Below are 72,089 nucleotides of genomic sequence, written 5' to 3' on the forward strand. Positions count from 1 at the left end.
TCCCTAACTACAGCCTTAGAATTCTCTGGCTACCTGCGTTTCAGATTTTACCGGTATAGACATTTCACAGCACATGCTTTCACACAGACAGTTAACAGACAATTAACAGAACAAATACAGACTGAGCTCAGAGTTCAAACAACAGAGAATTAGAAGCTTTCATGAGTTAGCTATTAGCACCCCTATGGTCTTTGGGGAAGCCTTGGCGTTCCTGATTTTTCTGACTCTCCATATCCTATCCCTTAGGAAGGGGGAAAGGGGAGATGGAGGAAGCAGAACAGAGGTACCTCCCTCTGGATCAGAGCCTTTCTTGGAAGGTAGAGGGGGAGGGAAAAATCAAAGTGCAGTTTTTCTCCCCAGGATCAGGGCCTCCAAGGGAAGGAAGGAAGGGAGTGGAGGAACCGTTGGACTTGTAATTCTAGTTTTTGACTGATCCATATTTAATTTTGTGTGGGACGAGTGAAGACCTCTCATAAAAGGGAACAAATTAAATAAATAGAAATAAGTAGGATAGTGAGTCCCATTTCTCTACTTAGATATTTTCCCCTCCACAAGCCTAGCTAGTGACCATAAGGCCCCCGAGATTAAGAACAGGTCCTGTGTATTTACCTAATGGCAAGAGGCCTGGAAGAAAGAAGGGTTGAGGTGAATAAGTCAGCAACCATAAAATTCTCTGAGGATAAGCATAAGACACAGGATACTCACCCCTGTACATTGACCCCAAGATAAGAGAACCTCTGTTTGGGGAAGAATGGATGGAAAGCCGAAAAGCCAGGTGCAATATAGATGTGCAGGATTAGGTAACTAACAACTAATTCCTGCCTGTCACCGATAACCGAACTGTTTGTTTAATCGTCATTGTCATTTAAGACAGATTTACTACCTTGAGATTGATAGTAGAATGAAGTAAGGATGGTGGGAGGTTTATGACTGTGGCCTGCTTGTAAAAATAACTATACTGTTTGCCCCTGGGTAGATTTATCGCGTCTAGATTGTACCCTCAAAGCTTACGTCTGCAAGCTGAGAGGAAGGAGGTTGGGAGGGGGAATTGCGGTTAGGGACCTATATAAACACCCCAATTTTCTGTGTCCAGCGCGCTCTGACACTGAGAGGACCCCCAAGTCCTCTCGATGTCCGGGTGGCCCTTTCCTGCAGGATCGTAATAAATTTTCCTTTCTACTTTCACCTTGAGCCTCTGTTGTTAATTTTTGGATTCGTAAAATCCATCCCACACAGTTGGAGGTCCCACCGAGATTTAGTCCTCGCCTGGGAGGAAGCTGTCCCGCTGCGACCCCTGGGGACAGGGTACCCACTCCGTTTTTCCGGAGGCCCTGGGGTTTCGCTGGGGGAGAGCTCTTCCTGGCAGGACAAAAGATATCGAAGAGAGGAACTCGGAGAAAGTAGAGACGAAATAGAACGGAGCTCCTGATTGTGCTAGCGAAGATTGCAGAGACTGCAGAGACAGCTGAGGAAGCTGGGTTGCTGATCGGTCCGTAAGTGGTGTGCACACGGCCCAGGGCAATGGGGCCTTGGGTGACCGGGAGGGGACGAGAGAGGGAGAGACTAGACAATTGGTGTCTGTAGAGTTCCCTGTCCCCTGGAGTGGGGTGGACGAGAGAGGGAGAGCCTAGACAGTTGGTGTCTGTAGGGTCCCTGTCCCCCCGGATAAGACTTTGGGAAGTCTTGAGAAAGGAACAGTGTAAGACAGCTAATATCCCTGAAGGTAGCTCTCTGGGAGTAGGCTTAGAGATGCTGGGATAGAAAAAGAGAAAAGAAAGGAATCTGGGGATGTCTGGCAATCCCCCCTGAGCTTTTGGATTCTTTCTGTGGATTTCTCTCTGTATCTGTCTGTGTTTCTGTGTGAAGAGAGTGTGTTATCTCTAAGAGTGCAGCCCTTTCTTTCCCCTTCCTCTCTGACTGTGGCAGCAGGCAGCATCAGAGAGCGGGAGGGGGAGAAAGAGAGAGAAAAGTATTTTTAGGTGGAAAAGGGAAGTTGAAAAGGAAGTAATTAACAAAAGAAAGGTCCCTGGAAGGCTGGGGAGAAAAGGAAACAGGTTGAGAGACTGAACAGTCACTCATTAAAGAGAGTAAGAGAAGTGTCAGGAAGATATAATCTATTTGCATGGACAGTGTGAATAGAGGTTTTGAGAGTAAAAGTTTTGGAAACTTTTGGGAAGTTGTAGAAGTGCTCTTTCTTTTTCCCTCCATTCCAAGTTCTGGCCAAATTTGGGGTGAAGAGAAATAAGAAAGAGAGTGGGAAACTTTTCCCTCAGATTTAAGGGAAATGTGTTATTCCTGATTGGATAAAGAAAGTTTTTAAGGAGTGAACACAGGAGTGAAATTCACCCAGGTGAAAGTTAGTTGTCCTGTCTCTGACCGAGCCAAGGCTGCGATAAAAGTTAGAGCAGCTAAAACCTTTTAGCAGATTCCCATCCTGGATCAGATAAGGGAAGAAAGTAATGGTAAGGAATTTGAGATTACCCTCCTCTGATTGGGAAAATGGGGGAGGCAAGCAGAGGAACCTCTCCTCTCAAGCCCCCAAGTTCTTGCCGCCACACAAAGGGACGTGGCCACACCTCTCTCAAATTCATGGGGCATTTTAATTTGGCTAAAGCTAATATTTAAGGTATTGATGTATTAATGTATGTATTTATATATATTAACGTATTAATATATATAAATACCAGAAGTAATAGGATTAATAATTTCTATATGTGATAATCTGAAAACGTAATTGAAGTCATCTTATTTCTAAATTGTATTTTTATAGTTCTCTTAAGCTGTAAATTTGAGAAACCCTTGTGAGGTCTAAATTTTGTCATGCATATGAATTGGTCTTTAAAAAGGGTATGATAAAAATGTGATAGTTTGAAACTGTTATATCTGGTTATGAGCAAGTAATATTACTTTTAAATCTCCATGTGTTGGTAATGAGATTGATGTTTCTATAATCTGAAATTTGTTAGAATTGTATTAGGTTAAGAAGCTGGACAATTGCTATAACCTAAGAAATCCAAGTTTTGTCTTTATCTAAAAGGAAGTTCAGCTAAAATTGTTTTTGCTATAAGTCAAGTATTTATACAGGCCCTGTTTAAACAAGAATCTCCTCTTGCAATTTCAGTCAATTCAGGATACTATAAACTGTTAAGAAATGTGATTTTATAATCTTTACAATGCTAAGAGTATTGGGCCTTAGAAATTAAAATGTTACCACTAGTGATTATGACTCCAGATTTGATTTGACCTATGTTGTTAGAAAAAAAAACAATTCCTCTTATAATCTGGATGTTGTTATATTAAGAATTGAAATTGAGGTTTAACTGAAACAAAGATAAGGCTAATTTAATTGGGTATGCTCTTAATTTAAGAAACTAAGTGTCCTCCACATTGCAACATCTTTTTAATTAAGGAACTTTATAATATCTAGGAATTCTGTATAAATATTTGAGAATGAGGACATCTTCCACCAACTTAGTTAATGAATTCTAATGTTTAAGGGTTAATTTGCTTTAAGGAAAGAAAAAAGAGATGTTATCATTTTAAAACTTTCCAAATAATTTTCTTCAGAAAAGTTTAGTGAGTATTCTTTTTAACATCAGGATGAAAAGTATTTTTGTGATTTTAAGCAAGTTAGAGCTTACCAATGTGTATAAGATTTAATTCCTAAAAGTGTCCCTTTCCTCCAGAATGAGTAAGCAGGGACATAAATCCATCAGCCTGTGAGGTTGGTCATTAACCTCTTTGTTTTGTTTAGGAAGCTGGTATGGGATTCCAGTATAGACAGTTATGTCAGTAAGAAGTACTATTTTATGAGCTATTTTGTCTTATGGTTGAAACATAAAGGAAAGCTGAATAATGGGTTTGAGAGATTTGGAAAAGATAAATAAAGGTTTGATTGGAAATACAAAAGGCATATAAGAAGGTCTGGGGACAAATGGGAGTTATTCAAGCCCTTCCTGTCCCCTACATAGTTGTTATGTTGAGAAAATATGAGGAAGTATTTTAGAAGATGGAAAAGTTATGTAGCTTGATTTGATAATTATTAGCTCCATAAAATTTGGGACAGTCCTATCTAAAGGATATTTATTTGCTATTTAAGATTTTATGGGACTACAATTTAATATTGTTTTAAGCTCTGATTACAGGTATAGGTCACATGAAGCCAGTAGTGGAATGGCAGGCATTACAGACTGAGAATTCTTAAAGGTGGATGTCTATGCCTGGGAGAAAGTCTTGAAGATGACCTTGAACACAACCTAGGTAGGATCTTCCTGACTCTATTTCCCAATTCTGCTATTTCCTTTCTGAAAAGGAAAATCCCCACCTGATTACTCCTAAGCCCTGCTTTCAGCATCTAATGGCTATATGATTGGCTAACAGATATGACTCATGCCTGGAATCAAACAGAGCTAAGGAAGTTCTTTCCTTCTGTTAAGATATATGACATAGTCCCTCTTTCCTTTCATAGCAAATTTATATTATCAGGAAGTTTTGTAAGCACAATGCTAAATCTATTAGGTAATAGATGGATATTGGAATATCTCTGAGTCACTACAATGGGATGCAAGAATGAATAGCTTACAATTTTGACCTATATTTCCCCAAATAAATATCATATAGAGATAACATCCTACAAAAGGAGGAAATGATTAGACAAAGATGTAATGTGATAGATATCTAATTAAATAGGAAAGCAAAATTTGAGAAAATTAACAGGATCAGATTGATTTCTCTAAGAATTATATACAGATATATATTATTGGTTTATGCTTTGATAAACAGATTTTAAATTTGGATTTTTGCACAAATTGTATAAGATAATGGTAAAAGCAAGATTATTTCTCCTTTATTAAGGTATTTGTCTGATAGTTTAAAAAGGATAGATGAGCTCATTTCTAAAGATTCTTATACCAGGTACAAGGTTTAGGTAGGGATAGAAAACAACAGATGATATATATATAAACTGAAATTCTCTGAAGTTTCAAAAATGGAAAACCAAATTTGAGTGACTGTACTAAGTTATATTAATTAAGAATTATCCAGTAATTTCAAATGATTGGGTAAATTGGTGCTCTTGTATAGTCATATGAAAGATAATATTCTTTGAAAATATTAATGGGAATAATTTAGAAGTTTGTAAAATAAAGATACAAGTGTAAGGTTGAATCATTATCCCATAGATTAAGGCTGGGATTTAAAGTTACTCTGTATCTATGTGGAGTAAGGCCCTTAAATGTAAAAGCAGTTGGATATTAAGACAAATGGTGTAATTAATTGCTGGAATTAAATCAGAGACATTTCCAGTTTGGGAGAAAGAATTTCAATGAGTAAGTCTCTTTAAGAGAATATTTTTGCATTGATGAACAAGTTAAATGTGGTTGTTTGAATTTGAATTCATTCCATGGTCCAAAATGTAAAGATGAAGTTAATATTTGAACCTATCATATTTATATGATTCAGTTCTTGAAGAATATCTCATTCTTTCAGATCAGGCACAGTTAGAGGAGAATAGAAGAGTCTGGGAAACTAATGAAAATGTGTTAGAACAATAACTTATAATCTTAATGGGAAGATTTTAGGAACAAGGGAGAAAATGCATGCAAGCTACTTAAGGCTCACTTTAAAGATGTTCCTTAAGAAACTGATTTTTGAAACTTGCCATTCAGAGACTTAATGGGACTGTTAACTGACTGTTTTTCTGAGTCTAACTCCAGGTGTGAATATCAAGGAAGGCTGTCTGAGCCACTGATCTATGATGCAGCAGCAGCCCTGTGAAGGACAGGCGTGGACTGCAGGTATGATTTCATGGTAAAGTTAAGAGGGCAACTGTTCAGCCTATGCTGAGGTGGGACCCTCTTGACTTGATCCCTTAGCTGAAGCTTGGCAGACTTTGAGCCTGGCTCAATGCAGCTTGCAGTTTGACATAACTTCTACCTGGAGTTGACAGGAAACTAGACTATAAGTTCCTAATCTCTTGGTGGCAAATTTCTATAATCAGAAAGTTTTGTAAGTATAGTAACAGATTTATTAAAATAATTGATTAAGGAACATCTTAGGTTACTATAGGACTGGGACTAGTGTTCCTGTGTGTGGTCCCATATAAATTAAGGGTAGTTTATAAGGGCCTTGTATAAGGTCTTGTAGAAGTTAGGGTCTTTTAATTCTTGGAAGAAAGAAGGAGTAGATCAAGTGCTTGTGAGAATATTATTTGGTTAACATCAAGCTTGTCTAAAGTTTTGTTACAATTAGTCATGTTAAAGGAATGGTTTGTGGTTTATTTTGTAAATGTCATCAAGGAAACATGGCATGACTAAAAGGTTATAGAAATGATAACTCAAAGTTGTGTTGAGGTAACTTTTGTAGGTGAATGGAAGAAAGCTGGTTCCTGCAAGAAGAAAAGAAGAAGAAGAAGCCTCTGTGCTGGAGATGTCTGGAGCAGATGCCAAGGACCACAAGACTTGATGCTTCCTGCTGGACAGCTATACAGGAAAAGACTTTTTGAATCTTAAAGGGACAATTGCATCATTATTTTCTTTTGGGTGTCTGTATCTGTATTGATAAAGGGGACTGCCCCTTTGATTTATCAATGTGTCAATCAGTCCTTCTCGTACTTACTTAAAGGGGTAATGAGTGAACCCCAGAAAGGATCATTCAAACTTATAGACCGGCTACTTGGGCTCAAGATGGGAGCCGAGGGTGTAGAACCCCAATTTATATCCTCAATAGGCTAATTAGACTCAAGGAGAAAATACATCAAGATTAGTGTGAGAGGTCTTCATTGAGCAAATAAAAGAGGAGGGTCTGTGTGGGACGAGTGAAGACCTCTCATAAAAGGGAACAAATTAAATAAATAGAAATAAGTAGGATAGTGAGTCCCATTTCTCTACTTAGATATTTTCCCCTCCACAAGCCTAGCTAGTGACCATAAGGCCCCCGAGATTAAGAACAGGTCCTGTGTATTTACCTAATGGCAAGAGGCCTGGAAGAAAGAAGGGTTGAGGTGAATAAGTCAGCAACCATAAAATTCTCTGAGGATAAGCATAAGACACAGGATACTCACCCCTGTACATTGACCCCAAGATAAGAGAACCTCTGTTTGGGGAAGAATGGATGGAAAGCCGAAAAGCCAGGTGCAATATAGATGTGCAGGATTAGGTAACTAACAACTAATTCCTGCCTGTCACCGATAACCGAACTGTTTGTTTAATCGTCATTGTCATTTAAGACAGATTTACTACCTTGAGATTGATAGTAGAATGAAGTAAGGATGGTGGGAGGTTTATGACTGTGGCCTGCTTGTAAAAATAACTATACTGTTTGCCCCTGGGTAGATTTATCGCGTCTAGATTGTACCCTCAAAGCTTACGTCTGCAAGCTGAGAGGAAGAAGGTTGGGAGGGGGAATTGCGATTAGGGACCTATATAAACACCCCAATTTTCTGTGTCCAGTGCGCTCTGACACTGAGAGGACCCCCAAGTCCTCTCGATGTCCGGGTGGCCCTTTCCTGCAGGATCGTAATAAATTTTCCTTTCTACTTTCACCTTGAGCCTCTGTTGTTAATTTTTGGATTCGTAAAATCCATCCCACACAATTTTCTAGATCAATCAGTGTTTCCATGGGATCTATGTGCGTTTGCCTGCAGATCTGATCCCTGCCCCCAGAGCTAGCTTAAAGGGAATTTTCAGACTTCAACCAATTTTGTGGGAGTTCTTTTTGGAAGCTGGGAAGAGAGACAACTTACCTCAACCTTGTCAAGGCCAAAATTGCAGGAAAAATTAATCCTATGGCGCCCAAAAGCATTGGCAAGGTTGGGCTGCATTGTCCCATTTCCATCATTTCCATCCGAAAGTCACGGCACCACAACTGTTAAACCTGAAAATTTGGTTGAAGGAAACAACAGCGCTAGGTGATAGAAAAATCCATGTTGTTTATTATTTTCCCTTAAAGCATAGCTAGGCTAGCTTACTTGTACGTACAAGGAGTCAGAGCACAAGCTCTGGCTGCCTGAACAAAGCAATGAGAAAACTTATGTACGTTATTTTAGCAGACCTAGCAAGCCTGTATTACCTCATTTTTTATGACCCTCATGTATGTTTAACCATGATACTCTTGTATCATGGATTTTCCTTAATGGAATAGAGTTGTAAAGGATGTTGACAAAAGTCAGTTGAAACTACAGCCCAGCGTCTCTGTGTCTCATTACATTCCATAACATAGTATATACCTGTAGAATATTAAGCAAGGTAATCTCTCTTGGGGTTAGGGTAATGTCCTTAATGATCCGGCCTTGTTGACAGAGGTAAGGGTATTGCCTGAGCAAACTTTTAGAGAGAACAAAGAAGCCCAGGTGCTGGATCTTCATCCAGTTACTCATGTAAGAAATGGGAGGAGGAGTTTTGTTTCCACAGACCCAAAGGTGTGCTTCCCTGCCCTCCCCCACCCCAGCTTTAGCAGAGACCAGGCCTCAAGGTCGGTCAGGTGAGAGGTCAGAGGCTTGTATGCATGTGCATGCTTTTTGAGAAGGCAGTCTAGGGAATTAGAGAGGCCAAACCCACTTGAACCTGTTCAAGCTTATCTAGGGTCTGGTCTTTGGTTAAGAATCCAGGCCTACTGATTTGCACAATTTACATAGGTTAAAGAGGGAAAGTAGGGGAAGTAAAAGAATATAGTTTAATCCTAAACTAAGACAAGGAAAATCTAATTAACTTCACTTTTGCTTCTGTATCCTTACTATCCTATTTATATAAACTGTATAACCTAGGAAAACTATGTAAAAAACAAAGATTGTAAACTAACCATGACTCTAGCAGGAGTGGAGGGAATGGTTACCCCTGCTCCTGCGGCTGTATCAGTGTGAGTGTCCCTGTGAGCACTACACCCGTGTAATAAAATGCCTTCCTCTGCCCGCTCTGGTCCTGAGTTCTTTGGGTGTGAATGGGCAAGTCACATGGATTTTCCTAAGGTCAAGTGAAGGGAAGCAACAGGCAGTAGAAACTTGCCAGGCTTACTCCTGGATGTTGTCTTGGGGTGTCCTGTGATCCCTGTCTGCGTTGTTAAGAGGGCTACCACTCTGGATTGCCTTGGGGAACCCTGTGGTCTGCACGGCCTTCTTAAGGGGACATCACTTAGGACTTCCAGCCCTGTCTCCGGAGCCTTGTGATCTTTGAAGTTGAGACCTTTGTTTCCTAGATATCTTAGATACTTGGGTAATTCTACCTTGTTATCCCATAGTCATCTGAACCTGCATATCCAATGACAATTTTTATTTCCCTCCAGGCAATCTAAATTCCTTGATCTCACAATTTCTGTTAAAGGTGTGAGCATCCTTCTGTAGAAGTAACCTCTCTAGGGTCAGTCCATGAGCCTTCCATGTAGACCAAGCTGGCCTCCTTGCTCTTCTTCCTTTGCTTTTGCACTGGTGGTCTCTTTCTGTCTATGCACGCCCTCCCTCCTCATCTCTACTTAGAATCCCTGAAATTCCTCAGCACATTTTGGGTTACCTTCTCCTCGAGATTTTTCTCATTCCCACAAGTTAGTAGAGCTCTTTCTTGAGAAATTATTTTGTACTTATTTAGATGTGAACATGCTGTATTTTCTGGTAAAATGTAAGCGGGCTCAAGTTTGGGACCCGCTACATTTTTTCTTTGCATCCACAGTTCTTAATGCATATTTTTGAATTGAAATTGGGTTCAATTAGAAGCTTTTGAATTACCATTATGATTCCTATATTGTTCTTGATAAGTTCAATTATAAGAGAGACTGGATTTGGAGTCAGTGAAGTTCAAATTCTGTCTCAGACACTTTAGCTATACGATCTAGGCAGAATCGTTTAAATTCATCTAAAGCTCTTTCCTCATCTGTAAAATGAATAGTAACTATCTCATGGGGTTGTTGATAGGGTCAAATGAGATAACAAAAAAAGTGTTTCAAAATTTGAAGTGCTATATAAATGCTAGTTTTTATTGCTGTTAAGCACATGCAAGACAGTCAGTGAACCTAGATGGAAGTAAAGTTCTGTCTTTAGTTCTTTACACTTCTATTTCAAAGTCACACAAATCCTAATTACTCAATTCTAGTAAAATCAATAAAGTGTGGTTCAGTTTCAATAGTATAAAAGTTCATCTGCCAACTTCTCATCTGTAGACAGGAAAGGACAAGTGTCCAATGTATTTGATGTAGGTATAAAAGATGGTGATTAGTGGGTGAATGCTTCAATTAGTCCCTGTTCTGCCTTTGAGAAATTCATCTTTTGTCATCACTTTGGTCTTAGAGGATGAATCTGTAGGGAGAATAGTAACCACTAGATGGAGTCTTCTCATTAGAAAAGTGGAATAGGAATGACCTAAGATGTCAATCTAATATGTTCCCTATTTGAATAAAACTTCTTAGGGAAGCAGTGCTCTCCTGAGGGTCCCTTAGAAGGACCAAGCTATAATTCTGGGACTTGAGGGAAAAGGGACGCTAAGAATGAAGTAAAGACAAAAAAACAAGTGGTATTATCATTCAGGGTAGGGAGTTATATGTAGTAATAATCCACAGGCATAATAGTCATAATTTCTCAAGGTTCTATGGACTCTGATACAGATTGCTTACCATTGATGCCAAGAGGAAAAGGAACAGAAATTTAAAATCTGTCCTTTAGCCCCCCCCACCCATTTTTGTAGGTTTCTTTAATAGTCTTCTATCATAAATTTCATCAACTGAAAAATACTAATTTCTACCAAACATTTTTATTTGATAGAAATAAATATTCACAGTTAAAGTTAAAAGTTAAAGATTCATTTTAAACTGAGTGCTATATTGTCTCCAACTCTCCCAGTCTATGTCCATTGAGAGTGCCAAAAAAATACAATACCTCTTATACAGTCATGCAAAACATTTCCACATTAGGCATGGTGTAAAAGAAAACAGAACCAAAATAAAAGAAAAATAAAGTTAATAATAAGACATCCTCTGCCCTCAAGGAGATAACATTACAGTAAAAAGAAGCTGAGTTGGGTAATGTTCCAATCTATAAACAGGGACAGGAAAAGGGTATGATAAGGTCTAGAGTGAGAAATGAAGGCATAGCTGGCCTTAAATTGAGGTCCTAGAAATAGCCATACAATCAGAATGTGTAGCTACCAAAATGGTCATTCCTGGGCTGAAATGACCTTCCACGATGAAAAGAAAGATTATTTATTGAATGATAATAACTGCAAAGCACACTACTCTATACAGACATTTCTTCTTTATTTAAAAATAGTTATGAATAACATTCATCTTCATAGTTCTTTCCCACGCCTGCTTCAAGTTCAGCACACCTTTGTGAAAATGATCACTGGCGTAATAAAAATTGGGTTTAGTGTTTATGTCACATTTGCAGATTTTTCCCTTATAAATATATAAATTTTGTTCATGACAATCAAATTTGGTTTTCTATGATATTTTGAAATGTGTCCTCATTTTGTCTCTTTTCCTGGAATTTTTTGGAACTTGTTCTTTTGAGTTATTGGCATAATCAATATTTCTAAAATTTATACATTTAGAAATACATACAGACACATTTCTGGTCAATTTTTCATTATGAGTTCTTGAAGTTTGCCCTTTTCTTCAAACCTATAATCCCTAGATTGCTGATTTTGTATTCTTTTGTCACCTCTAGTGTTTTAGTTGTGTGATTTGTGTACTTTTAATCTTCTCGTTCTCCATTTTTTTCTATTATATTTATGCTCTTACATTTGCTTGACACCAGTCCCGTCTGGAAAGTCACAGTGATGCTATGACTCCATCTCAGGCCTTGATGCTCTGGTCTTTTTTGTCAGATTCCAAGGTTTGCATTACAGGTTTTTCACCCATAGGAGAGGAAGGTCATCAGTTGGGGAGACATTGCTACAGAGAAACTTTTAAGTGAGAATATTTTTTAGGCTTTTAATGGTCCCATTCTTCTGAGCCTCCTCTGTTCTCTTTGGAACTATGTTATTTTAGTCTCTCTGTCATTTTCCTAGGAAAGATCATGCACCATCCTTCTGAGAGGAAAGTTTTTCAGAAGCCCTGGCCATGTAAGTTTTCTCTCTCTCTTAACTGGTTGTATCTTCTCACGCTATTTGAATAAGTTTTCATCATCACTGCCTTTCTGTTATCTTCCTTTAGGACTCCTTGCCTCACAGGCTGCACAATCGTCTGAATCCGTTTCAGTTCCCTTTTACCTTGTGGCTGGTCAGATTGATAGTCTTCTGATAATCTACCTGGTATTGGGTTTCCTCCATAATTGTACTGCAGTGTTCACTCCAAATGTCAGCTCAGGAGTTCTCAGAGTGAGATTGCAATAGTTGTGGAGAATTGAAAGTGGGTGCCTCTCCCTGGGAAAATGTAAAGGGATAAACAGGAAAGCCACAGTGCCCTAAAGTACTGCATCTTGAGTATCATCCCTGGAAGGAAGGAGGGGAGGGCTGGATTAGGAAGACTGTAGTGAATAAGAGGCCCTTGAGGTTGTCAGATTTTTCAGAAGATTACCTTGTGGTATATTCTTTGAGTTCTGGTTGCTGACAAATTTCCTAATTTGGGGGGGGTCTTTTTAAAATTTTCCAGTCATGGGAGCTGATTCTGTAAAGCCATCCTGGCTCGAGATTTTTTTTTAAATTAAGATTTTTTGTTTTTAGTTTATAACACTCTGTTCTGCATGAGTTTTGAGCTCCAGATTTTCCTCCCCTCCTTTCCAGACAGGGTGGAATCTGTATATAACTTTGAATTAAACTACATATTTCTTTGAATTAAACTTATTTTTACAATAGCCAAGTTGTGAAGAATTATGGAATTAATCATGAAAAAGAAGAAACAAAACTGAAAAAAGGAGAGCAAATAGTTTTCCTCAATCTGCATTCAGCCTCCATAGTTCTTTCACTGAATGTAGATAGCTCTCTCTATCAAGAGCCCTTTGTAGTTGTCTTTGTACCTTGTATTGCTGAGAAGAGCCAGGTCCATCAAGTTTAGTCATCACAGAATCCATCTATCTGTGGTTGTATTTAATGTTCTCCTGGTTCTGCTCTGTTCACTCAGCATTATATCATGTAGGTTTTTCCAAGTTATTATGAAGACTATGGAACTACAGTCAGGTCACGCAAGATCTTTCAGCTTCTATGTTAAGTGAGAGGAGAAATTGGAATATGAAATTCTAAAACCAAAGGAGCTTGGACCACAACTAAGGATCAACTACCCAGCAAAATTGAGTATAATTTTCCAGGTAAGGAGATGGACATTCAATGAAATTAAGGAAATTCCAGAGCTCAGTGGAAAATTTGATCTTCACAAACACAATCCAAGGGATACATAAAAAGTAAATGGGGGGAAAACCCTTGTTAATCCATAAGGGAGATTATTTACATCTATATATATATATGTATCATTATATTGTTTTGTGTAGGTTTTATACATGTCAGTCCTGAGAATAGTACAGTTATTATGACAATTGGCAGGGGAAAGAGAAGGAATGGTGGTGGGGGTGTTTTAAGGGAGGGAATAAGTAAGTAAGTAACAGGTAAGATATAAGGGAGGGAGGGGAATAAAGAGGGACATAAACTGAGCAATATGGTTGTCAAGAGGAAAACTCTGGCCTGAGTTTTAACGCTGGTTTTACCACTACTGTGGTGGCTGGCCATGGGCAAATCACTTTTAGCTTCCCTGGATCTTTAATTGTTTTTTTTAAATAAGAGATGAGGGTATCTATCTCTTAGTACCTCTGGCTCTAGGCTACTTTGCAGTAATTTTTACAAAATTGTCCTCTAATTGCAACTAGTTAAGATAGCTAAGAAAGAAGGGGGAATGATAAAAGGGAGGGCAAATAGGGGGAGGAGGTAATGAAAAGCAACATTTTGGAAAAGGAACAGGGTCAACGGAGAGAATTGAATAAAGGGGGATAGGATAGGATAGGATGGAGGGAAATACAGTTAAGTTTTTGACAACTTGAGCATTGTCAAAGTGTTTTACACAGTAATACATGTGTGGCCTTTGTTGAATTGCTTGCCTTCTTAGGGAGGGTGGGTTGGAAGGGAAAGAGGGGAGAGAATTTGGAACTCTTGAATTTTAAAATCAGATGCTGAAAAAAAGGGTGTTTTTGCATGCAGCTGGGAAAGAGGATATATAGAGAATGGGGTATAGAAATCTATCCTGCCCTACAACAAAGTCAGGGGAAAGGGAATGGGGGGGAGTGCGGTAACAGAAGGGAGGGCTGACTGGAGAACAGGGCAATCAGAATATTTGTAACTCAAAACCTTGTGGAAATCAATGTTGAAAAGCAAAATATTAAATACATTTTTTTAAAAATTAAAAACTGGAAGATGGCGGCTGGTAAGCACGGACTAGAGTGAGCTCCGTACCCGAGTCCCTCCAAAAACCTATAAAAATGGCTCTGAACCAATTCTAGAACAGCAGAACCCACAGAACAGCAGAGGGAAGCAGGGCTCCAGCCCAGGACAGCCTGGATGGTCTCTGGGTGAGGTCTATTCCACACGGAGCTGGGAGCTGGGAACAGAGTGGAGCAGAGCCCAGCCTGAGCAGCGTGGACGATCCAGACCAGAAGCCGGGCGGAGGGGGCCCTAGCGCCCTGAATATGTGAGCTGCGGCAGTTACCAGACCCCTCGACCCACAAACACCAAAGACTGCGGAGAAGGTTAGTGGGAAAAGCTGCGGGAGTGGAAGGAGTTCGCGGTTCGGCTTCCAGCCCCGGGGGCAGCGGAGGTGGGGCAACTACGGCTGCTGCTGCTTCTGGCTCCAGGCCCACCTGGTGGGAGGAATTAAGTGGCGGATCAGAGCAGGAGTGCAACAGCCTGCTGAAGATCTAAGTCCAGTCTGGACTGGGGGTCCTTGGGGAAGGAGGAGTGCGGCTCTGACAGAGCTGGCACCTCCCCCCAAACGTAGAACATAGAACTCGTTAGTCTACAAGCAGTCATACCCCACTGAAAAACTCAAGGGTCAAGTTAGTTGGTTGGGAATATGGCCAGGCAGCGAAAACGCGCCCAGATTCAGTCTCAGACTTTGGATTCTTTCTTTGGTGACAAAGAAGACCAAAACATAGAGCCTAAAGAAGATGACAAAGTCATAGAGCCTACAACCAAAGCCTCCAAGAAAAACATGAACTGGCCCCAGGCCATAGAAGAACTCAAAAAGGATTTGGAAAAGCAAGTTAGAGAAGTAGAGGGAAAATTGGGAAGAGAAATGAGAAGGATGCGAGAATACCATGAAAAACAAGTCAATGACTTGCTAAAGGAGACCCAAAAAAATACTGAAAAATACACTGAAGAAAACAACACCTTAAAAAACAGACTAACTCAAATGGCAAAAGAGCTCCAAAAAGCCAATGAGGAGAAGAATGCCTTGAAAGGCAGAATTAGCCAAATGGAAAAGGAGGTCCAAAAGACCACTGAAGAAAATACTACTTTAAAAATTAGATTGGAGCAAGTGGAAGCTAGTGACTTTATGAGAACTCAGGATATTATAAAACAGAACCAGAGGAATGAAAAAATGCAAGACAATGTGAAATATCTCCTTGGAAAAACCACTGACCTGGAAAATAGATCCAGGAGAGATAATTTAAAAATTATAGGACTACCTGAAAGCCATGATCAAAAAAAGAGCCTAGATACCATCTTTCAGGAAATTATCAAGGAGAACTGCCCTGATATTCTAGAGCCACAGGGCAAAATAGAAATTGAAAGAATCCATCGATTGCCTCCTCAAATAGATCCCAAAAAGAAATCTCCTAGGAATATTGTTGCCAAATTCCAGAGCTCCCAGATCAAGGAGAAAATACTGCAAGCAGCCAGAAAGAAACAATTTGAGTATTGTGGAAACCCAATCAGAATAACCCAAGATCTGGCAGCTTCTACATTAAGAGATCGAAGGGCTTGGAATGCGATATTGCGGAGGTCAATGGAGCTAGGATTAAAACCTAGAATCACCTACCCAGCAAAACTGAGTATCATGTTCCAAGGCAAAATATGGAGTTTCAATAAAATAGAGGACTTTCAAGCTTTCTCAGTGAAAAGACCAGAACTGAATAGAAAATTTGACTTTCAAACACAAGAATCAAGAGAAGCATGAAAAGGTAATCAAGAAACGGAAATTGCAAGGGACTTACTAAAGTTGAACTGTTTTGTTTACATTCCTACACGGAAAGATGATGAGTATGATTCATGAGACCTCAGTATTAGGGTAGTTGAAGGGAATATGCATATATATATATGTATATATATATATGTATATGTGTGTGTATGTATATATATATAAGTGAATGTTTATGTATGTATGTATCTATGTGTATATGTATGTATGTGTATATATATATATGTGTTTATGTATATATATATATATATATATATATATATATATATATATGTAAAAGAGAGAGAGCAGACACAGGGTGAGTTGAAGATGAAGGGAAGATATCTAAAAGAAATAAAATGAAATTAAGGGATGAGAGAGTAACATACTGAGAGAGGGAGATAGGGAGAGATAGAATGGGGTGGATTATCTCTCATAAAGGTGGCAAGAGGAAGCAGTTCTATGGGAGGAGGGGAGAGGGCAGGTTAGGGGGGAATGAGTGAACCTTGCTCTCATCAGATTTGGCCTGAGGGGGAATACCATACATACTCAGTTGGGTATCTTACCCCACAGGAAAGAAGAGGGAGGAAGATAAAAAAAAAATAAAAGGGGGGGGGGATGATGGAGGGGAGGGCAGATGGGGGTGGAGGTAATCATAACAAACACTTTGGAAAGGGGACAGGGTCAAGGGAGAAAATTCAATAAAGCGGGATGGGTCGGGAAGGAGCAAAATGTAGTTAGCCTTTCACAACATGAGTATTGTGGAAGGGTTATACATAATAATACATGTGTGGCCTAGGTTGAATTGCTCAACTTCTTAGGGAGGGTGGGTGGGAAGGGAAGAGGGAAGAGAATTTGGAACTCAAAGTTTTAAAAGCAGATGTTCAAAACCAAAAAAAAGTTTTTGTATGCAACTAAAAAATAAGATACACAGGCAATGGGGCGTAGAAATTTATCTTGCCCTACAAGAAAGGAAGGGAAAAGGGGATGAGAGGGGAGGGGGGTGATAGAGGGGAGGGCTGACTGGGGAACAGGGCAACCAGAATATAAGCCATCTTGGAGTGGGGGGGAGGGTAGAAATGGGGAGAAAATTTGTAATTTAAAATGTTGTGAAAATCAATGCTGAAAACCAAATATGTTAAATAAATAAATTGCATTAAAAAAAAAATTAAAAACTGTATAGTTGAGAAACTCATGAGTTCATAAATGGAGATTATAGAGTAGTTGAATGGTTTCTATTTAGGTTGAGTACCTAACAGTGTGCTATTGGACTATATATCCCACCTCTATTTTGTAGGTCCCTGCTATGGTAATAAATATAAAGATAGCAAAACTGTGATGACTTCAAAGAAATTAGATTGAAGACCAGTGTGTTTTATAGTACGTCTTTGAAAGCACCTATTAAATAACAGTTTTGGCCCTGGTCCTCAAACTTGTTACCATCTAATAAGTAGATATATCATAAGCAAGTATGTAATTAGTTGTAATGGAATAGAGACATGCTTGAATATATAACACTTAGAAAATTTCCCTTTATCTCTTATCATTAACTAATAATGGGATAGTGAGTATTGTAATGTGGCTTTCACTTCATTCAATGAGTAAACATGACTGCTACATGCTAGGCACTAGGCAGACAAAGAGAGAAAAGACAGTCCTTATAAATATGTACAATGGCAGGTATTTACAGGATAAAATGGGGGTAATTAAAAGAGCAAAAACACTGGAATTAAGGGTTAGGGGAAGGCCTCTGTTAAAAGGTGCGGTTTTAGTTGTGACCTTAGGGAAGTCGCCGAAGTCAGCAGTTGGAGCAGAAGAGGGAAGACTATTACAGGAATGGGAGACAGTCAGAAAATACCTAGTGCTGTCTTATTCATTGAGGTTGTTTCAGATTTAAAAAAAGAAATCGATGAAATGTATGATTTCATTAGGGTAGGAAGCTCCTATTGAGAAACTTCCTCTCCTAATGCACTTCAGAAGAGCCTTGTCTACACCTTACAGTGTTACCAGGGGCACTACCAAGGTTAAGTCCCTTATACATTTTACTACATGAGAGGCTTGGTACCCATAAATTCTGTCAACAAGGATGGCTTCTTAACCTCTATGCTATGCTGCCTTTTTCCCTTTGTGTTGTGAAATTAATTTCATGAATCTGCAGGGATTTTCCATCTAACATCCTTCCCTTTAAAACTCATTAAGCAAAACAGGCATTAGAAAAGCAGTGGAGAAGAGAAACGGGTCGACATCTCCCTTCTTCAGAACTACTGTGCTTTCGGTTGTAATGGTGTTTTACAAAAACTAAATTTTTTTTTATTGGTGCAGCATTACTTTTACAGTATGCTCCTTCCATGTCAGGATGAAGATCCACAAGTTGCCATATTTTAGGTTTCTTTTTTGCTTTAGCAATTAACAGTTTACTGGCCAATCATTTGTGTCACTGGTCCGTGGATAGTTTTTTGGTGATGCCACACGTCATTCTACATTTAAATTTTGTTTTCATGGAAGGGATCATAATTTAATAGAATGCTAACCTTCTCGATTAAATATCAGTGACTAGTAAGAAAGCTAACCAATTGGATAATCCTCAAAAAAATCAGAATGAGAAAAAAAATACATAATATGTAAGCCTTTTGGTCTTTCCTGGACATGACCCCATACCCTCAGAATTATTTGGAGACTTATAAATTTGCCCCACTATTCTGGATAGCAGCTGGTAAGACTAACTGAAGCTTCTTCATGCTTTCAGATAACTTTGCCTATTAATTCAATATCCATGGGAAATCTTGGAGTACTTGTAATATCCTTATCCTGTCAGTAAATAGGCAAAAAATGGTGAAAACAGATTTTGTTTTTATCATCATTATGCATGGAACACTTGATTATAACATATAAATCTCATGCCTCCCTGAATACAGTATCTCTTTAGGCCAAGAACCAAGGCATCTTGCACTGCTGGGTGAACATTAGCATCCGGATGTCCCATCGCCATTACAAATATCTAAAACCGAATTCATTATTTTTCCATTATCCCTGTTTTTTTTAAGGTCATCACCATTTATGCAATCGCCAACGGAAAAATGAAGTCATTTCTCTCATCAGTATATCTTATTGCTTGCCAGGTCTTGTTGGTTCTGCTTACTCAACCTCCCTGACAGCGTTCCCTTTTTACATATGCAGTGCAACCACCCAGGTGAAGACCAATGTTCTGTTCATTTTACATTTTTAGCTTCTCCACTGTCTTGTGCATTCTATGCATTTGGCATAAGATTGATATTAATAAACTGCTGTGGCTCCCTCTTGGCTCCAAGACAATAGGAACTCACTCCTGTCTGTAACTTTACATTACTCCCTTTCATTCACTTATTGCTTCAGGCAAAGAGGTTTCTATACTGGATTTTTTTCTACATACCCCTCCATGGTTAAGATGAGGAGTAGGATAGACCTGAAAGAAACTCACTCGTTTTGGAGTTGAGAGGAATTTATTCAAATTTTGCCATTGATAGAGCTTAGGCAAATCACTAGTCCTTACTTTAATTTTATTTATAAAATGAGGGAGCTAGATTAGATAGCCTTTGTTTGAGGTCCCTTTCAACTTTAAATTTGGGATCTCAGAGTCTTCTCCCTGTGCTTTTATAAAATTTGTTCCTGGAATCCTTACCTTCCTCCCTTCTGTTTCTATGTATCTAACCAAAAGAGAAACAGGAATTCCTTGGATACATAGCCTTAGGAACAGCCTTTCTCCCATCAGTTTTATGCATTTTGTATATATCCTGCATTTGATCTAAGTTCTTTGTAGGAAGCAATTCATTATTTTTAAAATTCCCACTGATTCGTCTAGTTCCTTGCACATGATTCCTATTTACTGATTCACTCCTTATATACATCTATATGTAGTAAGTAAATATTAGATGATCTGAATGGAAATGTAGACTTTACGCAGTTGGAAACATCTCATGAGTATTTCCAAAATGTGCAGTCTTACAATTTCTTCAAAAGATTTACCTAGAAGACAAATTGAGACAAAAAGAAAAAATATGGGTAAAATGATAATTTTTCTTCCCCTCCCGTCCCCTACCCAAACAAATACACGTTAGGTTAGAAAGTGCTTTCACATGACCCATGTGTACTGTTTCCCTGACCCCTATGGCTGTTTGCACATAGTCCAGAACAAAACTGATAGGTCAAAGGGATTCTGTCCCAATGAGCATGTTAGAAATTGAAGTATTCATTAGCTTTGTGGTGTTAACAGAAAATTGTGTTTGTGCAGGGTTTAGTTGAGGATTTTGAAATCCATGCAGGGTTCCCTCTCATGCTGTGCAGATTCAGAATTCAGGGTTGTCAGCAGGAAGAAAGAAAAATGCGATTTCCTCTTTCATGTATGTGCCACATTGCAGTAACGATCCCTGAAAGCAGACCAGATTTTCTGGGAAAGGGCATGAAAGAGCTTTTCTCAGTCTTCACCTCTCCTCTTCACTTCATGTTTCCTTCTTACAAACTGGTCATGTGCTTATCCGAGTCTAGCTTATGAACCATGCAGGGTATCTGGAGTTTTGTTTTTTAAGTCCTACATGATGAAGTACTTCATTAAGAATGGGAGCCGAGTTCAATCACACATACTTATTGTGGTTATCTTGGAACCCACAAGTGGGAGGGTAGCAGTACTTGGGTCATTTTCTCCATAGGGTATTCTTCACCAGCCTTTTATGACTTGGGAATTCTCTGTGGGGGTAGTAGTATCTGAAGCATAATACTAAAAATATCACTGAGTTAGGATGATACTTGAAAAAAAAACCCTTGGGAGAAGGCTCCTTCATCACAGCAGAGTTTGAGTTTCAGATGATGAAAATCTCTCAGGTACTCTGTTGGTTTGAATGGAATATTAGGGTTTTTAGTTTAACAGACATCCTGATTTGGCTGAAGAATTACAAGGCCCTTTCAAATAAAGACAAAAGTGAGATTTTATTTCATCTTAGATTCTTTGACTTGACGCCCTTAGTTTTCATCGGCTGCGATGGACGAGGTGAATCTTTGTCCTAGCCACATTCTCCTTTGACCTTAAACTCCTGGGTCTTTTAAGGCTCTAGAAGTCTTTACCTGTCAGACCTAATAGGCTAATACTCTCCTGCCCATTTGGGTTAAAATTGGGAGTTTGGCATTGAGAAGGAAGTCTGAATAGTGTAGTAACTTTATGTATGGTGCTCATGACAGAATAGGTAGTAATGCTTTTATAAAGATTCTTGTGTTGTACAGTGTAGCATTCTGCAGTCAACCTGGTTAAAATACTTTATGTTTCTGTATGGTTGAGAATCCTTTGGAAGAGAATGCTGGGGCCATTGCTGATGCTATGAGACAAAGTTTGCGTATGGCCCCTGTTCCTCTTTGGCCCTGGCCTTGTTTTCTTTGATTTCCACATCTTGCCTTTATGTATCTCATTAGAGCTCACTGAGAAAAGGAAAGGAAAGCCTTGAATAGATTTGCACTTGAATGAGAGAAAGAAGATTACCCTTGCTCACAGTGTGAAACCAGTTTGGAGAAAGAGCTATTTACCTTTTTTTTAAAGGCAGCAGAAAAGGGAAAAAAGCTAACAAAATAGTAGGATCTGTTAATTAATAATTCACTCAGACATTTAAAAAACTTTTGATAAGGTCTCTCATAACACATGATTAAGCAGTTTGGCTGGAAATGTAAAGCGAAGAGAGCAGTAACATGAGATAAATATGGAAAATGTTAGTGTCTCCCACAATGTCCCTCCCAGTAAGTGCAGGACTGTGGAATTTGTCTCTCAGCACAGATACCATAGAAGTACCTTTAAAATGTTTTGATTCAGGGAGTGGCATGGTCAGATAGTTAGGTAATAGGGAAAGAAGAGTGGATTTTAAATTTAAAAGCAGACGTTTCTAATAGGGCTTTTTACCACCTGTATGTTCTTGCGCAAAGCAATTCAACCATCAGTTGCCTCATCTGCAGAATTAGGGGGTCGGACTTTTGAGGTCCTTTTTTGTTCTCAATTTACGATTTGTGGTTTTAGAATGTAAACTTTTCTGTTTTGTGGGATATACATTTGAGAGTGGAGAAACTGGGATTAGGGACATCAATTGGGAAGATACTGCAGAAATATGTACAAGGGCCTTTGTGGGTCTTGACGATGGGAAAGGTGGGCATGCAAGGAAGCCAGTGGTACAGCATTTAGAGGTTGGCAGCTAATTGAATACTAGGAGGAGAGAATGGTTCATCAACTCTGAGTTTATATACTAAAGTGACTGAAAATGTGGCGGTTTCAATATATGGAGGGAAATTTTGTGACCAGGGGGTTACAAGGAAAGAAAATGAATTCCACCTTGCATATATTGATTATGAGAAGCCAGTGGGACATTCCCGTAGAGATGTATAGTAGTACTGAGTTTAGGATTGTTCTTCAGGAGAAATAACAATTGACATTTGTATAGTGCTTTGTAATACAGTTTATGTATCTAAGTCCTTTTAAATAATTTGTGGCTTATTAGGTCTATGCCAGAGGCATTATTATCTCCATATTACTGGTGTGGAAAGTGACATTGAGAGACTTTTACATTTTGTCACAAAACCTAGGTCAGAGGAAGGATTTGAATCTGTGCCTTAGTCCTAGTTAAGCATTCTATCATTTGTGGCATTGTGTGGGATTAGGGCTGAACATATACATTGACATCCTTGTATAAAGATGTTAATTAAACCCACTGGAGCTGATGGTATTGCTGTGTTACGCCCCCTGTTCCATGGCTGTGTTACTTCTAGAATAAAAATATTTGCTGGTTTTTTTTTGCATTTAAACTCTTTTCCAATTCATCATATCATTCACTTTTTTATGTACTCTACACTCTAGTCAAAGTAGCCTGTTCCCCATACATGATACTCATTCTTTCATCTTAAGACTTTGAACATGTTATTCCCAATGCCCTGAATGCTTTTTTTCTTAGCTCTGCTTCTTAGAATGCTTAAGTCCCTAGGCTCTCTAGTGCTACCTTCAATACTCTGAAGTAGTGTCAAGCTCAAGATGTGATACTTGAGTAGCCAGCTATTGCTAAGAACCCTGCCCCCAGCCCCTAATCGCAAACTCCAGAGTGCTATAAAAGAACAGGCTGAGTTCCTGCCTTTTGGCGAGTTCCCTGGGCCCCTAAGATATTCCCATGGAATGTAAGCTAGTTACCAGGAAAGCCTAACGATCTTCCTTTAACTAACTGAGTTGGCTTGGAGACAACTTTATCTCTTGTCTCAACAAAACCCAGCTGGACTATTTGTCCAGGTCTGCCTATGGCCTTGAAGGATGAGGGCCTCAGCCCCGGATATTCCTTTTCTTATGTGATTGCTCCTAGCTCTTATCTCATGCTCCCGTGGGATGTATGGCAGATTGGACGAGGAGATCCTGGGTTGTAATTCAGTCAACGCTTGAGTCAGCTATCTGATATATTGTATTTACAATCTTTTTAGGGGGTTCCTTTCTTTCTGTAAAGTTAACAAAGGCTTATTGAGCCTGCTAAAAATAACATGTAAGTTTCAAGAGATAACTAACATCTGTACTTAGATTTTTGTATAAATACTGCTTCTTCACTGGCATCAGGGGCCGTTTTGATTTGGGATACTCTATTTCCCCGAACGGTCGCCGGCTAATAAACTTCTCCATTTAAAACTTAAACTCTTGTCATGTGTCTCACTCGCTTCTGGTATAACAAAAAGAGGGGTCACCAGTAAACTCTCCAAATGGATTCCTGTGGGGACACATTGACTTAGAAAACCACATTTAAAAAATTTATACTTTAAAATTTTATTTCTATGTTGGTCAAAATTTCCTTATTATATTTTAATCTTGTTCTAGAAGGTTTTCCTGATTTCCCCCCAAAAGTTAGTGCCTTTCTTTTTTAAGTATTTAATTTTTATTCTGATTTTACTCTTTGTATTAATCTTGTCAAGCTCCTAATTTTCTTATGTTTCCTGGGCTTAATATTGTGCCTGTTAAAAATAGGCATTTGATTGATGGCGAATTGAACTGAGAGTTCAAATAGAGAGGAATTTCTGGATGGAGCCTTATGGGCCACACATGTATAGTGTGCGGAATATCAATAACATCCAGAAAAGGAGACTGAGAAGAAGGTATCAGTGAAGTAGGTTACCCAATAGAGAGAGAGAGAGAGAGATCATTGGAGCCAAGAATGGAGAAATAGAGAGAGAGAGATAGAAAGATAGGTAAATAGAGAGAGAATATGAATGAGAATTCATGTCCAGTAAGAGATTAGATAGTGTTTGGTAGCAGAAGCTGCAAAAAAAAATCAAATAGTATGTGACATTAGAGAAGTCCATTAGATAGAAGAAATTATAACTTGGAATGATAAGCCAATTGAAGGAAGACAGATTGCAAATAGTTAACTGAGAGGGAAGTAGGAAATGAAGGCAATAAACATAGAGGATTTTTGTCTAGGATTTTGCCCCTGGAAAGTAAAAGAAAATCAGGATGATTCATCGAGTGGATGACTGGGTCAAGTGAGGATGGTTTAAGAATTAGGACAAGGAATCAATGGAGTATATATTTTCTTGTGAGATTATCTTTACTGCTTCTTATAGTAATATATTTTATCTCATCCCTTTCTCTTTTCTCTCCTGTCCCATTCTATAAGGTCCCCCCAACATTCCATGAAACCTTAGCTGACATTATAGTTTATCTTGGTCTCTCTTCAGTTAAAGGACATTGTCACTTAAAGTTGGGAAGGTTGTAAAGCTACTACTAGTGCATTCATTGGAGAAAGACCTCAGTGCGTATCTGCTGCATTCCCTCGTTCTAAAAATAATCGGGTAGGGCCGAGAGAGGTTGAATGATTAATCTGGCCTTACAAAACAACCGAGTATCTGATGTGGGATCCGAACCCATTCTTGACCATTCCAATTTCAGGTTCTTAGTCGCTATGCCATCCTGTTTCTCATTTTTGCAGATGAAGAAGACATTTAGGGAAAACACAAAGTTAAGTCTTATTTCCATTCTCTCTTTATGTAATCTCTGTTGTTGTATACTATATTTTCCTGTAGAATTTATGCGGATGAAACCACCATTTAGCACTTGTATGGTATACAAAGTCTGAATCCTCAAGAATGTGTCTTATTCTCATGGTAGCTAGATAGCTCAGTGGATAGACCCCTAGACCTGGAGTCAGAGAGATGTAAATTGAGATGTGACCTCAGACACTTAATAGATCTTTAGAAGTGGGCACTTGTCTTTACCTTAGTTTCATCCACTGTAAAATAGGGATGATATTAATCACACTTAAATAACAAGGTTGTTAGGATCAAATCAGATACCGTTTTTAAAGTGCTTATCAGAGTGCCTTGTATACAGTGGGTTCTTAATGAATGCTGACTTCCTTTTCTTCCTTGTTCCCTTTGCATTTACCTTAGCAGTCAGTCCAGCAGAGACACCGAAAAAATAATTTCTGGAATTAATAAGATTTGTCTAATTGGTCATTGGTATTTGAGAATTTATGACTTCCAATTTATTGAATGTTTCACCTTCCCTCCTTCTGGGAGAAAAAGGTGGAAAACTTACGTTCACATCCCATCTACCTGTTTTGCCTTGGGAAAGTCAGATAACTTGGATTGGCCTGGTTATTCATTTGTGAACTGAAATCATTGAACCTCGATGGGTCATAGGTCTTTTTGAATCTTTTCTCTATTGGTAACAACAAGCACAGAGTAATAAATAGTCTTGGGAAGTGTTCAGATTGCATTCAAATAACTTAGAGCTAGACATAATAAGAGATATTGTTTCTGTTGGTAGACACCATTTTTGCTCCTTGTTTGGGTGAAGAAAATGAAACAGTTTTTAAATATCTCTGGGACCCATAAACTGAGGGTATTGGTGATGATCTTTAAGACTTCTTTCAGGATTAGATTTTGGATCCTGGTATGTGTTTGCTGCTACTCTTCTTGGCAGGCTTATTAAAAGCTTTTTGTGTTACGGACCCCCGTGGTAATCTGGTGAATCCTATGAAACCTTCCTCAAAATAATACCACAATGTGAAGAAAAGCAGCTTAAATGACAAGAGATGTATATTTTTCTATATCCCCCTCCCATCTGTCCATAGACTCTTTGGGGATTAAGAATTCCAGCTGAATGGGAACACTTTGGTGATTTCCGGAGCTTATAGTTGTTAATTTCTGTCATTATCTTACATTGACTGCCTGTACCCACATCAGAATGTAAGTTCCTGGAGGGCAGGAAGCATTTTGTCTTTTTGGTCTGCTTACCTACTTGCAGCCTTGTTGTATAGTAACGTATGGGAAAAATACCGGTGTACTTTCAAAAAGCAGTTTGGGGAAATTATAGTTTCTGTCAGAAGTAATACATACACATAATTTATGTTTTTTTTGGAAAAGATGTTTTGTTTCACGTGTGGTGAGTAAGAATCACCATGAGACTGGTATGAATAGAAAACAGGAAAAAGGACTTTTAAAAGATCTGGAATGTGTTCCACAATGCATTGTAAATATGGTTTCCCAATTTCTGGAAGTAACAATTTTAAGTAATGATCACCTGGCATTTTCTGATGTTAAACATTATAAATAAAAATGATAATTAGTGACCATTTCAAAATGGACACAGCAAGCCACACTTTTTGCACCAGAAGTGTCAGACGTGGCCTACATCACTCCTGCATTGGACCAGAACTACATCAAAATGTAATTGGGAAATATTTAATAACATAAAAGTATAAAGAAGGTCAAGGTCAACAGAGTTCATATATAGTTTTCTTAATATACAGCTACAGAGATTTTTATGTACAATTGAGTGTCCCTCATTCCTATTTGAGTTTGAAAAGAGTGGCCTAGAGCTTTCAAAATAGAGAAATAAAAGCACGGAATGGGAGCCAATCTGAACATATTTTACCTGAAAGACTGTTACTTACTATATTGCTGAGAAACAAGAATACTTCTAAGAATACAAATTATCTCAGTAACTATAAATTTTTAGTTTTCTGTGTTCTTTCTGGGTTGCTACTTGAAAAGTTTAAAAAGAGGTTCAGCTGTGAATATACAATAGGGAGTTGGCTCCTTTCAAAATACTGCCTCCTTTACTAGCTGCTTTTTCTTTGCATTTCTGTATTTTCTTATCTTTTGGGCCCTTTATTTTGATTTTTCCCTAAAGTCTCAATATAAATTACAAAATGACACAGAATTATAATAGACATATTCAAATTGAAGCCATACCTTCAAGACTAAAGAGCAAATTGTTTTCTTTTTTTCTTTTTCTTGTGTGTTTCTGCGGTTGCCAATATTTCTGCTTCCGTAAAGGTCTTTAAATAGAACTGAATTTGGACTGTTGTATTTTATGTGTCCTCCCTTTGCCTTGCAGGTCTATGGTTTGCCTTTAGAATCACCCTATTAACCATGGTAAAGATGTTTCTCTTTCCTCATTCAGTAAATTTTTCTTAAAGTAACTTATAGGTGCATGGAACTTATAGGCACCTGTTAGATTCTGGGGTTGCATAAAGAAATATGAGATGATAGTTGGTGCTCAAGAGCTAATAATTTATTGTTTGCATTTTTTGTTATGTATTTATTTTATTCCATTAAATTGTTTCAAATGCATTTTTTTTAAAAAGGAAGTTGGGGATTCTGGGGTTTTCATGAGCAGATAGGAATTTTTTTTTAACCTTGGCTAGTGATCACAAGAAATCTTTGGTACAGTATTTTTCACCACACAATCATCCCCACTGCCTAAATTTCACACCTGGTGTTTTTTTTTCCTTTGAGTCCAAAAATTGAGTTAAACCTTTTCATCATGAAATTGTCCTATGGTATAATTCATTTTTTCCTCACTTAATGGTATTTTTTCCCCAATATACATAAAGAAAATTTTGAACATTGGCTTTTATAAGATTTTGCGTTCCAAGGTTTTTTTCCCCTAAGGTTCCCCAAGACTGATGTATGTCTGATAGCCTATATAGCCATCTGATATAACCTACACAAGTGTAATCATTAATAAATATATTTCCATATTAGTCCTGTTGTGAAAGAAGAATCAGAAGAAAAGGGTAAAACATCAGAGAAGGTGAAAATGGTATTTTTCTTTCTGCATTTTGACTGTCATGCTGGATTAAAGGAAAGCATCAATGTATTCATCAGTGGCATATTGATCTGCATTTATCTCTCCCATTGCGATCCACTATCCTGGAATTTTCAGTGCATGCGCATCGTTAATACGTTCCTTAAAGCTGACCTCAGTTGTGTCTAAATGTTTTGTGACCCCATTTTGGGGTATTGGCAACGATAGTGGAATAGTTTGGCATTTGCTTCCCCAGCTCATTTTACAGATGAGGAAACAGAGGCAAGCAGGCTTAGCGATGTTCCGAGAATCACACAGCTAGTAAGTATTGTGGGTTGAATTTACTTCATCCAAATGGGCATTTCTGATTTCATTCCCAGTGTTTGTTTCATCTACTGTGCTGCCTAGATGTGCAAAACCTTCTTCAGGCACTTTAATGAAAAGATAAATTTCAGTTTCAGAATCGTATTATTCAAGAAGTTACATTCCGATGCCTAAGAAGAAGAAATCCCTACTCTAAAGATACTCAATAATCGGTAATATGTTCTCTTCTTGAAGACCTTATGTGGTCTCAGCAGTTCATTGCAGTTGGGGATGGCTGTAATTATTGGCAAGTGTTTCTTGACAGTGACTCCACTTTGCATCTTGCATCTTTTTTTTTCTCGTGATGATCGCAATTATTTCCCTCCTCTAATCTCATTTTTCTTGAGCTTAAACATACAGTTTTTTTAAAACCCAAATGTAGGAATTTACATTTATCATTAATTGAATTGTGTTTTACAAAATTATCTCTCAGGCCAATTTAGCCCCTGAGTCACCAAACTATTATTTATCCCTTAGGTCAAATCTGTAACCATGCCCTTTTTATAATGTTATCCCGAGGTGAGAATATTTAAAAAAATGTAAAAACCATTCTCTGGGTTCTGGCCTCCCTGATGTTCCCGGCACTACGTTAACACTGGTAACTTAAAGAAAGGCAGAAAACCCTCCCTGTTTCTAAGACACTCATAAACAAGGGAGATGACATGTAAAAAAATTATTCATAAAAACAAGGAAAATACAGAATAAACTGTTTAGGAGAAAGGAGAAAATGCTCCGGTTTTCTCGGTAGCATGAAGTACGTACCTGAAGAAATTACAAATCAATCAAACTAGGATGAGAAAGAAAGGAACCTAACTTTTGGTTGAAAATGTTACATGAACGGATGTGATCCAGGGATCTGAACAAAAGTAACTGAAGTTTTATTTTACTTCAGACCTCGGGAATTGGCAACTAGGACAAAATAGGAGTCTAGTGTTGGAAGGTCTGTCTGTGAATTGAGACACACTGCGAAGTTGCTGGACCTGTGAATTAATCCAACCATTCTGGAAAAGCAGTTTGGAATTAGGGCAATGACTAAATTGTATATACACTTTGATCCACACATCCCACTGCTAGACATACATCCCACGGTTGTCAAAGACAGGCCGCAAATGTTCCATGTTTGCAGATACTGGAGAAGAGCTTCTGAAGAAGTTTCTGGAGTAGCTAACAATCTTAAGAGCTGTTTGTAGGGTGAACCATACATAAATGGTATAAATGGCTCATCCTGCTCTTCATTTTTTTTAATAGCACAGTATTCCATTGCCACAACTTGTTTGGCCATTACCCAAGTGATGGGCATCCCCTGAATTTCCAATTCCTTGCTACTGGAAAAAAGAGTTGATATAATTTTGTACAAATATGCCCTTTTCTTTTTAATCACTGTGGAATACAGACCTACTAGTGAAATTTCTTCATCAGAAGACATGCACAGTTTCAAATGGGGGCAGTATAGATTCAAATTGAGCTCCAGTTGCTTGGATCAGTTCACAACTCCACAAAGAAGCATATTGGTGTCCAATTCTTCTCACATCTTCTCCCACGCTGGTTTCCTTTTCTGTCATTAGCCAGTCTGGCAGGTTATGGGGTTTCGATTTTCATTTCTCTAAAATTGTAATTTTAAGCATGTTTTTCGTAGGAATATGGATAGCTTTAAATTTCAAGTTGGAATGGCTTCTGTTTTTAACAATTTAAGTCAGTTCTTTATCTAAAATTTACTGTCTGTTGTTCCTGGGTTTCTAATTTCCTTCCGATCTTGGTTGTAATAATATTTTTTGTGCAAAAACTTTTAAAGTCTCTTTTTAAAAGTAAGGTCTCTATAAATATTTCTGTACGTATGGGTCCTTTTCCCGCTTGTGTGGTTTCTTTGAGATACAACCCTAGAAGCGGTATTGCTGGGTCAAAGGGTATGAACATTCCTGTGGCCCTTTGGGCACAGTTCCAAATTACTCTCCAAAATGGCTGGATCATCTCACAACTCCACCAGCAATATAACAATGTTCCAATTTTCTCACATCCTCTCCAGCATTTATCATTTTCCTGTTTTGTCATTTTAGCCAATCTGACAGGAGAGATGTGGTATCTAAGAGTTGTTTTGATTTGCATTTCTCTAATCAGTAGTGAGTTAAAGCATTTTTTCATATGCCTAAAGATAGCTTTAACTTCTTCCTCTGAAAACTGCCTGTTCATATCCTTTGACCATTTCTCAATTGGGGAATGGCTTGTATTCCTATATATTTAGCTCAGTTCCCTGTATATTTTAGAAATGAGGCCTTTATCAGAGACACTAGTTGTAAAGATTTTCTCCCAATTTTCTGCTTCCCTCCTAAATTTGTTGCATTGGCTTTTTTTGTACAAAAACCTTTCCATTTCACATAATCAAAATTATCCATTTTGCATTTTGTAATGCTCTCTCTCTCTCGTTGGGTCATGAATTCTTTTCTTTTCCATAAATCTGATAAGTAAACTATTCCTTGCTTTATTCCTTGGAACTATGCCAAAAGGTCTATAAAAATATTCATACCCATTGACCCAGCAATACCACTTCTAGGGTTGTATCCCAAAGAGATCACACAAGCGGGAAAAGGACCCATATGTACAAAAACATTCGTAGCGGCTCTTTTTGTGGTAGCCAAGAATTGGAAATCAAAGGGATGCCCATCAATTGGGGAATGGCTGAACAAGCTGTGGTATATGAAGTTAATGGAATACTGTGGTGCCATAAGAAATGGGGATCATACGGACTTCCGTAACAACCTGGAACAACCTACACGACCTAATGCTGAGCGAGCGGAGCAGAGCCAGGAGAACATTGTACACAACCACAGATATATGGATTCCGTGAGGACCAACCCTGACAGACTTTCTCAGCAACACAAGGTGCAAGGACAACTCCAAAGGACTCGTGATGGAGAATGCTATCTACATCCAGAGAAAGAACTATGAAGTTTGAATGTAGATTGAGGCACACTTCATGCTCGCCTTTTGTCTTCTCCTTTGTTTTTGTTTTTGGGTTTTTTTTTGGTTTTGTTTCTTCTTTCTCATGATTCATTCCATTGGTCATAATTCTTCTCCACAACTTGACTAGTGCATAAATTAATTCAATGCGAAGTTATACATGACAGTTATATGAGATTCCATGTCGTCTTGGGGAGGGAGGGGAGAAAATCTGGATCTCAAAATTGTGTAGAACCGTGTGTTGTAAACTAAAAATAAAAATAATAAAGATATGTAGACACACATACCCACACTCTACATGTCAAACACACAGGCAACTTTTAGGAAATACAATGCACTCTTCTGCAAAAAAAAGAGGTAAGGTCTCACATCACCACTTAATGGATATCTATATTGTACATTGTATACATAGGTTTTTCCTTTGTGAAATAGTGAGGTCTTTGCTCAGAAAATGGAGTGTTAACTAATGAAAATTTACTAATGTAAATTAAAGTTTTCCAGTAGTTCCCACTTCAGGGACTGACAAGGAGACAGTATCAGCAACCCAGCAGTGAAGCACGGGCAATATAGAAATCGCATGTCAACAAGTGGCATTAGCAACGCTACATCAATATCATGGCAATGTCATGTTGATGTGAGTGGCAATTGTCAATGTCGACGCTAATGTCACGGCCATGTCGATGTCATGGCGATGTGAATAGCAATGTTGGTAACATGGCAGTGTCATGTCAATACCAACTGAGATGGCAGCGGCATGTTGGACATGCCAATGACATGCGATATGCCACCGTCACATGTCATGTGACATGTCAATCATGCCAGCCACGACAGGGACATGCGACGCACCACATGCCAGCGACATGCCAGCGACATGCTGGACACCACATGACATGTTTCCTGCCAATGCACTTGACATGCCCATTACATGCCAGTCGCAGTGATGTCAATGACATGTGGCACACTAATTACATACCTGCGACATGACACTCTACATGCCAGTGACCTGCCAACGACATAGGCAATGCCATATGCAAATGACATGTCACATGCCAATGACATGTGACATGCCAGCAACATTTTGACACCACATGACATGCTTCATGCCAATGCATTTGATATGCCCATTATATGCCAGCGCCACACGACATGCCAGTGACATGTGACATGACACATTTCAGCGGCATATGATATGATGACACGTGACATGCCGACATGCCAGCGACACACGACATGCCAGCAACATGTGACATGCCATTGACATGTGCAACATTACATGCTAATGATGTGTCAAGATGCCGTGTGACATGCCAATGACATGTGACATGCCAGTTACATGCTGCCGATATATGACACGCCAAATGTCAGTGACATGTGACATACTGATGCCATACACGTGGCAATGCCAGCCACGTGTGACATGCTAATTACGTGTCAGTTACATAGGACACAGCGCATGCCAACGCCATGAGACATGACAGTGGCATAAGACATGTCAGTGACATGAGAATGCAAATTTCATGCCAGCGAAATGCACGGCACATACCAATGACATGTGACATGACCATGCCATTTGACATGCCAATGACATGCCAACTACATACTAGAGGCACGCAACACGCCGATGACGTGGGTCACACTAGTGACATACGTCACCCCAATGACATTCGACATGCCAAGAGCACGTGACATGCGTTTATCGTGTGACAGTTCAGTAACATTGCAGTGACATGTGACATGCCAATAGCATAATAACATGTATCAAGTCGACAACATAGTAATTACATCTGATGTGCAATAACAGCAACATGCCAACGACATGTGATGAAGGCATGTGGTGTACCAACAGTATGACAATAACATGTGATGCACCAATAACAATTTCATTGCGGTTAATTTTTTGGGTGTTCTTAAGCAGTGTTATGGAATGCAACATAGCACTTCTAATTTTCAATAGAGATGTGTGGAATGCGTTCTGTCTATGATGCATATTAGCCTACCGGCATCTGCCTTCATACACTTGTGTTGCTGCCTGGTTATTTTGTTTTTGCTTTCGCTCTTTCGCACAGTGTCAGTCCATAGATTAATCCAAAGTGCAAAACTACTTATAAACAAGTCTTAAGTCAGCTTGGGAGGAATAAAGAGCTTTGGACATTGGATAAATAGAAATAACTTGTGATTGACTGAAAAAATTAAGCCCACCTCTGGACCCAGGTATGATCCAGGAAGCCAGGATCACACGTTAGAGTCCAGCAGCGCACGATTCCATCATTGTCGAATCTAAAGCTGGACGCTCCCCAGCCCTGTGCCCCTCCACACCCCCCAATCTTCTGCTTTCACTAGCCTTCCTTTACCTGCCTTCTCTTTGACCTGGTACAGGGCCGTCCAAAATGAGGCCCAGCAGTGCAATTTACGCGGCCCGCCTACAAGCATAGTAATTTACATAAATGCAGAGCTCTCACTAAAATGGCAAATCAAAATATATTGTCTTTTGTTTCAATAAAAACCTAGGGTTGGACAGCCCTGACTTAGGGGATGATCTTATGAACTAAAATGGGCTGAAAAAAAAATCTACAGCCTCTATCCCTGTAGGCAGCAATTGCTGAAGGCAACACCTAAACTTGGAATAAACAAACTTAGACAAGGCATCATCTAAGCCTTTAAAGAGCCCCAACCCTTGGAGCTCAGCAAAGAAAAAAGGGCTTCCAGTAACCAGAACCTGTGAGTTGACTCTTTTCCCTCCATGCGTTCTCCAAGTTTGAGCCCACTTTCTCTGGGCAACTTGTGTGTGCACAGGGAGAGTTTATTTTTTTTCCACAGGGGCTATCCCTGCTTACTAGAATATAGTTTCCATGGGCTAATTAATTCTGGCTGAAAACAATCATGGACAATGCTGGCTGGACCTTGTTGGTGTCCTTTTAGAGAATTCAAACCCCCTCGGGATTATCCCTAGAACCCTAGGGAGGAAGAATAGTACTCACCTTCTGGAGAGTTGAGGGAGTTGAGTAGTTCAGAAACTAGCTATACTTCATGTAGGAGTCTAGGATCAGAACTTCACTGAAATGATAGTAGGTGGGTCATCATTTCATATAGCACAATAGTATTATATTGCCTTCTCATACTATATCTTGTTCATCCATTTCCCAATTGATGGACATCCACCCAATTTCCAATTCTTTGCCACGACATAAGGAGCTGTTATAAATGTTTTTGCACATGTGCCTCCGTTTCCCATTTTCATGATCTCTCTGTGATACAGACCTACTAGTGGTACTGCTGGATCAAAGGGTATGCACAGTTGACCTTTCTGAAGTATATGCTTCATAATATCTTTGGTTCAAATTGTATGTGGAATTTAGTGCTTTCTGAGGTATAGTTCCAATTGCTTCCCAGACCAGTTCAACCAACTATCAGTTCCAACAACATAGTATTAGTGTGTCTCCCATAATCCCTAATACTTTTTTGTTCTACAATCTGATGAGTAAGAGATAGAATCTGATTTGTTGTGATATGCATTTCTCCTACTATTAATGATATGAAACATTTCTGAAGTGGTTTGCCTTTCTTCTGAGAATTACCTGTTCACATCCTTTGCCCATTCAGCTTTTGGGCATGATGGTTCTTGTTCCTATATATTTAATTCAGTTCCATATATATCTTGAATATTAACACTTTTTTGGAGAACCTTGCTGTAAATACTTTCCCACCCCACCATAAACTGTTTCCATCCTCATTCCATCCTTATTGTTTTCATTTTTGAAAAAAATTTTCAATTATATGCAATTACAACAAATTTTGCATTTTATCTCCCATGGTCCGCTATTCATTCTTTGGTCACGAACTCTTTCCTTATCCATAGTTGTGAAAGATATTCTATGGTTTGTACATGATACTCACCACATCTGTTATCTCATTGACTTGGTACTTTGCTTGTAAATCACAGCCCATCCATGTCTGCTGATGATGTGCAACCAATGTCCACTTTCTTACCAAAATTTGTGACAAGATGCTTCTTCAGTTTCACCTGACATCAAGCGGGTACCAATGGAACACCCTTATTTTCCATTGGTCTTCCCTCAGTCTTGCTATGTTCTAGGTCTTCTTTTTTCTTTTTGGTGACTTTCTTTACTCCTATTCCTCACAGTTCCTTCTTGGTCATGTCTTGTAGCCTGCTAATATCCAACATTTGCCTTTTTGTTCATTTTTGTATTATACTCATCTCCAATTCTCCAAAGGTTTTGTATATGTATATAAACACATGTGTATATGTGTTTATGTATTTACATGTGTGTATATATGTGTTTACGTATTTATATGCATATGTACGTACATACACAGTTTTATATTCACTAATGGACTTTCATCCAAATATATGTAATAATCTAGTCAATATATGAACTTCATAAACTTTTGAGTGATTTCAGATGCCTTTTAATTGACTATGTAATTACTTTGTTGTAATTACTTTATTTATCTCTTGCCGCATTAGAAATGTTAGCACTTTATCATCATTTGGACCCACTTGATTGCTCAAATTTATTTGCCTTCTTAGGTTGCATTTGATTCTTGTGGTTTGCATCTCAGATATTCTACCAAGTTTAGGTATTTTTATGAAGAATACTTCATGTCCTCTATGAACTGACCACTAAAAAAGCCCTATAGGATTATTTATACTCAGTTTTATAGAGCAATTTATCATCATTGTAAGCCGTTTTCTTTTGCCTTCTGGTATACTGTATTCCAAGCTTTCTTTTGCTTTCTAATAGGTGTGCCATAGTTTTCTAGGATCCTGATATTGATTCCTTGCTACTTGTAATCTTTCTTTCTCCTTGCTTGTGATAATTTTTTCTTTATAGTGGAAGCTTTGGACTTTGAGTATGACATTCTTGGCCATTTCCACTTGGGTTTTCCTTTAGGAGATAACGGGCAGATTTTTTTACATTTTTACCTTGAGCTTTGGGTGAGGCAAACTAGTGCATCGATTCAGATTTTCAGCTGTTACTCGTCTGACAATCTTTAGAAAATTTTCCACAAAATTGATGAATTAAGTGAATTTCCCACGATGACGTAATTTGTCTCAGAGGCAGAATTCAAATCCAGGTACTCCTGATGCTGAGACTGGCTTTCTTTCTGCTACACTAAGCTGAATATTCCCTTTATCCAGGGTTGTTCTAAATGATTTTGGAACAGATTTTTAAAATTTCAGAGTAAATATCTATACCTAAGAATTCAGCAAATGTTACAAATCCCAGCTTAATTGATTGTCCATATCAGGGGTGGGAAACCTGCTGCCTCAGGACCGCATGTGGCCCTCTAGGTCCTCAAGTAGAGCCCTTTGACGGAATCCAAATTTGCAGAACAAATCCCCTTAATACAAGGATGTCTTCTGTAGAACTTGGACTCAGTCAAGGCTGCACCCGAGGACCTAGAAGGGCATTTGTGATCTTGAGGCCACAGCTTTCTCACCCTAGACTTAAGAAAGTTATGGAGAAGATGTTAAATAATGCAGATTACACTGAAAATTGTGTGGGGTACTTTCATTTTCTGGAAAGCTGGTTGTTCTATCTTTACTACCAAAGCACAGACTTTATATTCATCAGGTAGGTCAGTTTTTACAAAACAGGAAAATGGTAAATGCTGGAGAGGATGTGGTAAAATTGGAACATTGTTCCATTGCTGGTGGAGTTGTGAACTGATCCAACCATTCTGGAAAGGAATTTGGAACTATGACCAAAGGGCTACAAAAATGTTCATACCCTTTGACCCAACAATACCACTTCTAGGGTTGTATCCCAAAGAGATCACACAAGTGGGAAAAGGAGCCATATGTACAAAAATATTTATAGCGGCTCTTTTTGTGATAGCTAAGAATTAGAAATGAAAGGGATACCCATCAATTGAGGAATGGTTGAACAAGCTATGGTATATGAAGGTAATGGAATACTATTGTGCTATAAGAAATGGGGATGATACGGACTTCATAACAGCCTGGAAAAACCTCCACGACATAATGCTGAGTGAGTGGAGCAGAGCCAGAAGAACATTATACACAACCACAGATATGTGGATTTTGTGAGGACTAACCCTGACAGACTTTGGGTCTTCTCAGCAACACAAGGTGCAAGGACAACTCCAAAGGACTCACGATGGAGAGTACTATCTACATCCAGAGAAAGAACTATGAAGTATGAATGCAGATTGAGGCACACTTCATGCTTGCCTTCCCCCACCCCCTTTTTTGTTTTTGTTTTTGTTTTTAGGGTGTTTTTGGTTCTGTTTCTTCTTTCTCATGATTCATTCCATTGGTCATGGTTCTTCTCCACAACTTGACTAGTGTGTAAATTAATTCAATGTGAAGTTATACCTGGAAGTTATATGGGATCCAATGCCATCTTGGGGAGGGAGGGAAGAAAATCTTGAACTAAAAATTATGTAGAATCATGTGTTATAAACAAAAAATTTTAAAAATTAAAAAAAATAAGCAGTCCTATGAAGCTTATACACATGCAATCATGTAAAACATTTCCATATTAGTCGTGTGGCACAAGAAGACTGAAATGAAAGGGAAGCTAAGGAAGGGAGAGAGGAAGCAAGGAAGAAAGGAAAGAAAGAAGTGAAAAATAACATGCTTCAGTCTATAGTCAGTCAATATCAGTTCTTTCTCTGGAGGCAGATAGCATGCTTCATCATGAATCTTCCATGACTGTCTTTGATCATTATAGTGCTGTGAATAGCTAAGTTATTGACTGTTCCTCATCATACAATGTGGCTGTTCCTTTCAGTCCCTTTACAATATTAAGTTCAATCAGTTCACTCCTCCTGAAGTTTAATTCTGTTTCTTTCCAAAGGTAAGAATCATAAATGGCATGGACCCATTCACGTGCATATCCTTATCTCCGTAACACCGATATATTTTCTTTTCCCGTACAGAAACAACTGAGTTTAGGACCATGCCAATCACGTTTATGCTATGACTGGGCTTATTATTAAAGATCCCAAAATAATACTATTAATTATGATGATAAATAAGAAGACCCAGATTGTTATAACCTTTCTGGCTAGCAACAAAGCAGTACCAAGCCAGACTTAATACAAATTTAACCACTCTAACAGAATCAGTCTGGGGGTGGGAGGCTTTACTCCAGAAGTTAGAAATTGCCCAAACCAGTCCTCTCCCCACAAACCCCCATCACTCTCTGCCTAACACACAAGGTCACTCAGGGCAACATAGTTTTTTGGGTTTTTTTGTTTTGTTTTTTAACCTAGACACTCAAGTCAAATAGTAAGTTTATTCTTATATATTTCTGTTCTGCTCTGCCCTTATCACAAACTTCCAATGTTTGATTACCTAACCACCTATTCTTTTAATGCTAATATCAACATCAAAAGAATGTGCTCCATTATAGGCCCACATGGTAGAAATAGCTGTGGGTCTTGTTTTGACTTGATGTAAGATTTCAGATCTACTAATGAGTCTCTTTTCAATCACGTGCACCAGGACTTCACATTAAGGCTTGGTTGACTTTTTTAATGCATTTACTCTGAGACATCTATCTTGAATGATATCAAAGCATCTCTGGTTACTAAAATCCTAATAGGATCTTCTAATAAGGAAGTTTAGCTATGAGGAAACATTGACCTGGAAGACAATATTATAGAGGAATTCTAGGGTAACTACTTCTGGGCCATTACATTATTATATCATGAAAATCTAAGGAACCTAATCTAAAACATCGACCTAATAGCACTGAAATGCCACAATGTAGGGGACAGTGTTATGATGTTTAACTCTTGCACTTTCTACTTTTTGATTGTATGACCTTGGGGTAAATAAGCTATCTTTTCTGCGCCTCAGTTTTCTCCCTTGAGGCTGAGCTAAATGTCCTCTAAGGTTCCTTTCTGTTATATATTTATCATCCAATGATGTTAAATCAAGTAAATTGTTAATTTATTTTTTTTTAATTTAAATTTATTTATTTAACATATTTGGTTTTCAGCATTGATTTTCACAACAATTTGAATTACAAATTTTCTCCCCATTTCTACCCTCCCCCCCACTCCAAGATGGCATAAATTCTGGTTGCCCTGTTCCCCAGTCAGCCCTCCCCTCTCATCCCCTTTTCCCATCCTTTCTTGTAGGGCAAGATAAATTTCTATGCCCCATTGCCTGTGTATCTTATTTTTTAGTTGCATGCAAAAACTTTTTTTTTTTGTTTTTGAACATCTGTTTTTAAAACTTTGAGTTCCAAATTCTCTCCCCTCTTCCCTTCCCACCCACCCTCCCTAAGAAGTCGAGCACTTCAGCCTAGGCCACACATGTATCATTATGTATAACCCTTCCACAATACTCATGTTGTGAAAGGCTAACTACATTTTGCTCCTTCCCGACTCATCCCGCTTTATTGAATTTTCTCCCTTGACCCTGTCCCCTTTCCAAAGTGTTTGTTTTGACTACCTCCACCCCCATCTGCCCTCCCCTCCATCATTCCCCCTCCCTTTTATTTTTTTTTATCTTCCTCCCTCTTCTTTCATGTGGGGTAAGATACCCAACTGGGTATGTATGGTATTCCCTCCTCAGGCCAAATCTGATGAGAGCAAGGTTCACTCATTGCCCCCTCACCTGCCCTCTCCCCTCCTCCCACAGAACTGCTTCCTCTTGCCACCTTTATGCGAGATAATCCACCCCATTCTATCTCTCCCCATCTCCCTCTCTCAGTATGTTGCTCTCTCATCCCTTAATTTCATTTTATTTCTTTTAGATATCTTCCCTTCATCTTCAACTCACCCTGTGTCTGCTCTCTCTCTTTTACATATATATGTATTATATATATGTATATATACATATAAAAACACACACATATATATACATACATACACATGCATACATATACACATAGATACATACATACATACACATTCACTTATATACATACCTAAACATATATATATGCATATTCCCTTCAACTACCCTAATACTGAGGTCTCATGAATCATACACATCATCTTTCCATGTAGGAATGTAAACAAAACAGTTCAACTTTAGTAAGTCCCTTGCAATTTCCGTTTCTTGATTACCTTTTCATGCTTCTCTTGATTCTTCTGTTTGAAAGTCAAATTTTCTATTCAGTTCTGGTCTTTTCACTGAGAAAGCTTGAAAGTCCTCTATTTTATTGAAAGTCCATATTTTGCTTTGGGACATGATACTCAGTTTTGCTCGGTAGGTCATTCTAGGTTTTAATCCTAGCTCCATTGACCTCCGGAATATCGCATTCCAAGCCCTTCGATCTCTTAATGTAGAGGCTGCCAGATCTTGGGTTATTCTGATTGGGTTTCCACAATACTCACATTGTTTCTTTCTGGCTGCTTGCAGTATTTTCTCCTTGATCTGGGAGCTCTGGAATTTGGCGACAATATTCCTAGGAGATTTCTTTTTGGGATCTATTTGAGGAGGTGATCGATGGATTCTTTCAATTTCTATTTTGCCCTGTGGCTCTAGAATATCAGGGCAGTCCTCCTTTATAATTTCTTGAAAGATGGTGTGTAGGCTCTTTTTTTGATCATGGCTTTCAGGTAGTCCAATAATTTTTAAATTATCTCTCCTGGATCTATTTTCCAGCTCAGTGGTTTTTCCAAGGAGATATTTCACATTGTCTTCCATTTTTTCATTCCTTTGGTTCTGTTTTATAATATCCTGATTTCTCATAACGTCACTGGCTTCCACTTGCTCCAATCTAATTTTTAAAGTAGTATTTTCTTCAGTGGTCTTTTGGACCTCCTTTTCCATTTGGCTAATTCTGCCTTTCAAGGCATTCTTCTCCTCATTGGCTTTTTGGAGCTCTTTTGCCATTTGAGTTTGTCTGTTTTTTAAGGTGTTGTTTTCTTCAGTGTATTTTTCAGTATTTTTTTGGGTCTCCTTTAGCAAGTCATTGACTTGTTTTTCATGGTTTTCTCGCATCCTTCTCATTTCTCTTCCCAATTTTTCCTCTACTTCTCTAACTTGCTTTTCCAACTCCTTTTTGAGCTCTTCCATGGCCTGGGACCAGTTCCTGTTTTTCTTGGAGGTTTCTGTTGTAGGCTCTTTGACTTTATTAATTTCTTCTGTCTGTATGTTTTGGTCTTCTTTGTCAGCAAAGAAAGAATGCAAAGTCTGAGACTGAATCTGGGTGCGTTTTCGCTGCCTGGCCATATTCCCAGCCAACTAACTTGACCCTTGAGTTTTTCAGTGGGGTATGACTGCTTGTAGACTACAGAGTTCTATGTTCCACGTTTGGGGGGGAGGTGCCAGCTCTGCCATACCAGCACTGCTCCTTCCCCAACCCCCAACCTGAACTGGGCTCAGATCTTCCGCAGGCTGTGCACCCCTGCTCTGATCCGCCACTTAATTCCTCCCACCAGGTGGGCCTGGAGCCGGAAGTAACAACAGCTGTACCTGCCCCACCTCCGCTGCCCCCGGGGCTGGAAGCCGAACCGCGAACTCCTTCCACTCCCGCAGCTTTTCCCACTAACCTTCTCCGCAGTCTTTGGTGTTTGTGGGTTGAGAAGTCTCGTAACTGCCGCAGCTCACTGAATCAGGGCGCTAGGGCCCCCTCCGCCCGGCTTCTGGTCTGTATGGTCCACGCCGCTCAGGCTGGGCTCTGCTCCACTCCGTTCCCAGCTCCCAGCTCCCAGCTCTGAGCTCCGTGTGGGATAGACCTCACCCAGAGACCCTCCAGGCTGTCCTGGGCTGGAGCCCTGCTTCCCTCTGCTGTTTTGTGGGTTCTGCCGTTCTAGAATTGGTTCAGAGCCATTTTTTATAAGTTTTTGGAGGGTCTCCCTACGGAGCTCACTCTATTCCCTGCTTACCAGCCGCCATCTTGGCTCCGCCCCCCTTCGCATTGAATTAATTTACACACTAGTCAAGTTGTGGAGAAGAACCATGACCAATGGAATGAATCATGATAAAGTAGAAAGAGAAGCAAAAAAAATAAACACAACCCAAAAACAAATACAAAAGAGAGAGAAAAAAGCAGGGGGCGGGGGAGAAAAAGGGAAGCTTGAAGTGTGCCTCGATCTGAATTCATAATTCATAGTTCTTTCTCTGGATGTAGATACCAGTCTTCATCATGAGTCCTTTGGAGCTGTCTCTGCACATACTGTTGCTGAGGAGAGCAAAGTCTGTCAGGGTTAGTCCTCACAGAATCCATATATCTGTGGTTGTGTATAATGATCTCCTACCTCTGCTCCACTCACTCAGCATTATGTCATGTAGGTTTTTCCAGATTGTTATGAAATCCATATCATCCCCATTTCCTATAGCACAATAGTATTCCATCACCTTCATATACCACAGCTTGTTCAGCCATTCCCCAATTGATGGGCATCCCTTTGATTTCCAATTCTTAGCTATCACAAAAAGAGCCGCTATAAATATTTTTGTACATATGGCTCCTTTTCCCACTTGTGTGATCTCTTTGGGATACAAGCCTAGAAGTGCTATTGCTGGGTCAAAGGGTATGAATATTTTTATAGCCCTTTGGGCATAGTTCCAAATTCCTCTCCAGAATGGCTGGAGCAGTTCACAACTGCACCAGCAATGGAACAATGTTCCAATTTTACCACATCCTCTCCAGCATTTATCATTTTCCTGTTTTGTAAAAACTGACCTACCTGATGAGTATGAAGTCTGTGCTATGGTAGTAAAGACATAACAACCAATTCTCTCAAATTGAAAATCCCTAATTAAATAGGAAATTAGAAATACTGAAAATCAAAGGAGGGATTAATAAAATTGATACCAAGAAAACTATTGAATTAAGAAATAAAACAAAGAGCTGGTTTTATGAAAAAAAACAATAAAATTGATAAACCTTTGGTCAATTTGATTAAAAAAAAAGAAAATCAAATACCTGTATCAAAAATGAAAAGGGTGAGTTCACCTCTAATGAAGAGGAAATCAAAACAATAATTAGGAAGTATTTTGTCCAATTGTATGCCCATAAATTTGACAACCTTAGAGATATGGATGAATATCTACAAAAACATAAATTGCCTACGTTAACAGAAAAGGAATTAAAATTTCCAAATAACCCCATCTCAGAAAAAGAAATTGAGTAAGCCATCAATGAACTCCCTAGGAAAAAATCTCCAGGGCCAGATGGTTTGACATGTGAATTCTATCAAACATTTAAAGAACAACTAATTCCTATACTTTGTAGACTATTTAGGAAAATAGGTGAAGAAGGAGTCCTACCAAATTCGTTTTATGATACAAATATGGTACTAATACCCAAACCAGGTAGAATCAAAACAGAGAAAGAAAACTATAGACCAATTTCCCTAAAGAATTTTGATGCAAAAATTTTGAATAAAATATTAGTAAAATATTGTAGCAACTTATCACCAGAATAATACACTATGAGCGGGTAGGATTTATTCCAGGAATGCAAGGCTGGTTCAATATTAGGAAAACTATTAGCATAATTGACCATATCAACAACAAAACTAGCAGAAACCATATGATCATCTCAATAGATGCAGAAAAAGCCTTTGACAAAATACAACACCCATTCCTATCAAAAACACTAGAAAGCATAGGAATGAATGGAGCCTTCCTTAAAATTAAAAATAGCATCTATTTAATACCATCAACAAGCATTATTTGTAATGGGGATAAGCTAGATGCATTCCCAATAAGATCAGGGGTGAAACAAAGATGTCCATTATCATCCCTACTATTCAATTTGGTACGACAAATATTAGCTGTAGCAATAAGAGGAGAAAAAGAAATTGAATGAATTAGAATAGGCAAAGAAGAAGCTAAATTATCACTTTTTGCAGATGATATGATGATTTACTTAGAGAATCCTAGAGAATTAAGAAACTACTTGAAATAATAAACAACTTTAACAAAGATGCAGGATATAAAATAAACCCACATAAATCCTCAGCATTCCTATACATTCCTAACAAAGCCCAACAGCAAGAGATAGAAAGAGAAGTTCCATTCAAAGTTACCGTAGACACTGTAAAATATTTGGGAGTTTATCTGCCAAGACAAACCCAGGGCCTATATGAACATAATGATGAAACACTTTCCATGTGAATAAAGGTAGATCTAAATAAATGGAATAATATCAGTTGCTCATGGTTAGGCCGAGCTAATATAATAAAAATGACAATTTTACCTAAAGTAATCTTATCTATTCAGTGCCATACCAATTGAACTACCAAAAACTTATTTTACAGAGCTGGATAAAACAATAACAAAATTCATCTGGAAGAACAAGAGATCTAGAAATGCTATGAATGAAATGAAAAGAAATGCTAGAGAAGGTGGCCTAGCCATACCAGATATTAAACTCTATTATAGAGCAGCAGTCATAAATAATTATATGGGTTGCAGGGGACAGAGACAGTCTAATGTTGGTAAATTGCGTGTTCTGAAGCATATACCTCCTCCTGACAAAGCCCCAAGGAAAAACTATTCTTTACCAATAAAAGTTATGACTTTTTTCTCCTCACACAAGTTGGTGATTCAGATAAAAGAGCTATCTAAGCATCCCTGGTGCAGTGACATATTGCCATAGACATCCAACATGAGCACAGTTAAAGACAACGATAGAAGTTTAGAGATTTAAACATTTTTTACCTCAAGAAGTAACTTCATAGTTGATAACAATGGATCAGCCATAAATTATTTTTCTGCTAAAAAAAGGCATTTTTTACAAGATAAGATGTAACTAACACCCATTACATTAAGAATATAATTTTTAAAATTAACCCCAAATCTGTGGTTGTAATAGAAAAAGAGGCACCTTCAGTTTTATATCGTTTGAAATCTATATTGAAGAGAAGTATAACAATTTAATTCCCAAACCAAAATGAAAGAGTACTAAGACATGTAGTTAGCACACATTATATCATTCCTTAGTCATCCTGACAACATAAAAGCACAGTGACTTTTAAGAAATAAGTAATTTAAAAATAAGATCAATATTTAAAAGTCAAGAAGGAGAAATAAGGAAAAATAAAACCAAAACAAAACCAAGATTGTTGCTATTCGTGTGCAAATAAGAAGCTATTTCTCCACAGGCATTGAATGAATATAAATTTTTTACTTGACATTTTGCACTCAATTATAACCTTTTACTTTCCTATTGTTTAAGCAAGTTTTTTATGCAAATTTTGATTTTTTGCTAAATTAAGTAACTTTTAGCCTAACCTTTGGAAGACTTATTGACTCTCTGCAAATTCCGGGCAATGGAAGAAAATTGTACAACTGCTATAGTCTCATATTTCATACAACATACAAACAGAAGCAGAATGACCAATTAAAAAACAAGGAAAGAAGATTCTCTGACAAAAAACGTAGGAATTATAACTATGCCATGAAGAGTTTTGTGGACAAGTACAAATCAACACTGGCTTTTTTAATGGAAGTCATCCAAAATTAACATCTGTAGCTTCAAAAGTCTTAGGATCCCAAGGGCCTACAAGTTTCTGGATAAGGCAGTGAAATTCAAAACCAGTCTATCCATTCACAAAGGAAATACAGTACTTTTGGTTATCTCAACAATCTGAAATACTGGACAAATCCAAATCTGAAAAATACTCACAAAAGGAAAACAAAAATCATATTTAGCCATCAGATGTCATGCTGTGTTTCATGAGATGGTTTTAAAGGTACTGTTTTGATGTGTCAATGTCCATATGAACTGCCAGCAGGATTTATCACTGCACAATTACATCATTAAAGCAACACGGCAATTTCATTTCAACTCTGTATGAGGCCTTCCAGACATTGGCACATTCCTCGATGAATGGGAGATATTGTTTTCAATGGCAGGGAAATCAGGGGGAATCCCAAGAATTACATGGTTCATTTCCAGGGCCAATCTGGTGCAGAATTCACCCATAATCTTAAATCTAGTCCTCTATTCAGGGAATAAATCTGTTTTTGGTGAGTATGAAGAGGGACTGAGGAATCCAATAGCATCTTCTCTGTCCCCCTCCTCCCTAATCTTTCTGCTGATCACACCCCCATTTTCTTGAAACTCCTCTCTCTTCCCTTCTGTAGCATTGTCAGACCCTAATTCTTAAATCTGCATTCATCCCTAGAATGATATGGGCTCCAGTCCTGGGTGCCCGATGCCTACTGACCAGTTCTGCTCGTTTGCTCTGCGATTCCCTTAGACTAAATATAACCCAGCCTTTCTTTTAAAATAAATCTCTTCCTCTCCCACTTCCATATTTTTTCCAGTGGTACTTTCATTCTCCTAGGCACTCAGTCTTGAAATTTAAGTCATCTTTGACTCATCTCTCTCTAATCCTTATATCCAGAATCCTCAAGTCTTCCTTCAAGATATCTTTGGCACCCATGCCTTTCTCTCTATTCTCATTGTTCCCACTAATGCTGGCTGTATGGTCTCCTTCTTAAGAGAGGCAATGCAGTATAGTGAAAAGAGCTGGGGGAAAGCAGTCAGAAGAGACCTAGTTTTAAATCCTCCTTCTTGCACTTAACTAGTTGAGTGAGAATCGTTCAAAAGGTACAGTTGGCAGGCTTGGGGAAAACATCCTTCTAAGAGATATACTATTATGATACTCGGAAAACCCCCAAAACAGGAAAATATAGAGTGAAACAATGTTAAATTAAATTCAAAATAAAAACAACTTCATTGCCTCTTTGAGCCTCAGTTTCCCCATTTGCAATAATACCTGTATAATACAGAAACCTCATAAGTTTGTTATAAGAATTAAGGGAGATATTTATGTGGAAGGGTATGTAAATGTCATGTTACGATGCCTGTATTACATTTATTTTATAACTGAATAGTGTAGACTCCCAGCAGGTGTCCCCGATGCGGATCTCTCTCTTTCTCATTTATCCTGAATGATTGCTATACTAACCTTTCTAAAAAATACTCTGAATATATTATTTATAGAATAATAATCCAACTTCTCCATTTTATAGAAGAAGAAACATGAGCAGGGGATTTGCAACTTGCCCAAGGTCACAGAGGTAGTAAACCACATAGTCAAAATTTGAACTCAGGTCCTCTTGACTCCAGGGCCGGTACTCTACTCACTGTGCCACCTAGCTGTCCCTTTGCCCCTTTCCTGGAAGTGGCATGTGAAATCCCTTCTCACCTCTCTTGTTCCCATTTCCACCAGCCCCTGCCCCTTTCTTCCTGGCCCAGATTCTGGGCTTCCTTTCCCACCTCATTGTGAAAAGTGTCCTTCCCAGGGCTCAGTCTCCCATCATGTCTGGTGTTCCCTGGTACTTGGGGTACTCACTTTTCAGCCATTCTTAGCCCTTGCACAAGCTTTCTCTTAGTTGCCTCTGCTATTCCCAGGACAGACATCTCGTGAGACAAAAATAATGATAGAATAACTCATATTTATGTAAAAGTCCAAGATGTATACAGTACTGTCCTTACAAAAGCACTATTAGGTAGGGAATTTCAGGATTGCTACCATTTTACCAATTAGGAAACTGAGGCTAAAAGAGTTTAGTAGGCAAGAGGGGCAGGGTGTATGAGAAAATAGCAAAAAAATTGCCAGTCAGTGACACTGGAAGGAAGGGTCTCCATCAAAGCTGAGCTCTCTGGCCTCCTCCCATTCACTCTAAGAGCCTTGACCAATAGAGAGTTCATATTTCTGTAGTGCTTTAGTGGACAGAGATCAGGGAAATTAGGTGGCTCAATGGATTGAGTTCTTGGCCTGGAGTCAGTAAGAACTGAGTTCAAATCCCACCAGAGACACTTAATAGCTGTGTGACCATAGGCAAGTCACTGTATCCTGTTTGCTTCAGTTTTCTCATCTGTAAATTGAGCTGGAGAAGGAAATGGTAAACCACTTCAATATCTCTGCTAAGAAAACCCCAAATAGAGTCATGAAGATTCTGACGTGACTGAAAAATGACTGAAAAGCAAAAGTATAGAGAGAGCCATCACACAGAAGAAAAAAAAAAACTTTGAAAGAAATATTCAGTAAAAGGAATCAAGACATTGAAAAAGTGTTAAAATAAATTCATCCTGCCTTTCCTGTGGACCTTGCACCACTGGAAAGGAATGGTGGGACTTGTTTTCTTCCTCTTTTGAAGGACCATGCTTATCGATTCTTGTATTACTCATAAAGAGTTGGTCTCCATCAATAGCATGTACTTTTCTCTGAGAGCAGGATCTGTTTCATTTTTATCTTTGGACTCCTACCTTTGGACTCCCAGCACCCCTAGCATTGTGCGATCCCATAGTACCTTTTAATAAGTGCTTTTTGACTAATTTAATGCCATTGAAAATTATTTCACAGTCTTTTGTGGACATCTGCTGGTCAAAAGAGTGAGATTGAAGAATATTATAATACTCTTTTCCTGACATCTAGTGGTCACAATGGAAATTGCAGAATTTATCCATTTTTGTTGTCATCTTTGTGGAGAGATGGAATATTTGCATTGTAATGAAAGTTTTAGGCCAGAGAGAAATATATCATACAACTGAGATCCCTGTCTTGTGGCCAATGCAGATATTACACTTTGAGTCTGTCATCTCGTGTTCAAGCCACCTACTCATTTAAAACCATATTTTTATTGAATTTTAGTGCGTATAACAGCTCTTTTCTTATTATACAGGCAGAAAGAAACTAAAGTCCTCAATTTATGAAATGAAGAGCGTACTGAATTCCTTCAATGTCAATATGAATTCAGACTAAATCATCCCCATCAAAATTCTCTATTAAACTCAGCATCATATCAGAACTCATTTGATACAGGTTAAGCCTCCATAGCTGTAGGGACAGCATTGAGCTGATTTTATCCTCCCGTATGGTTATGTGGATAAAGTCTTAATGTTGATTAAGAAAAGGACTCAAACATTTTCAGTACATAAATGCAAAAAAAAGACTGACTTTTTTCTGAAGGAAACTTTGAAATAATATCGAGTGTGACTGACATTCTACCAGGCATTCAGGTAAATATCTGCCCAGTTGTTGAGGGCTTGTTGTTGTTCAGTCACTCAGTGATGTCTGACTCTATGTGAGGCCATGGACTTTTATCCATGGGGTTTTCTTTGCAATGATGCTGAAGTGATTTGCTATTTCATTCTCCAAAGTGTTTCAATTCAACCAGAGTAACTGAGGCAAATAAGGGTTATGTGACTTGCCCAGAGTGGCAGAGTAAGTATCTGAGGCCACACTTGAACTCAGATCTTTCTGTTTCCAAGACAGGTGTTCTATCCACTGCACCACCTAAGTGCCCTGTCCAGGGCTACTAAAAAATAAAAATAAACCTGTAAAAAATAACCCTGGGAGTATGCAAAATGATAGTAAGGCTGCAACTATAGTCATTGTCTTCAGTAGTATGGCTTAGATTCCAATTGGGCTTTTCTCTTTCTAAATCTCATCTTCCTGCTGGGAGAATATATAATTTTATTATATTAATAAGATATTATTAAGTTAGGATTAATGTTTTTTTTTCTATTTCCTCATTCAGGGGACATGCCCTGTAAGTCAGTCAGTCTCTGAAGGAAATTGCTGGTAAATGATATTTTCAAATTCTCTGGGAACATGCTCCTTCATCCTGGCCAGGACCTCAACCAACTAGAAGACCTCTCTTCCATTCAGAGGGTAAACAGAACGTAAAGCAATAATTCTATTCTCTTGCAGCCCCACATTGTGTTTGAGTGTAACTCAGCACATGAAAGAGAAAATTGACCAGAGTGGATTGAATGAAGATGAATTCCTTTGTCCAGATTGTTGGAGGTATCCGAGTCCCATGATCAAGCCATGTTCTCAAGAGAAGGAGTTGAAGACATTTAGCCTACCTCCTCACTAATTGTTCACCTATCAAGGTTGTTTTCCATCTGTCAGGGCACCTCTTTATCCAAAGGCATTTAACCATTCAATGACCTCCATGGTTTTATCTTTGGTTGTGGAGATAGACCACTGAGCATCAATTTATTGATTATCAGCTAGCCTTATTAATAAATTGATTATTAATTACTCAGAAACTCTTATTTCTCAGGCTTTTCATTCATCTCATTTCCCATGAACCATGTTCTTCATCCATCTTCAACTGATATACTCCGTTCTGAACAAAGCCATCTATCTCCTTTTAGGTGCTACCAGCATTCTCAAATGTATGGTGTATATCTGTGGCCTTACTCCTTTCTGTACCTAGTCATTCTTTTAATATTTTCAATGTATCCAGAAGATCATAGCATCCTAGATCTAGAGATAGGAGTCCAATCACCTCATTTTATAGAAGTGATTTGACCAAGGTCATGCACAAGATTTTAGATCAAGAGCTGCAAGGGATATCAAAGATTATAGTCCAACCCTCTCAATTTATAGATGAGGAAACTGAGGGCCAGACAGAAGTGACTTGCTTAAGGTCACATGCAAGAATATAGATCTGGTGCTGAAAGGAATCACACAGGCTATGTAATGAGACCTGCTTATTTTACCGATCTGTCAACTGAAGCTCAGAGGCCTTATGTGACTTGCTCAGGCATACACAGCTCATCAGTGACAGAGACAGGATTTGAGTCCCAGCCTCTTCAACTGAAAATCCAAACTCCTTCAGTTTCATCACAAAATGTCTCCATTGCCAATCCCCACTTCCTCTTTCTGTTTCCAGGTAAGGAGTGTTCCAAAAATACTCCCCCCTTTTCCCTCCCTACCCACCCTCCCTAAGAAGGCAAGCAATTCAACTTAGGCCACATGTGTATCATTATGCAAAACCCTTCCACAATACTCATGTCGTGAAAGACTAAATATATTTTGGTCCTTCCTATCCTATCCCCCTTTATCCAATTTTCTCTCTTGACCCTGTCTCTTTTCAAAAGTGTTTGCTTTTGATTACCACCTCCGCCTATCTGCCCTCCCTTCTCTCATCCCCCCTTTTTGATCTTCTTCCTCCTTCTTTCCTGTGGGGTAAGATAACCAATTGAGTGTGTATATTATTTCCTCCTCAGGTCAAATCTGATGAGAGCAAGATTCACTCATTCCCCCTCACCTGCCCCCTCTTCCCTCCCAACAGAACTGCTATTTCTTGCCACTTCTATGTGAGATAATTTACCCCATTCTATCTCTCCCTTTCTCAATATATTCCTCTCTCATCCCTTAATTTGATTTTATTTTTTAGATATCATCCCTTCATATTCAACTCACCCTGTGCCCTTTGTGTGTATACATACATACATACATACATACATACATATATATACACACACATATGTATGTATGCATGTATATTCCCTTCTGCTACCCTAATACTGAGGTCTTATGAATTATGCACATCATATTTCCATGTAGGAATGTAAACAATACAGTTCAACTTTAGTAAATTCCTTATGATTTGTCTTTCTTGATTAACTTTTCTTGCTTTCTCTTGATTCTTGTGTTTGAAAGTCAAATATGAGAAATCAAGATATTATAAAACAGAACCAAAGGAATGAAAAAAATGGAAGACGATGTGAAATATCTCACTGGAAAAACCACTGAGCTGGAAAATAGATTAAGGAGAGATCATTTTAAAATTATTGGACTACCTAAAAGCCATGATCGAAAAAAGAGCCTAGACATCATCTTTCAAGAAATTATCAAGGAGACCTGCCCTGATATTCTAGAGCCACAGGGCAAAATAGAAATTGAAAGAATCCACCGATCACTTCCTGTAAAAGATCCTAAGAAGAAAACTCCTAGGAACATTGTCACCAAATTCCAGAGCTCCCAGATCAAGGAGAAAATATTGAAAGTAGCCAGAAAGAAACAATTTGAGTATTGTGGAAACATAATCAGAATAATCCAAGATCTAGCAGCTTCTACATTAAGGGATTGAAGGGCTTGGAATATGATATTCTGGAGGTCAATGGAGCTAGGATTAAAACCAAGAATCACCTACCCAGCAAAACTGAGTATCATGCTCCAAGGCAAAATATGGATTTTCAAGAAAATAGAAGACTTTCAAGCTTTCTCAGTGAAAAGACCAGAGCTGAATAGAAAATGTGACTTTCAAACACAAGAATCAAGAGAAGCATGAAAAGGTAATCAAGAAAAAGAAATTGCAAGGAACTTACTAAAGTTGAACTGTTTTGTTTACATTCCTACTTGGGAAGGTGATGTGTATGATTCATGAAACCTCAGTATTAGGGTAGCTGAAGGGAATATGTGTATATATATATATATATATATATATATATATATACACATATGTATGTATGTATGTATGTATGTATACACACAAAGGGCCCAGGGTGAGTTGAATATGAAGGGATGATATCTAAAAACTAAAATCAAATTAAGGGATGAGAGAGGAATGAGAAAGGGAGAGATAGAATGGGGTAAATTATCTCACATAGAAGTGGCAAGAAATAGCAGTTCTGTTGGGAGGGAAGAGGGGGCAAGTGAGGGGGAATGAGTGAATCTTGCTCTCATCAGATTTGACCTGAGGAGGAAATACCATACACACTCAATTGGGTGTGTGTGTATATATATATATATATATATATATATATATATATATATATATATATATATATGTATACACACACACATACATATATACTCATACATATTTAAGACAGTACTTTGTTTATTTCCTCCTATCATCTCTTTCTCTCAAGGTGGATAGTCTCTTCCTTCATAAATCCAAGTCTTTCCATGTTTTTTCTCAATCAGCCAGCTCAGCATTTCCTATACCACAGCAATATTCCAACACAATCACAACCTGACCCTTTGTCTATGAAACTGTTTCTCCCATTTCTTTTTTCATTCTTTCTCTTCTTGCCTACATAGGTTCTATTCATACAAGAAAGTTTTAATTTAAAAAATAAAAATCATCCTTTAATACTTAAACAACTCTCACACATTACAATATAGTGTAAGGTCTGATACTGCTCAATCTACTTCCTTAACTCCTTTTATCCCCTGGTTTTTATGAAGTTCCTGAATTTTTGTTTTTCCAAATGAACTTTATTATTTTTTTTTACTCAGCAAATTTTTTATCAATTTAATTGGGATGACATTGAATTAAATAAAATTGTGATTTTAAAAATTATATTGGCTTTGACTACAGATGAACAATAAATATTGTTTCAATTATTTATATCAGAATTTATCTGCAAAAAAATGTCCTGTAATCACAAAATCCTTGTCTGCTTTGGCAGGTGTTTTATTATGTCTAGGAATTTTAAATGGTCTTAAACAATATTGAATAATATTGCTGACTCAGTGCAGGTTTTCTGTTTTTCACATTTGATTTAATCTATGTTAACTTCAACTCTTTTTGAGATTATGATTACTATCCCTGCTTTCTTTACACTCTGAATGCTGCTGCTTTTTCTGTATTCCTCATTTTTAAAATGTTTACTAAAAACAACATAATGTGTAATTCAAATTTTTTTATATATTCCTGTGTGCTTTATTTCTATTCCAGGCAAAAATTCTAGAACATATTATTTATGAGAGGTTTGTGGACATTTAGAAAGTGATCCCTAAAAGACAGTTTGACTTAATCAGAAACAGTTCGTGCCAGACTAACCTCATTAAATTTTCACCGATTCTGGACTTGAATTCTTACTTGGGTCATGTTTGTTCAACACATTCTAGTTTTAAGATCATTCTCCTGGATAGAGATGATGGAAGCAAAACAGAGGTTTAGTAGTTCTGCTTTCTATGTCACTTGCTAACATTACACAATCTGTCTCCAGCAGTGGATTTATCTACCCCTTCCTTCTTTTGCCTTTGCAAATACCTAAAAAAACTCTTCTGGACTTTATCCTTCCTGATATTATTATTAGTATTCTTCATTATGAATATATACATGTGTGTGTGTGTATATATATATATATATATGATATGCATATGTACACATATATACACACATGTATGTATATACGTATGTGTCTCCCCTTCTACCTTTTGCACATGTCATTTTAAAATCTGAATTTACTGAAGAAGTTTTTAGATATTTCTTTTTTCTTCTTTGTTGGGGTCATTTGCAACCATATGCCTAGAATTTCACTTTTCAATTCAAATTTTTAATAAACTGTTTCTGTTTCATGGGTAAATTTGTGGCACTCACATGCCAATCTATAATTACTTGTTTATTTTGAGTGTTCCTATTTTCCCTTACTTTCCTTCTCACCCTATTTACCCTGGAGTAAGGTTCTATCTAGCACTACTTGCCCTCCTTCTACTAGGTTACTCTGTATCAGTATTTCCCTTTATGCCTCATTTGTATGAGATAATAACTCCTTTTTATCTCTTTCCACACAGATTTTTAAGAATCACCACTTCATACTCAGCCCAACACGCTTTTTTTTTCAAACTACCCAAATAACTATGACTATCACAATAGCACTGCTAATATTTTCACATATACAAAGTAAACAATTTGACCTTAGTGAGTCCCTTATAATCCGTTATAAGATCAGTTGGTTTAAAATGTCTACCATATATTTCTCCTAGATGTTGTATATCAAATTTTCTCCTTCAGTGCTGGGGTTTTTGTCACAAAAACCTAAAAGTCTTTGAGATCATTAAATGTCCCCTTTCCAGTCAGGGTTATACCTATCTTTGCTTGGTATGTTTCCCTTGGTTGTAACCCCAGCTCTTTTGTGCAATAGAATAAAGTATTTGATATTTTTTATTTTTAGTTTACAACACTCAGTTACACAATTTTTTGGATTCAGAATTTCTTCTCCTTCCCTCTCCTCCCCCCTCGCTCCAAGAGGGCATGTATTCCAGTGTAGGTTCTACATATACCTTCACATTGAACTGATTTACATAATAGTTCAGTTGTAAAAAAGAATTATAACCAAAGGAATGAATCATGAGAAAGAAGAAATGAAATCAAAAAAAGAAGGGGAAAAAAAAGAGAGCAAATAGTTTGCCTCAATCTGCATTCAGACTTCATAATCCTTTCTTTGCATCTGCATAGCTTTTTACATCATGAGTCTTTTGGAACTATCTTTGAACCTTGCATTGATGAAAAGAGCCAAGTCTATCAAAGTTAGTCGTTACAGATACCATGTTTCTGTAATTGTGCATAAAGATCTCCTGGTTCTGCTCCCCTCACTCAGCCTCAGTTCATATACGTCTTTCCCGTAATGAAGTCCCTCTGCTACTCAATTCTTAGAGCACAATAGTATTCCATTACATTTGTACACCCCAATTTGTTTAGCCATTCCCCAATTGATGGGCATCTTCTTGATTTCCAATTCTTTACCACCACAAAAAGAGCTACTATAAATAATTTTGTACATATTGGTCCATGTCCCACTTGTGTGATCTCTTTGGGATAAAGCCCTAGAAGTGGTATTGCTGGGTCAAAGGGTATGAACATTTTTATAGCCCTTTGGGCATAGTTCCAAATTGCTCTCCAGAATGGCCGGAGCAGTTCACAACTCCACCAACAATGTAACAATGTTCCAATCTTCCCACATCCTCTCCAGCATTTAGCATTTTCCTGTTTTGTCATTTTAGCCAATCTGACAGGAGAGATGTGGTGCTTAACCGTTCTTTTGATTTGAATTTCTCTAATCAATAATGATTTAGAGCATTTTTTCATATGACTATAGATATTTTTAATTTCTTCCTCTGAAAACTGCCTGTTCATATCCGTTGACCTTTTCTCAATTGGGGAATGACTTGTATTCCTACATATTTGGCTCAATTCCCTGTATATCTTAGAGATGAGGCCTTTATCAAAGACACTGGTTTTCAAGATTCTTTCCCAATTTTCTGCTTCCCTCCTAATCTTTGTTGCATTGCCTTTGTTTGAACACAAACTTTTCAATTTAACATAATCAAAATTATCCATTATGCATTTTGTAATGCTCTCTATCACTTATTGGGTCATAAATACTTCACTTTCCCATAAATCTGACAGGTAAACTATTCCATGTTCTCTCGAATTGCTTATGGTAGCAGCCTTTATTCCTAAGTCATGAAGCCATTTTGGCTTTATTTTTGTATGTAGTATCAGATATTTTTGAATGCCCAATTTCTGCCATACTATTTTCCAGCTTCCTCAGCAGTTGTTGTGAAATAGTAAATTCTTAACCCAGAAGCTAGATTCTTTGGGTTTGTCAAATATATATATATATATATATATTTGACATAGTCGTTGACTGCTGCATCTTGTGTACCTAACCTGTTCCACTGACCGACCACTCTGTTTCTTAGCCAGTAAGTACCATGCGGTTTTGATGACTGCTGCTTTATAATACAGTTTGAGATCTTTTATGACTAGGCCCCCTTCCCTAGCATTTCTTTTCATTAATTTCCTTGATGTTCTGGACCTCCTGTTCTTCCAGATGAATTGGTAAGAAATTCTGTAACATACTTTTGGTAGTTTGATTGGTATGGCACTGAATAAGTAAAATAGTTTAGGTATATTTGTCACTTTTATTATATTAGTTCGACCTAACCACAAGCAACTAACATTTTTCCATTTATTTAGATCTGACTTTATTTATGTGAAAAGTTTATTGTAATTGTGAACATATAGGACCTGCGTTTGTCTTGGCAAGTAGACTCCCAAATATTTTATATTGTCTACAGTAACTTTAAATGGAATTTCTCTATCTCTTGCCATTTGGCCTTGTTACTAATATATAGGAATGCCAAGGATTTATGTGGGTTTATTTTATATCCTGCAACTTTGCTAAAGTTGTTTATTATTTCAAGTAGTTTTTTACTTGATTCTCTAGGATTCTCTAAGTAAATCGCCAAATCATCTTTGCCTATTCTAATTCCTTCAATTTCTTTTTCGTCTCTTATTGCTAAAGCTAACATTTCTAGTACAAAATTGAAAAAGAGGGGTGATAATGGACATCCTTGTTTCATCATAGGTCTTATTAGGAGTACATCTAGTTTATCCCCATTACATATAATGCTTGTTGATGGTTTTAGGAAGACACCATTTATTCCTATGCTTTCTAGTGTTTTTAATAGGAATGGGTGTTGTAGTTTGTCAAAAGCTTTTTCTGCATATATTGAGATAATCATATAGTTTCTGCTAGCTTTGTTAGTGATATGATCAATTATGCTGATAGTTTTCCTCATGTTGAACCAGCCTTGAATTCCTGGAATAAATCCTACCTGGTCATAGTGTATTATTCTCCTGATAAGTTGCTGCAAATTTTTGCTAATATTTTATTTTAAATTTTTGCATCAAAATTCTTTAGGGAAATTGGTCTATACTTTTCTTTCTCTGTTTTGACTCTTCCTGGTTTAAATGTTAGTACCATATTTGTGTCATAAAAAAAGAATTTGGTAGAACTCCTTCTTTGCCCATTTTCCCCAATTGTCTATACAGTATTGAAATTAATTTTTTCTTTAAATGTTTGATAGAATTAGCCTGTAAATCCATCTGGTCCTGGAGAGTTTTTTCCAAGGGAGTTCATTGACGGCTTGCTCAATTCCTTTTTCTGAGATGGGCTTATTTAGGTATTTTACTTCCTCTTCTGCTAACCTGGTCAATTTATATTTTTGTAAATATTCATTCAATTCCCTCAGGTTGTCAAATTTACGGGAATACAGTTGGGCAACCTAATTCCTAATTACTGTTTTAATTTACTCTTCATTGGAGGTGAATTCACCTTTTTCATTTTTGATACTGGTAATTTAGTTTTCTTCTTTTTTTCTAATCAAATTGACCAAAGTTTCATCAATTTTATTGCATTTTTCATAAAATGAGCTCTTAGTTTTATTTGTTAGTTCAATAGTTTTCTTGATTTCAGTATTATTAATCTCCCCTTTGATTTTCAGTAATTTTAATTTGGTATTTAATTGGGGATTTTCAATTTGTTCTTTTTCTAGCTTTTTCAGTTGCATGCCCAATTCATTGATCTCCATTTTATCTATTTTAGCCATGTAAGCACTTCAAGACATAAAACTTCCCCTAAGAACTGCTTTTGCTGCATCCCATAAGCTTTGGTTTCTTGTCTCGTTATTGTCATTCTTTTGAATGAAGTTATTAATTGTGTCTATGATTTGTTCTTTGACCCACTTATTTTTTAGAATTAGATTCTTTAGTTTCAAGTTAATTTTTAGTTTATCTTTCTATGGTTTTTTATTACAAATAATTTTTTTTGCATCATGATTTGAAAAGGATGCATTGATTATTTCTGCCTTTCTGCACTGGAATGTGAGGTTTTTATGTCCTAGTACATGGTCAATTTTTGAATATGTGTCATGTACCACTGAAAAAATGGTATATTCCTTTTTATTCTCATTTGGTTTTCTCCAGAGGTCTATCATATCTACATTTTCTAAAATTCTATTCACCTCTTTAACTTCTTCTTTATTTTGAGGTTAGATTTATCATGTTCTGAGAGGGAGAGGTTGAGGTCCCCCACTAGTATAGTTCTGCTGTCTATTTCTTCCTGTAATTACCTTAACTTCTCTTCTGAGAATTTATATGCTATACCACTTTGTGCATACATGTGAAGTAATGATATTGCTTCATGGTCTATGCTGCCTTTTAGCAGGATATAGTTTCCTTCATTATCTCTTTTAATTAGACCTATCTTTGCTTTTGCTTTTTCTGAGATTAGGATTGCTACCCCCTTTTTTTTACATCAGCTGAAACATAATATATTCTACTCCAGCTTTTCACCTTTACCTTGTGTTTCAAATGTGTTTCTTGTAAACAACATGCTGTAGGATTATGTTTTTTAATCCGTTCTGCCATCCACGTCCATTTTATGGGAGAATTCATCCCATTCACCTTCAGTTATTATTCCTATCTGTGTCTTTTTCTCCATCCTATCCCCTGCCCCATTTATGGGTTTATTTTTCCCTTCTCTTTTCCACTCCTCAAAAAAGTTTTGCTTTTGACCACCATCTTCTTCAGTTTTCCTTCCCTACTGACTCTCCTCCCTTATCTTACCCTTCTTTCCTTGTTAATTCTTCGCTCCCTTCTAACTGCCCCCATTTTCTTCAGTATATTTTTCAGTATATTTTTGGGTCTCCTTTAGCAAGTCATTGACTTGTTTTTCATGGTTTTCTCGCATCCTTCTCATTTCTCTTCCCAATTTTTCCTCTACTTCTCTAACTTGCTTTTCCAAATCCTTTTTGAGCTCTTCCATGGCCTGAGACCAGTTCATGTTATTCTTGGAGGCTTTTGTTGTAGGCTCTTTGACTTGGTTGACTTCTTCTGGCTGTATGTTTTGGTCTTCTTTGTCACCAAAGAAAGATTCCAGTGTCTGAGACTGAATCTTGGTGCGTTTTCACTGCCTGGCCATATTCCCAGCCAACTAACTTGACCCTTGAGTTTTTCAATGGGGTATGACTGCTTGTAGAGTTAAGAGAACTACGTTCCAAGCCTGGGGGGATGCGCCAGCTCTGCCATACCAGTACTCCTCCTTCCCCCAGAACCCCCAACCTGGACTGGACTTAGATCTTCAGCAGGCTCTTCACTCCTGCTCTGATCAGCCACTTAATTCCTTCCACCAGGTGGGCCTGTGGCCGGAAGTAACTGCAGCTGTAGTTCTGTAGCTGCCCCACCTCCTCTGCCCCAGGGCGGTGGCTGAACTGCAAACTCCTTTTTAAACTCTGTCCCCAGCAGCTTTTCCCACTAACCTTCTCTGTTGTCTTTGGTGTTTGTGGGTTGAGAAGTCTGGTAACTGCTGCAGCTCACTGATTCAGGGCGCTAGGGCCTGCTCCGTGCAGGATAGACCTCACCCAGAGACCATCCAGGATGTCCCGTGCTGGAGCCCTGCTTCCTTCTGCTATTTTGTGGGTTCTGGAGTTCTAGAATTGGTTCAGAGCCATTTTTATAGGTTTTTGGAGGGACTTGACGGGGAGCTCACGCTAGTCCCTGCTTTCTAGCCGCCATCTTGGCTCCACCCCCTGAGCTAACTGCTCCCATTTTCTTTCCCCTCTCCCCTTTTACTGCCTCTAAGACACATTTGATTTCTATACTTTTCTGAGTATGTTATTCCCTTGTTGAAACAAATCCGATGAGATTAAATACTGTTCTCCCTCCCTTCTTTCCCTCTAGTAAAATGTTTTTTTCCTCTTCCTGTGATGTACTTTACCCTTTTCTACCTCTTCCTTATCTCTCCTCCCAGAATAATTACTGTACACCCCTTAATTATGTATTTATCATCATAACGGTTATTTTATACTGACACCCTCAGTCTATGTATATCACTTTTAATTGTTGTAATGATTGCACAATTCCCATTAAAACAATATAATTCTATATAAGGATGTAAACAATTTGCCCTTATTAAATAACAAGGTTTTTTTCCCCTGTTTACCTTTTTATGTCTCTCTTGGGTTTTTTATTTGAACATCAAATTTTCCATTGAGCTCTGCAATGTGAACAACCTTTATTGAGTCCCTTAGGATTTTTCTTTCCTGTTTCTTTTTACACTTCTCTAGAGTCTTGTGTTTAGGAATGTTTAAAATTTCTTTGTTTCATCAACTGTCCATTTTTCCTTCGAATGATTATATTCAGTTTTGAAGCATAGTTTATTCTTTGTTTCAACCCTAGCTTTTTGCTTTCTCAAATAGTGTATTCCAAGCTCTCTCCTCCTTTAATGTGGAATGTGACAATGACTATGGCTCCATGATATTTGAATTCTTTGTGACTCCTTGTAATTTTTTCTCCTTCACCTAGGAGCTCTGGAATTGAGCTATAATACTCCTGGGAATTTTCATTTTGGAATCTCTTTCAAAAAGTGAGCGGTAGATTTTTTTAATTACTATTTTACCCTCTGAATTTAAGACATCAGGGCAGTTTTCTTGGATACTTTCTTCTAATAATGCCTACGCTCTTTCTTTGATCGTGGTTTTCAGGTGGTCCAATGACTCTTACATTGTCTCTCCTCCATCTATTTTCTAGGCCGACTGTTTTTCCAATGAGATTATTCATATTTTCTTCTATTTTTTTTTCATTTTTTTTTGCTTTTGTTTTATTGCAGGAAGCAAGCCACCCTACACTAAAACAGACTGTGGATGGAAGGGGCAGTGTCAGGAAGCAACACCTGTTCATCACCTTCCAGAGTACGCACTAAGATAGTACTGTGAGTCTCAGAGACTATCCAGTATGGCTGGGGGAAGGACTGGGGGAATGGGGAGGAAGAAGGGAAATGTCTTATTAGTGGTAATTGTTTATTTGTATTAATTGTATGTGAGCTGGTATCCATCAGGGTGCCCTCTCCCAACCTTCCTGCCAATGCTCCCATTACCTGCCCTGCTGAATCCCTGCCCCATTCTGACCCTTACGTCTACTACAGGGGGGAGATCCTTCTCTATGCTGCTGGTGGTGGTGGTGATGGTGCTGGTGATGGTGTTGGGGCACTCTCCTCCAGACTCCCAGTTCTGCTGGGCAGAATGATACTTGGTCATTGTTCTAGGGAGTGTTCTAGGGAGTCCTGGAACTTTTTATTTGCCCCGTCACTGGCACCCTTCATGGCTCTGCCCTTCCCATCCAGCATTGTCATCCACAATTTGAGTGAGAGCTCCATGAGAGCACAGTATAAGAAATTCTCTAGGTAGAAGGCAGAGGAAGTATAACATTTATTTAGACATGAGAGAATCAAATCCCAGGACCAGTAATTCCAATTCCATATAGTAGCAATAAAATTCCAAAATCAGTAAGCCCACTTCGATGTAGCAACAAGAAATTGTAACACAATATTATGGCAAGGAGCCATGTCATCCTGTAATCTTCCCCCCTGCTAGGCCTTTCCTGTAAACAATCACTTAGGAATCCTAACTCTGTGCTCCAGGTCTGTAGACTCCAAGTTCCTGCTCCTTCTCCTTGGGCTGAATTCTGATTCCTATACCTCTCACTGCCTCAATGTCCTCTTGATGTCAGCTTCTGAATCCTGCCACTCTCAGTGCAGCTGATCTGCTCCTCTCAGTTCTGCTGCTCTCAGTTCTAGACTCTCTTTTTATACAATCTTAGCAGGCATTTAATTGACTAGAACTTAGTGCACATACCATTGGCTCTGGTCTTAGTAGCTCCCCTTCAAGGCCACATCAGCTTAACTAGCAAAAGGATGTGGGCCTGGGCCTCACAGCTAGTTAGTAAAAGGGTGTGGGCCTGCCTCTAATTAGACCTCCCTTTGTTGGTTCCACCTGAGGCCTAGTCAATGGGCAGGAAAGATCTTCCACTTACTGATTCACCTTACAGACTCTGTACAAAATAATAATGGCAGTATAAAGTAAGCTTACCATTGATTTCAAGAAAGCCACTTAATATCTAAATGTGAAGCTCTACTTATAAAGCCTTCTTTGTTTTCTCCAAACTGATCTTCTATTGGTTGCAGCAGTTGTGTTTCATAGAGCTTTGGATAAGTGAACTATTCCCAACCTGGTAACCTAAAAACTAAAAGAGCCCACAAAAATATGGATTTTGTTTGTTTTTTTAATGGAGGGATGGTTATCAGTCTTCAGCTAGTTTCTCCACTCAACAAATACACTTGGCTTTTGGGCAATATGGATTTTTGCCTTAAAAAAATCCCCATCCTGAATTTGGAATTTTTAACTTTCCGCAAATTAATGTACAGGAAATTATATTACCGAGGCATAGCTTCCAGGAACAAGTAGCTGATTGTTTCTCTATACATCTGGGGAATCGTTGTCAGCTTCAGTTACCACATTTTAGGAAGGACATTAACAAGCCAAAGGACATGAAGGATGATCAAGGTCCTTAAGTTTATGCCATATGAGAACCAGAAGGATAAGATACTTTCAAATATTTGAAGGACTGTCATATGGAAGAGTAGTTTGACTTGTCCTTTTAGAATACAAAGAAAAAAACCAGGGGGCGGAGCCAAGATGGCAGCTGGTAAGCACGGACTAGAGTGAGCTCCGTACCCGAGTCCCTCCAAAAACCTATAAAAAATGGCTCTGAACCAATTCTAGAACGGCAGAACCCACAGAACAGCAGAGGGAAGCAGGGCTCCAGCCCAGGACAGCCTGGATGGTCTCTGGGTGAGGTCTATTCCACACGGAGCTGGGAGCTGGGAGCTGGGAACAGAGTGGAGCAGAGCCCAGCCTGAGTGGCGTGGACGATCCAGACCAGAAGCCGGGCGCAGGGGGCCCTAGTGCCCTGAATATGTGAGCTGCGGCAGTTACCAGACCCCCTCGACCCACAAACACCAAAGACTGGGGAGAAGGTTAGTGGGAAAAGCTGCGGGAGTGGAAGGAGTTCGCGGTTCGGCTTCCAGCCCCGGGGGCAGCGGAGGTGGGGCAGCTACAGCTGTTGCTACTTCCGGCTCCAGGCCCACCTGGTGGGAAGAATTAAGTGGCGGATCAGAGCAGGAGTGCAACAGCCTGCTGAAGATCTAAGCCCAGTCTGGACTGGGGGTCCCTGGGGAAGGAGGAGTGCAGCTCTGACAGAGCTGGCACCTCCCCCCCAAACATAGAACATAGAACTCGTTAGTCTACAAGCAGTCATACCCCACTGAAAAACTCAAGGGTCAAGTTAGTTGGTTGGGAATATGGCCAGGCAGCGAAAACGCGCCCAGATTCAGTCTCAGACTTTGGATTCTTTCTTTGGTGACAAAGAAGACCAAAACGTACAGCCTAAAGAAGACAACAAAGTCATAGAGCCTACAACAAAAGCCTCCAAGAAAAACATGAACTGGCCCCAGGCCATAGAAGAACTCAAAAAGGATTTGGAAAAGCAAGTTAGAGAAGTGGAGGAAAAATTGGGAAGAGAAATGAGAAGGATGCGAGAAAACCATGAAAAACAAGTCAATGACTTGCTAAAGGAGACCCAAAAAAATACTGAAAAATACACTGAAGAAAACAACACCTTAAAAAACAGACTAACTCAAATGGCAAAAGAGCTCCAAAAAGCCAATGAGGAGAAGAATGCCTTGAAAGGCAGAATTAGCCAAAGGGAAAAGGAGGTCCAAAAGACCACTGAAGAAAATACTACTTTAAAAATTAGATTGGAGCAAGTGGAAGCCAGTGACGTTATGAGAAATCAGGATATTATAAAACAGAACCAAAGGAATGAAAAAATGGAAGACAATGTGAAATATCTCCTTGGAAAAACCACTGACCTGGAAAATAGATCCAGGAGAGATAATTTAAAAATTATTGGACTACCTGAAAGCCATGATCAAAAGAGCCTACACACCATCTTTCAAGAAATTATAAAGGAGGACTGCCCTGATATTCTAGAGCCACAGGGCAAAATAGAAATTGAAAGAATCCATCGATCGCCTCCTCAAATAGATCCCAAAAAGAAATCTCCTAGGAATATTCGTGCCAAATTCCAGAGCTCCCAGATCAAGGAGAAAATACTGCAAGCAGCCAGAAAGAAACAATTTGAGTATTGTGGAAACCCAATCCGAATAACCCAAGATCTAGCAGCTTCTACATTAAGAGATCGAAGGGCTTGGAATGCGATATTCCGGAGGTCAATGGAGCTAGGATTAAAACCTAGAATCACCTACCCAGCAAAACTGAGTATCATGTTCCAAGGCAAAATATGGAGTTTCAATAAAATAGAGGACTTTCAAGCTTTCTCAGTGAAAAGACCAGAACTGAATAGAAAATTTGACTTTCAAACACAAGAATCAAGAGAAGCATGAAAAGGTAATCAAGAAATGGAAATTGCAAGGGACTTACTAAAGTTGAACTGTTTTGTTTACATTCCTACATGGAAAGATGATGAGTATGATTCATGAGACCTCAGTATTAGGGTAGTTGAAGGGAATATCCACATATATATATATATGTATATGTATATATGTATATATATGTTTATGTATATATATAAGTGAATGTGTATGTATGTATATATTTATGTGTATATGTAGGTATGTGTATGTATGTGTATATATATATATGTGTGTTTATATATATATATATATGTAAAAGAGAGAGAGCAGACACAGGGTGAGTTGAAGATGAAGGGAAGATATCTAAAAGAAATAAAATGAAATTAAGGGATGAGAGAGTAACATACTGAGAGAGGGAGATAGGGAGAGATAGAATGGGGTGGATTATCTCGCATAAAGGTAGCAAGAGGAAGCAGTTCTATGGGAGGAGGGGAGAGGGCAGGTGAGGGGGGAATGAGTGAACCTTGCTCTCATCAGATTTGGCCTGAGGGGGAATACCATACATACTCAGTTGGGTATCTTACCCCACAGGAAAGAAAAGGGAGGAAGATAAAAAAAAAAATAAAAGGCAGGGGGATGATGGAGGGGAGGGCAGATGGGGGTGGAGGTAATCAAAACAAACACTTTGGAAAGGGGACAGGGTCAAGGGAGAAAATTCAATAAAGCGGGATGGGTTGGGAAGGAGCAAAATGTAGTTAGCCTTTCACAACATGAGTATTGTGGAAGGGTTATACATAATAATACATGTGTGGCCTAGGTTGAATTGCTCAACTTCTTAGGGAGGGTGGGTGGGAATGGAAGAGGGAAGAGAATTTGGAACTCAAAGTTTTAAAATCAGATGTTCAAAAACAAAAGAAGTTTTTGTATGCAACTAAAAAATAAGATACACAGGCAATGGGGCGTAGAAATTTATCTTGCCCTACAAGAAAGGAAGGGAAAAGGGGATGAGAGGGGAGGGGGGTGATAGAGGGGAGGGCTGACTGGGGAACAGGGCAACCAGAATATAAGCCATCTTGGAGTGGGGGGGAGGGTAGAAATGGGGAGAAAATTTGTAATTCAAAATGTTGTGAAAATCAATGCTGAAAACCAAATATGTTAAATAAATAAATTGCATTTAGGAAAAAAAAAAAAAAGAAAAAAACCAGGAGAAATAAGTGGAAGTTACAAAGAGGCAAATTCAGGCTTGTTGTTGGGATGGAGAACCTCTGATAAAATCAGAGCTATATCTCAAAGTAGAATGGGCTGCCTTGGAGCCTAGTGGCTTTCACTTGGTATTTTCCAAACAGAGGCTGCACGGCCATTTCTCTGATAAGTTATAATTGGAATTTTTTTTTCTTTCGGGAATGGATTAAACTAGATGGTAACTGAGGTCACTTTTTTCCACATTGAATTAATTTACACACTAGTCAAGTTGTGGAGAAGAATTATGACCAATGGAATGAATCATGAGAAAGAAGAAATAGAACCAAAAAAAAAAAACAACAACCCAAAAACAAAAACAAAAGAGAAGAAAAAAAAGGGGGAGAAAAAGACGATCATGAAGTGTGCCTCAATCTGCATTCATACTTCATAGTTCTTTCTCTGGATGTAGACAGCATTCTCCATCGTGAGTCCTTTGGAGTTGTCTTTGTACCTTGTGTTGCTGAGGAGAGCGAAGTCTGTAAGGATTGGTCCTCACAGAATCCATATATCTGTGGTTGTGTATAATGTTCTCCTGGCTCTGCTCCGCTCACTCAGCATTGTGTCGTGTAGACATAGAAATGGGGATGATACGGACTTCATAACAACCTGGAAAAACCTACACAACGTAATGCTGAGGTCACTTTTAACTCTAAATATTTGTGATTCTGAGGAGAATGGTGATTATGGTCTATAACGAAAAGAACATTGGATGTGAAAACAGAGGAGCTGGATTTAAATTACACTTCTCTCTTTTTCTGTCTCTCTATACATATATATGTATACATATATATATATATGCATATATGTATATCTGTTATCATCATCATCATCATCATCTAAATTTCCACAATGTTCATTTTCTTCCTTCTTCAAGAGAGCAGTCACTTATAACAAATACTTTTTAATTGGGGGGGGGCGGGATCAGCAAACCAATGAATATGTCAACATTTTTTTTACCTTCTATATATTGTTCTCCACCTTTGGGTCATCCCAGCCTCTGCAAAAGAAATAGGGAGAGTTAGTTTCTCTTCTTTGGTCATCAATCTTATCGTTGTTATCTTGAGTGGCATTTACTTTCTTTGGCCCTCAATTTCTTATAGAATGAGAAAATTGGACTAATACTTATGATTTTACCAGCTTCTAAGCCTCTAAGGAAAAAAAAAGGTTCTTTAAGGTTCCTTTCATCACAGACATTCAGTGGTGCTATGGTAATATCCATCTGAAAGAAGCTCTTTTGAATTGAGACATGCTGTACAATATATGGAGGAAAGCTGTACCATCCTACGTTGAGGACAACCACCCTTCAGATGTGTTTTCGGCCCTGTTCTATAAGCTGAGGTTAAGAATAACTTAAAGGCCACATTTTTCTGCAAAAGTTTTAGTCAAAGGATAGAACCAGAGTTCAAATCCTAGCTCTCCCAATCTTCTTTCTTTTGTCACCATGGCCAAAACATTTGCATGCTTTCAACCTCTGTTTTCTCAAATGGAAAGCAAGTGAACTGGAGTAGATGAACTCCACATCATTTCCACCTTTGTTTGCAAAGAGATAATATCTACTTTTCCTGTTAACTATAAATAGGTCAGAGGCCCACTGAAGATGACGGCCATATAAGCCTTATATTCCCTTTATTAACCATCATCTACCACCAGCTGGGATCATGTAAAAACACAACACCCTAAACATTTATTAAATTCCTCCTGCTTATAGATCTCTGTCATTGTATTGGTAATTAAGGTGGGACTTTTTTTCTTTTGTACTGTTTTCTCTTTTAGAAAGCTAAAGTAGTCAAGTGCTTTTGATTAAGTCTTACTAGGTATAAAGGCCCATGCCCACACCCTTTTGCTGATTAGGTTTGAAGCCTCAGGCCTTAAGACGGGTATATAAAATCAGAGGATAGCATTTTGTTTGGGGCTCTGGTCCACTGAAAGAGTGTTGGTGTGGAGACTCTAGGTAGCTACTGGAAACCCTCACCCCCGCCCCGGCTTTGAAGAAAACCCAGACGTTGGTGCTTCTCTTTTTGGTAACTATATATTGTGATTTGGTGTCTCTGTCTGTAATTTCTGTTGGTATTTGCTTTGAAGTTCAGGCTGCTGGCTTTTTTCCCTGAACTAAGTGAATGATACACGCATGTTCGATTAAAGTGAGAATGTTAAGCCCTTAAAGTTGCTTTCCTCAGAAAAGCAGACTAAAGAACCTTTGCTGATAGCTCTTCTGCACACTGGTGTTACTGGTCTTATGCAGCCACAGTAACTGCTAGCCACATTGTTGTTACAGTCATGTAATGGTGAAGAAGATACGAAGTTTAGATGGTATGGATCTTCTGTCCTCATGCAATTTTTGGTCAAGTAGAAGAATGCAGCATAAATCCCAATGTTTGTAGAGAGTTAGAAAATAAAACACCGTCTGGGCTTTCAAGGGAAGGTCAGTTTCAACCCAAGGAATCTGAGAAAGCTTGCTGGAGGATATGATATTTGTGTTATAGTTTAAAGGACGAGTACTAATTAGAAATGAAAGGCAAAAAAGAGTCATTCTAGGAAAAGGTAAGGAGACCTTCACTTGTTATAAGGGTAGAAAGTAGATAATCTGGGCTGGCTTAACAGCAGAAATCATTTGGAAGACTATCTGATGTAACCGCATTAATGGCTTGAATCCTAGACAGAAGAGATTTTACTTTATTTGGAAGTTAATTGGGAGCAACCATGGAATGTTGGACTTAAAGTCTTGAAAACGTAGGTTCAAATTCTGCTTTAGATATCTATTAATTGTGTGAGAAGCCATTTAAACTCTCTGGCCCTTGGTTTTGTGATCTGAAAAGGGAAATAGAACCTACCTTACAGGATTGGTGTGAGGATCAAATATGATGAATAAATGCAAATCGCTTTGTGAATTTTATAGGATAATGTAAGTGGGAGCTTTATGTAAGAATGATTAGTTTAGCTGCAGTATAAAGGACGGATTGATCAGGAATGAACGGAATGGTGATGATGATGGTGATAATAGTAACTGACAATTTTGTAGCTCTTTAAGGTTTTCAAGGCATTTTAAATGTGTGATATAATATTCTGTTCACAACAGTGCTGTCGGGTCCATACAGGCTGCACTGTCCACATTTTACAGATGGAGAAACTCTGTTTTAGAGACTTGACCATGGTCAAAGCACGAGCAAGTGCAAAAGATAGCACCTGAACCCCCTTTTTAATACTGAACTTCTAGTTCTCCATCCAAATTTACGAGGAAATTGAGGGCCCATATCAGGCAAGTGATGTTGGCAATAGCTATGGCAAGCAGATGAATTCTTACTTATTTGATGTCTGGAAAAAATCAGTCACATAAAAATGATACTATGCATAGGTGAGAATAATACTGAGGGCCCTCGGTCTATTTAAATGTAGGGATTATGGATACATCAAAGCATAAAACAATCAATAAACATTTATCGAGCACCCAGCATGTGACAGTCACTGGGGAAACAAGAAATGGCAAAAGTCAGTACTTTCCCTTAAGAAGCTTATAATCTAATGGAGGAGACAACATGCAAGCAAATATAAACAAAGCAAGGATCAATAGGAAGTAATTAACAAAGGGAAGGCAAGAGAATTAAGAGGGGTTGAGAAAAGATTACTGTAAAAGGAAGGATTTTAATTGGTGCTTGAAAAGAACTAGTAGGTCAGGAGTTGGAGTGGAGAAGGGAGACTATTGTGGGGATGGAGGACCCACAGAGAGAATGCTCAGAGCTGAGAAAGGGAGTGTCTTATTCGTGAGATATCCAAGAGGCCAATATCTCTGGACTGAAGAAGACTGGAAAAGTGAGAGTTATTTTTCTTTTGTTCATACACATTTGAGAGCATTGTCTAAATCAGCAGTCCTTAGTTATAATGCCTGCAAACTGGTTAAACTGTTAAACAGTTTCTGAAGTTGCTTTCTATAAACGAGGTACAAAATGATCTAAAATAAAAGACTAACTGAACATGGAAATGATTTCTTAAAAATCCTTATTTCACAATTAAATTCCATTTTTTTTACCTGTAGGATCCAATTCTAATTTCCTCTTTCTTTTGGTTCATTTGGGATGACGGGGTGAATATTCCCACATTCATTTTACTTTATACCCCCATGAATGCTCTATGACCCAAGTCTGTCTGCAGAGAGTGCAGCATTTGAGGAGACAGGCTTTCCGGGTAAGCATAAACAGAGCTATAAGTAGTACATGTTATGCCTGGCATAAGAGCATAGCGTCGACCTGATTCAAGCTTCGTGAAATTCCATTGAGATAGAGTAGAGAACCCAAAATGGCTTTCAGGTACCACAGGGAACCAAAACAACTCCAAAAGACTCACGATGGAAAATGTGATGTATATCCAGACAAAAAAATATGGCGTCTGAATGCAGATTGAAGCATACTATCTGCTCTCTCTTTTTTGTTTTGTTTTGTTTTTTCTTTCTCATGGTTCCTCCCATTCATTCTAATTCTTCTATACAACATGACTAATGTGGAAAAATGTTTAATAAGAATGTATATGTAGAACCTACATTGGATTGCATGCTATCTTGGGGAGGGGGTGTGGAGGGAGGTGGAGAAAATTTAAAACTCATGGAAGTGAATGTTGAAAACTAAAAATAAATAAATAAATTCGTAAAAAAAGTGTTTTGCTTCTGATCACTGCCTCCTCCAATCCACCCTTTCTGTTATTCCTCTTCTTTCCTACTTCCCTGTAGGATAAAATAGATTTCTATACCCAATTGAATGAGTATGGTATTCCTTTTTTCATACAATTCCAATGAGAGTGAGGTTCAAGCAATGGCTGCCACCCCCAACCACCCCCAACCACCCCCAACCACTATCTTCTTCTCCACTGGAAAAGCTCTTTTGTGTCTCTTTTATGTAAGATAATTTACCTCATTCTACCTTCTCCATCCATCTAGTCTCAGTGCAATCTTCTTTCTAACCCCTTAAGTTTCGTTTTTTGCATTTCTTTTCTTTTAGGTATCATCTCATCATAGTCTATGACCTCTATATATATACTCCTTCTAATTGCCCTAATAATGATAACATTCTTAGGAGTTACAAGCATTAATTTCCTATGAAAGAATGTAAACAGTTTAACCGTATTGAGTCACTTATGATTTATTATTCCTGTTTCCTTTTCATGCTTCTCCTGAGTCTTGTACTTGAAAACCAAATTTGCTATTCAGTTCTGGTTTTTTCATCAGGAATACTTTAAAGTCTTTAATTTTATTAAATGTCCACCCTCCTCCCACCCTCCACTTCCAGGACTATAATTAATTTTCTGGATAAATGATTGCTAGTTGTAACCCTACATCCTTTGCTTCTGGGATGTCATAATTCAAGCCTTCTGATATTTTAATGTTAAACCTGCTAAATCTTATATTATTCTCACTGTGGCTCCATGATATTTGAATTATTTCTTTGTGGCTGCTTGTGAGGTTTCATTTTTGACATGGGAGTCATAGAATTTGGTTATAATATTTCTGGGAGTTTTCATTTTGGCTTATTTTTGATTGGTGGATTCTTTTAATTTCTATTATTTTACCTTCTGGATCTAATACATTGGGACCAGTTTTTCTTGATAATTTCTTGAAATATATTGTCTGGGTTCTGAATTATTTTCTTTAGTAAACATTTGTACCTCCTTTTCCATTTGGCCAATTCTCCTTTTCAAGGAGCTCTTCTTTTCATTGTACTGTTGTGTCTCTTTTCCTATTTTGGTATTCTATTTTTAAAGGTGTTATTTCCTTCAGTACTTTTTTCTGCCTCCTTTACGAAGCTATTGACTCATTTTCCCCATGTTTTTCTTACATCACTCGCATTTGTTTTCCTAATTTGAGCTCTGCCTCTTCCAAATGATTTTTAAAA

At 38.3% G+C, this 72,089-nt stretch overlaps 2 long non-coding RNA genes across 2 annotated transcripts; both read left to right on the forward strand.

The window, feature by feature from the left end:
• The first annotated feature begins 11,649 nt into the window (after positions 1–11,649).
• Positions 11,650–12,207, forward strand: LOC118833349. Its single transcript, XR_005009313.1, has 3 exons — positions 11,650–11,889; positions 11,988–12,041; positions 12,133–12,207. It is a non-coding gene; the product is annotated as an uncharacterized LOC118833349 (long non-coding RNA).
• Positions 12,208–13,080: 873 nt separating this feature from the next.
• On the forward strand, positions 13,081–50,325 carry LOC118833350. Its single transcript, XR_005009314.1, has 3 exons — positions 13,081–13,222; positions 19,197–19,267; positions 50,093–50,325. It is a non-coding gene; the product is annotated as an uncharacterized LOC118833350 (long non-coding RNA).
• Positions 50,326–72,089: the final 21,764 nt, after the last annotated feature.

The sequence above is a fragment of the Trichosurus vulpecula genome, unplaced genomic scaffold (assembly GCF_011100635.1).
Source record: "Trichosurus vulpecula isolate mTriVul1 unplaced genomic scaffold, mTriVul1.pri scaffold_45_arrow_ctg1, whole genome shotgun sequence".
In the NCBI taxonomy this organism is placed as follows: Eukaryota; Metazoa; Chordata; class Mammalia; order Diprotodontia; family Phalangeridae; genus Trichosurus; species Trichosurus vulpecula.